We start from the raw sequence: 64215 nt of genomic DNA, 5'->3' as shown, positions 1-64215 counted from the left end.
AGTAACAAGCCAAAACATTTCCTGCTAATTGTCTTTCACTCTCGCCATTACAGCTCACAAATTCAAATACATAAGTGCACAATCAATGAACTGCTGTACATCCTGTTCAACATCAAGTTGACAATCTTTCAGTACCAGCAAGAGAATCCTTATCCAGTGTGCAATAAACACACAGGCGTTTGTCTTTGTAAGTTTAGTGCAAGAACACCAAAAGTAGTGTATTTACACTGAAAATGTAGAAAAATATTTAAAGTGGTTGGGACAAACAAAAGTTTTAACTGTAGTAACAATAGTAAAAAATTAGCAGGACAATTGCTTTCCATGTAGTGACTGTCCACATAGTGTCACTCCCCTGAAAACCTCAAAACTAATAAAGCTAGCTCACAGTATCCTCTCAGGATTAACGCTCTAATTTAGTTCATGCTTGGTGTTTTTTTTGGTGATACACAAGCTTCTGGAGGAGGATTTCTGATATAGTTACCTAGCAACAAATACCAGACGACTTACAACTTTCAGACAGGTTGCTCACGTCACATCTACGTACGTCTTAAAGCTCAGTTAGAGGCTGCGCAGTAAAGCTCAGCCCTCACCAAAAAAGTCTTTCTAATAACGGGCTCGCATTGTTTTTTGTTTACTGTCAATGGAGGACACGCTGGTCCCAGAAGGTTTTCCACATTCCAATTTAGAATTTTTGTCCTCAATTTCACTTTCCATTAACAGAGGACTCTACCGCATGCTGAAACAATTCAGAATAATCAGCCATTAGCGTGGAGCTTTGTTATCATTTTCTGACATGTGAAAAGACTAAAAAATTAATCAATTAACCACAGAAATTAACAGATGAATTGATTATGAAAAGAATCAAAGTTGCAGCCCCTATTAGCTGTGATAACATGAAGACAAATATGCAGCATTGCTGAGTTGGGTTTTAGTACAAAGCTTGTTGGCAGTCCAAAGGGATTCTTTAATTACAGGCAGCCCCAACAGAGTAAAAATTGGTTTAACAGCATATGTGTGAGGGCTAGAGGCCAGCTGATCCTGTTGGAAGATCCAGTAGATGAGGCTTGACCTTTGGATGACTGCTCTGTGACTAATGTCAGCCCTGTCTGGGACCCGACAAGTCTCAATATTGACCCTCTAATTCACTCAGTATGTATAGTCTGTCTGACTGCGCTGGCACAGGACATTCAAATATCTGGACAGATTAAAGCACTGATTTAGAAATGGCAGCCTATTCCAAAATGTAGGGGGAAAAGTGACAGTTGATTCTTGCTAGCTAGCTGACGCAAAAACACAAACAGTCTGTGCTGGCAAAGGCGAAGCTTCAATATAAATGTTCCCTCAGCTGGAAATTGTTTCCAGTGCAGCTGAAAAGCTCCTTTTATTGAGCTAGTCAAACACTACCCCTCCCCATCGGTTATTTTACACACACACACACACACACACACACACACACACACACACACACACACACACACACACACACACGAACACACACACATTTTACATCTCTTTAAATTAAATTTGGAACAATTACAGCTAACGGAAAGTCCCTCCTGTAACCTCACTTGAAAGACAATAGCATTAAAAGACTGCATCATTATCAATTTTTGGGGTTTGTCAATGCAATCAATCCCTGAAATCAATAAAGTATGCACTGAGAACATTGACTGAGCACATTATTTGTGCAGAATTCCCTTTAGAAACTTATTATCTAAAAAAGAAACACATAAGCAAGCAACTCCCCAGTCTCCAATAATGAGTCACATTAGTTCACATTACTGATCGGCAAAAAATGTCTGTGAGTAGAATATTTAATGAGGCTAGCAGCCTGCTTCACACAACTGCCTCAGTTGATATGAGCAAGAGGTTTTTCACACTGTTTTATTCAGTAAAATAAGATCTTTTTGAAGTAGAATAAGTTTCTTTGTTGGCTGATCATCTTCCTCTCTAAGAGTCACAGAGTGACACATTTTTCTCAACTCAAGTTTCTCTTCCTCCTCTCAGTTTCTCAATTCAGCCAGCCCACATCATCCTATGAGTTTCATTTTCTTCAGTATCACAAGTCAGTAACTCATTTTCTCCTTTTTCTTTTAACCAAAAAGCTGTTGTTTTGCTCATTTAGTTTAACTTAAAGTCAGGATTATAGCTACCACAGAGGACATCGGGTCATGATGTTAGTATAGTATTTAAGTTTTTTTTATGACGTGAGGAGTTAAAATTCTACATTTATACACCTGGTGGGTGTTTTAAAGCAAAGAGACAATTGTATCTAAATTTAGTGTTTGCCCTCCACTGGTCACCAGTATGATATCCCTGCCATTGTGGAGACGGCTTTCAGCAGCATCAAGACAGGGATAACATTTTCACAAAAGATCACTGGACAAATACAATTTGAAATACATAAAGAAAAAGTCAGAGAATTTCCTTGACTTTTTGATGGCAAGTCAGACTTAACCGAGAGATAAGGGACCAAATGGCACAATGCCACAACACCAATACATGCAAACAGTGGCCTGTAGGCGCGGCTCTAGTTGCTGTTCTGGAGCAAAAGTGAACAGTAGTGGGTGTTACTCCATTGGCAAAGCCAACAGCAAACACTTAACAGGAAGAACAGGTTCTGCTTTAGCTGGTTTCACCATGCAAATATGCTCATGCATAAACAAAATACATGCACGTATACTTCCAAAGTGCCTGCAGACATGCAGTCTACTTAAAAGGACTTTGACGTGTTAGCACCACCTGAGATCTCCATATTACTCACACCCACTTATTCATGTCATCCTCCGACTCTGTAACACTTAGCACAAAAGCTGAAGAGTGTCCTCACTTTACTTTTGTCCTGAGGTGTCCAGCATGAACTGTTTTGCAATGAGCTCAGTGCCCAGGAATTGATAATTAGCAGTATGAACTTGGTTATTATTACGCCGCTATCTCTGCTCCTATGTTGTTAATATTCAAGGACGTGAAGACATGCAGCATACAACAAGTGCCTATTCACTGTCAAGAAAGATCAGGACTAGAATCAATAGTGTAGACCAGAAGTCTCCTATTAAACCAGGACCCCGGGAGCCCCTAAAACAGCAAAGTAGTTCAACCCATTCCTGGGCAAAGCCCTACCTGCCAACACTGAAGATGGGGATTTTCCAGCAGAATAAGCTCTTATCCCAACACACATATACACTGACTTCTTCTTAGAAACCTTCTAGGTTACTTACAGAACTATTCAGTCAACAACAAAGGGGACAGGGTCTCACTTTCAAACCCGGCAAGTGAAATCTAACACGAAGATTTAATCTCGGTGGTTGTTAGAGTTGGCTCTGTGAAGTGTGTCTCTAACCTAAATTATCATAAGCATTACAGCCAAGCAAAACCTCTTAACTCTAGTAAACGTGAAGTTTTAACTTGGTTAACCACTGCAAACACATTAAGTTTTTAGTTAATGACTGACAGTGTGTGCGGTAGGCTGCAGACAACAGGAAAACATGAATTTTGCAGAAAAACTGAGTAAACGTTTATGTACAGAACAGCAAATGCAGCCAGGTTAATCCAGATACATACACAGTATAGTAGCCTAACTATACTAGGATTACAACCCTAGTGCAGGTAAAATAAACACACACTGTGCAGGTTCAGAAGATCAAAAATGAATTGGCTGTCATACAAATAAAGGTCATATTTAATGCCTCAGATTTGATATTTTTCACCACTGAGACATTATGACTGTAATATTACAAATAACTGATCAGCTGGAACAGACATGGGGGGAAATGGAAAAGGGGAAAGCAGTGGTGTTGATAGGTACATTATTCATAGAGGGCATCACATAGAATACACATGCACAGACACATGCAACACTGAAAAATACACAGACAAACAAAAACAGTTACATAAGAAATCAATGGATGCATGGTTCTCAATAGGACTTCCTGTGTGGCAGACATGCATCAATACAATAGAATTAATTCTATACAATCAGAGACACATACACAGTCCCAAAGACTTTACTAGTACACGCAAGTGTCAACACAAATACAAAATGCTTCACAATCACGGTCTCCCAGCCAATCAAAAAAATGACGTTAAACAACCATTCACTTCTCTATTGTTATTATTATTATTAACCACGGTGTACAGTAATACCATTAAGTATTCACACCATTCTTAGAAGTCAAACAGACAGTTTTCATTTTTTCAACTCTCATCAGTTCCTCATCATTACTTTCCTGAAATGCTTGAAACGAATATGAATGGAGCACAACTCGTGCACCTTTAGAACTGCTATCAGAACTTTGCGTGGCGCTGCGAGGCCGACACGTGACAATGTCAGAGTCGATATATCAACTCCTGCACCCAGGCAGGATGATGTAATCCTGATTTGTGACTCAGACCCACAAAACATGGCATGAGCAACGGCACACATATTCACTGATATGCTTCATCCAACTGTCAGGATATTTATGAGTGTTATTTCCTCTGAATGTGTCAATCAAAGCCCAGTCAGCAGCTCCTGCCCGGGGCTGAAGACCGCCTGCGGACCTCTCTCCGTCTATAGCCCCCCTGTGTCATAAGTGCTGAGCTAAGCTGGAGTAAGACACGGGACAGAGACTGCTGTTTTCAGCAGCAACGATTCCCCATCCATTGTTCTTTCATCCGTGACCGACACACCGCTGACCTCCGACCCTAACCTTTGACTTCTTTTTGTGTTTGTGGGTGTGTGTCTGTGTTTCTGTGCGTGCCTCAAGGGCACTCTTTCACAATGTGGGAATGAACAATAAACTGCTTTGAACGCATCACAGTTACAATTACCCAAACGCAAGGGAAGCAGAGGTAACTAGCTTTTAACCACATACTGATACCGTAACACAAAAATAGTCTTTTTTATAGATATATTGATACATTTATTGATTGTAGTCCTAATTTCAAATTAAATTATAGATAACATTAAAGTAAAAATGATTAGTGTGTTAATAGATAAGTTAATTGACAGAAAATGAATTAGTGACAATCTTGATAATTTAATTATTTTGTTAAGCATAAATGTCAACAATTCACCGGTAATAGTTCATTGCTATATTCTGTTCCTTATCAGTCAAGAGTTTACGTTTCATTACACCTTATGGTGTGCATGAAAATTCATATGTAATTTCACCCGACGTTTGAAGGGTTAATATGACTTCCTGGTCTGGGTGAGCATAATGGCGTTTTTTCCATTACATGGTACCTGCTCGACTCAGCTCCACCGTGGTGACCCGTCTTCCTTCTACCATCGCAGATTAGTGCCGCCTCATGTGTGAGGCGAGCGTGGCTGGTCAACACAGCAGGAAACTGCCGTGACCTAACGTGACACACACAAAGGTGTGTTGTCTTTGACTCTCAGCATGTGGCTGTTGCCACAGCCTGAAAACCCTTTTAGTTTAAAAAAAAAAAGCTGGAGGCGAAAAAAAGAAGAAAAAAAAGAAAAACACCGCTGGCTAAACTATTTCAACACGGCGGGTTTGTTCAGGACAGCCCCCGTCTGTCGCTAGCAATGATGTCTCCAACCAATCAGTAGTCTGCAGGTTTTCATACCACCTTATGGTATCGCCTCAGCAGCTTGAAACATCCACTGAGGTGGTACTAAAAAAAAACGTACCTGTTAGCAGGTACCAGGGAGTTTTTTGTGTAATGGAAAACCAAAAAAATACAAGTAGAGTCAAGGAGAGTATGAACCATGTAGTGGAAAAATACCATTAGTGATGTGATGGCCACCTACACAAACCTAACACAAATTATACTCTTTACTGCAAAAATGACAGGGTGTCTACTGTCTGAATGTGTATGAGTACGTGTGCATGGTAATAGTTTTTATTTCTTAATGTTGTATCAGGATCAGATGTGTGTGCCTTTAGTAAGCACTTCCAACCAGGAAGAGAAGCCGCACGGCCATGTTGTTACCACTTTGGGCTTTAGCTAATGGTTAATAAATGATTTACTAATGCTTTCTACATCAGCTGTAAAACAAAGACCGTTTGTTCTGACAGTTTCTTCTTTATGAAGCGTGACACAAGAAAGAATAAAGAAAATTGCTCTGTAAGAATTAGGAAAAGTGAAATGGGATTTTAGGAAAGGGAAAAAATTAAAACAAGTGATATTGTAAAAAAAAATATCCATCACTCACATCATCGACTTCAAGGGGATTTCTTTAAATGACGTGTTTTGTCTAACCAACAGTCCAAAACTTCAAAAAAATTCAACTTACTATAAATCAATAAAAAGCGGACAAAACCGCCATATTCACCTTAAGGAAGCTCACACACACCGGCATCCAGACCTCAGACAAAAGCGTCCCACTGTTGCCATGGGGACCAATTCAGCCCTGTCAGCACTTCTCAGGTTTGCCTGGAGCGAGGCAATTTGCCCACTCCTCATCCTTCACTCTTCCTATCCCTCCACCCCTCCTTCTTTTTTCCTTTCCAAGATGGAAAAAAAATCCCATTCTCCATTCTCAAGGGGGCAGGACTATTTCTTCTCCTATTCTTCCTCTCAGATTCATTCACCCACAATGTTTGGCATCGGCACTCTCCTCTCACTCCCACTCCCACTCGACACAGCCTTTATAAGTGTGTGTGTGTGTGTGTGTGTGTGTGTGTGTGTGTGTGTACACGTGCTCCTTCCCCAGACTGAGAGAGGGTAGGGGGAAAATGAAGGGTGCATCTGCTGCTGATTTCAACCACAGGATGAATTAAATGCAGAAAGCTAATATTTCCCCAAATTTCCCTGGGGAACACAAGAAGCTAGTTTGGTGTACAGATTGAGCTACGCCACAAAAGGAAGTAATCGCACTTAAGTTTTTTGCTGGTAGAAATCCTTAAACGTCTTACTTATGTGCCGGATTTCACCTTTATGTTCCTGCTGCGGGCATATTAATCACATGAGCCTGAAAACAGCATTTCTGGCAGAAATAAAATCCATTTAGAACAATGTTTGAGAGTTGGAAGTTGTAAAAATATTATTACTTTTCCACTGAACTTTATGCCCCAAGCTGACGATAAATGATGTGACAATAATTTGATACTTTCCGTACAGGGAAGTATCAGATTGAGCTATAAAGCAGCTGGCAGGGATTGAGTGTGTTGCTTAAAGACACTTCAGCAGGGTTTCTGGAGGCTTTAACCAAAGTTCTCTGGCTGAATAATAATCCTTTAATACTCAAGAATAACACTATTACAAATGTAAACTGACCCTGCATAACACCGCAACTGAAGTTCATACAAAGCCTCACACATCAACACAAATGGTGACATAACACAAGACCTTCTATAAGTGTTATCTAGATTAATTCACCAGTCATAAGAGGTCATACAATTAAAGATTCGGCTCATGATCACGTCTATAATCCATGAAAATTCCTTGCAATGTGCTAGATTTAGAGGTTTTAGCTTTGACTGGACATATACATCGAGGCCTGCTCACCCCGAACTTCCTGACAGCGTTGTCCAACAACATAATGGACCTGCTGTTCAGGGGATCAGCTAAACGTCAACACCGTAGTACAGCCACAGCTGATCTCTGCGTGGAGGGGCACATTATGTGGTTTATCCTTTCTATACATAGACCTGGAAATATTTTTAGAGCCACCACGCACTAGCAGTAAATATGACAGTCATAAAGCTGCCAGACAGAGGGGAAATATAATGTCTCAGGCTGGGTGAACCTAACGGAACGCATTTTATGCGTCTTTTAATTTGTGGAATAGCTTACCCACGAGATGCTGACATAAATCTTTATGATGAGAGTTCATAACACAAACCTCTGGCAGTCAGTACGTTACAGTATAATAAGTCATAACAGGATAGTGTCTTGAGAGGGTGGGGGTGAGCTAATAAAGTCACCTGATAATGACCGCAGTCTTTATTGGTTATAGGTTAGCCTTCTTTTTAAAGCACCACTACATCAGAAGCAATGCAAGTACTCATTTCCAACCCTTTGCTTTCTTTGATGCTGGAGTTTTACAAATTTGGTAATCAGTTGCAGTGAGCATCAGGGAGCAACTACTGTTTTTATCACTGATCAAACTGTCTATTATTCTTCCAACAACTCATTTAGTCCATGAAGTGCTAGAAAATACTAATTGAAGCGCATCCCAATTTCCCAGAGCAAAAGTTGACGCCTTCTTTAGGCTTGATAAATAACTAGTCAGTTATCAAAATTGGCAACTCCTTTTCCCAGTTGAGGTATCATTATCCCTGTTTTGTCGCTACTGCTCTAACAAACATCAAGTGTCCATTCATCTTCATCAGGCTTCCATTATCATCTCGACACAATTTTGTGCAAACTTTTTACACACAAAAATGAATGCAGACGTGATGTTCACTGTGCTACATTACAGGACGTTAAGAAGTGTTGGGAGTGTGCTTATAGGGTTTCATACTGTGGAGAATTCAATGGGAGACAATGGCTGCCTGGAACTGTAGGAAATGTAGTTTTATTAAATGATATTTTCCTAAATGTTAAAGGTATACATGAGGTATAAACTTGCAAACACTGATAAGAATAAAGTTAAACTTCCCAACCCAACTTTGGTAATCAGTAGGATGTATGGTGTGTAGCCTGATCAGCCATACTGGGCCTTTACAGCGACGTTCTCAAGTCAACTTCATGAAACCAGAAGTAGCTCGTGGAACAGTCGTGTTGCTCTCATCCGCATTTTATGGGGGGGGGGGTCAACACCTTGAGGAAATAAATTATGGTTAAGCGTGAAAAGCAGACATTTCTCTCACCATGTCCGCTGGGGTGCTGCCCGTCATCATGAAGGTTTTGCCGGTCTTCGGCGGGGTTTACACACACACACACACACACAACACAAGCTGAGAACACAAATACCCCCTTTACGTCTTCCTTATTGGAGCTCAACAAACGTCGTTTTTATGGTTTAGAGCAGGAAAGAAAAACACAATGTATTCCCGGTGACTTGCTCTCTCCACAGTCACTACACCGAGGTAGCAAGGCAAGGCGTTTTACGACGCTTCCTTCTCTCTATTGCACAATCATTTCGTTGATCATTTTCCACACAAATTGGGAGATTTGGGGGTATAGTTAATGTTAGCGGGATAAGCTGTCGACCCGAGGGCCTCCTCCGACCCTCCGAACATCAAGAATATCCTGCTTGTAGAAAAGGTGATTACGCCGTGCGAAAAACCCAATATCGTAACTGCTGGCACATCCGGACACGGATCTTTTTCTCTCTTGGTGAAAAAGAACAAAAATATCCGCAAGGTTAAAGGTTACCGTCCGCTAGTTAACTCAAACACTTCCGTCAGTTGGTACAAAACGCGTCCTTTGGCGAAATCTGTCGGTACTTCTTTTTAAAACGGGAGTTTGTGACGATTGTTGGGAACGTTACAGACTGCGTTGCTGTACCTTTGCGCCCCGTTCAGCTGTCATCCTGATTCCTGCATTAGCAAACTAACGTCAAGTTAGCAACGGAAGCAGACATGGGACTTCCGGTTAAGTACTAAAAAATAAATAAAACCATTTTAATCTTTCAAGTACGCAGTATGCGCATTTCTTTTTGGTCATTTTGCAACCAAGACTTAAAAGCAGCATGGAAGAGAAGAGAAGATTACATAGAATAAATAGAATATTTTTAATCAACAGTAAGGATAGATATGAATACCAAGATATATACAATATGGACAGTATAGACATGTGTATATACATATAAATATAAATGGAAGTCACGGCAATAGTATGACTACAGAATAAACATCTGGAAGTATGAAATGAACACTGTGCATATAGATCAGATGCATTTCCTGCATACATTTATATCAGTCTTAGCAAATATAATGATGAAATTGGTTACCGTGCTTCCCATTATAATAAAAGATGTACCAAAAAAGTAGAGACTCTATGTCGATTTCTGTATTGTTGATGCTCTTATGCCATAGCTCTGTTATAAAAGTGAAGAAATATAAATAGTATTTAACCCCCATCCCCACGAGATATTACATGTTGTAATTAATTTGTGATGAAGGAGAGAAATAATTCATTGTTGAATGACTAAACACAACCAGTACATGTGCATTTTTACAGTAGAGTGGTTAAATGAGGAACATGGGGTTGCATTAATCCAATTATGGATCCCCTAAAGTAAATATTGATGAAATCCAGCTGTTAGATTCTTCAAATAATCACATTATCTAAAAAAATCAGTTCTCTGTCAGATGGCTGTATCCTGACAGTCAGGTGACACCATTACATGGAAAAGTCCTAAATTCAAAATTACATTTTACAAGTATTAGTAGCAACATTTACTTAAAGTATCAAAAGAATTGCCCCTATCAGTTTTACAATATTATTAAATCGTAATTATTGATGTATTGGGGTTAATATGTAAACTGTACTTGAAAGTTTAAGTTGGTCATGGTGGACAAAATGAAATCTGTTCCAAAATTTCCATTACACTTTGATAAATGGCATCATGTTGAAGGTCTATTTAAATAGTTTCATGTCGAGCTTATGTTTTATTTTGAAGTCAGAATTACTTCATATCCGGGTTTAATGTTTCTTGACGTGCCACTTGATGCAGCCCCTTTAAGAACATGGCGGCTGCCCCCAGATTGGGGGAGGGAGTGCTGGAATTAGTGGGAGCATGAGTGGGTGAAAGTAGTTTGCGTGGAGGAATGGCTATACACACCTCCTGAGAAACAAGCATGGACAATTGTTTCCTTCTTGTAGAAAGACACCAAGAGAGGAGAAGGTGTGTGGATATTCAATGGTTCAATTTTGGGAAAATAGAAAATTCCTGACACACTGATGGTAATAAACTATACCTCAACTAAACACAAGAATAAGCTTTACTTGTCTGTTTTGCAGCTGTAGAAAGATCTCAATTAAACCTTTTCTAACAAGTAAGAACAATTATCTTGATGACAACAAAAGGATAAGTTATTTTCTGCCTGTCACGTATGGAAAGGTTAAAGGTCAGGGTCAGCTGCAGAATCGCATTGCTAGAGCTGGATTAAATGTCTTTCAACCCATCTTGGATTTACATTAACTAAAGACTGACCTGTTTACAGTTATATTTGCAGTCATGCATGGTGACAGTTGATCTATTAGAAGTAATCAGTGGCTTAGAGGATAAACAAGGGGACAAAGCTGTTCATATGTTCATCCTCCTGTAATGACTTAATCAATAAATTAGTTATTCAGAATCCAGGATTGTATGTGCTGTTATGGAGAGTGAATAATGTTTCACAGAGTTAAAATTATACAATAATGGTCTTTGTTAGGCAGCCTGAGAGACTTAAAGGGCCGTTACAAAGTCAACGCATCCGTACGCAGACACCATTATTGGATTATTTTGGTAGCAGCCTAAGTAATACATCTAGCCTACTACATACAGTATAATTATTGCATACATAGGCTACATACATAATGGCTATGATTATAAAGAGTTGGAGACAAATTGTGTTTCTGTCAGAGGTCAAGATGCGTATCGGCAGCAAGTCTGTCCTTTCTCTGGTGGACTGAGTGAAATCCATTGTGGCATCAGAAGTGGCTTTTTCTCTGAGATCTGTAGGATTAACTACCTAATCTCCCCACCATAAAGGGAGAGTGGAGAGGGGGTAGTGAGTCTGACACACACACACACACACACACACACACACACACACACACACGCATTAGCATGCCTGCTCAAACAAAAGTGAGGTGTGAATGGGTTTTTGATGGCTGTATTTTCAAAATTATTTGTTAAGTAATTCATTTACTGTCAGTGTAGGATTTTCAGCATTTTGAGCCAAGTAGTGCAGCAACTAATGGCTAATGCCATTAAATAATCGCAAATCGTCTTTTCTAATTTAATAGTTTGATACAAAAATGATTTCAGAAACCTTTTCTCAAGGTGATAGCTTCAAATTGCTTGTTTTGTCTGACCAACACTCTTATGATGAGTCAATATGATGATGTAAACAGTATTCTGTGAACAGTATTATTATATTATTATCATGCCATAAATGAAATTGCTAAAAAAACATGTTTCACCACTTTCAGACAAGACTTACTTGTTGGTGCTTATAAATAGTGAATTAACCTTCTATCACCCACGTTTCTACCCACTAGCACTGTGTTTACAATCACTGATGGCTAGTACTTTAATATATTATATTAAAATGAACTTGAAACATATATATTGATGTAGTAGACTCTTGTCTTTTCAGTCATCGTATTTTTAATAAAAGATAAAGGATGGTGTGTGTGTGTGTGTGTGTGTGTGTGTGTGTGTGTGTGTGTGTGTGTTTCCCTCCTCAGCACTTGCCTGTACTTGTTCGACAGTGCAGGTCTGTGTAATACGAACTACCAGGTCACCTTTACAGTCCCTTAGTTGCTCTCTTTAAGGTCTGCTGATCAAATAGAAATGTTACATTTTGTGTAAAGACAATACAACTGTGTAATCCCCTAAGCCTCTTGACTATGTTCTCATTTAGATTTTCATCTGAGCACCAGCTGTCTCGCTCAGACCACACACAGCCCTATGAGTACAAATAAAACACATATAGAAATTGGTCATGAAAAGGAGTTTTTGTATTTGAAAGTTCAAAGGCTATGATTAGAGTTGAACTAGTATAGTGTATCCACTTGCACACTGTCAGATCAGGGATAAACTATGATCTATTTCTGTTTCCAGTGTCACTACAAAACAGTTGCTGCTTTTTGGTTATGAAGGGCAGCGTGCACGACACCCTTGGTGGTTACCACTGCTCCATATATAAACACTGACGCTCAGCACAGCATACTCTAACATCCCACTGCTTTGCTTCCACTGCCTCCCCACGTTGCCCACCGATTATTAAGATGCAGTGTATGCCATCAGCTATTCTGAGATCCTGCAGCAGACTTTGAACTCAGACTGTGGCCCAAAGGTTGGTGTTGGTAGTCACTGACGCAAACACAACACCCAGCGTGACGTTTTACAACCCCCCGACTGAGAGGACAATTCAGTTCACCTCTCCCAGAGGAGATGTGAGCAATTATTTCCCCATCATAACCACAGTACTGTTTTATGTCCCCTTCCTGCTCGTCTACCCTACAGAGATCATTAGGAACACTGGCCATGTTATTCTGAAATGTTAAGGTCACCCAAATACCAAACAAAATCTCCCTTTCCTCTTGCGGAAAAAAAACATGCAGAGAGTTTGGATTTTATGTGTGCAATATCATCTCTGCAATCACCCCAAGAAGTTAATAAAATTGGGTTTATTTATTCTATAAAGCCATTGAAATGTCTTAAAGGTCCCATGGCATGAAAAGTTCACTTTATGAGTTTTTTAAACATTAATATGAGTTCCCCCAGCCTGCCTGTGGTCCCCCAGTGGCTAGAAATGTCAATAGGTGTAAACCGAGTCCTGGGTATTCTGCTCTGCCTTTGAGAAAATAAAATCTCAGATGAGACAATCTGGAATCTGGTCCCTTATGAGGTCATAAGGGGCAAGGTTACCTCCCCTTTCTCTGTTTTGCCCACCCACAGACTTTGGCCCACCCATGATAGAGAGACATCAAGGTTTTCAAATGAGCAAAGTGGCAGTTGGTCAAGGCTACACCCCCACCCTCCACCTTGGAAGCTGCCCAGTACAACCACAGTCTGATCTGCTGGCCACTGAGCAGTTGGGGTTAAAGGCCTTGCTTAACACAAAAACTCCTACACGGTGACTTGGAATCACAGATACATCTTGTATCTCAAAGGCTGTCAATTGAATGGCGTTTTGAGCTAACGTTAGCAATCAATCAATCATAGATAGCTAAAACGTTTTTGAAATGATTCCTGTTTGTAATGAGAAAAGTTTAGTATTTCATGGATTTCACAAATTTAAGTACGACAGTTACCGTAAACTGTTTAAATCTGAGCATGCGCAACTAACATCTGCACTCGACTCACATTGGGGAGTGACAAGGTGTAAAAGAAGGTCAATCTTATCAAGTCTATGGGAATTTTTCACTTCGTGGCCATTTATAAGGCATAGTAATGGGCAAGCATTAGCATTTGTTGTATTTTACCATTACATTTATATGAATTAGGTGTAAATTCTAAGCTAGCTAGCATTACTTTCTCTCAAATCTATCCCGAATAATGCCAGAATAAAATACTTATGAACAATGCTAATCTACCATCATCAGGTAGAGGGGTCCAACCTTCCATACTTTCACTTAACTGTTAGTTAGCTGCCAGATTTGTCTAGCTTGCATTTGAAAGACTCTCTCCCCTCTCCATGAACAGCTCTCATGAACCCAGTCTTTCCTTTGACTGATAGTTCTGGTACAATGTCACCAATCCTCAGAGAGCTGCCTTCATTACTCAGAATAGTTTCCCTCTCAAAAAGCAACAGTTTAAACCTGAGTTTACCAGGGAACAGCCTAAGTCTGAGCTTATCTACAACGAACTGTTGTTGCAGGGATCAGGAGGAGGTGGGTGCTTCACTAATCTGCCCACCTGTCAATACACTCAGTGGTAAATATACACAGGGATTTGTCCTGCGATCCCTCTGATAGACCTTTAGCTGGAGGTTAAATCAGAGATACAAGATGTATCTGTGATTCCAAGTCCCTGCGTTGGAGTGTTTCTGTTTTTGAATCAGTGTTGAGAGCAGTTGGTGGTTTGTTGGGCGATATGCCAGCAGAGAAACATCACTCATAAATTGTTAAAAGCCTCCTCCCCTCTGCTGTGAAAACAATTTGTCATCATGACTTCATCTCACGTTCTTGCCATCTATCTGTCTGACAGAGAAGGGGAATAAAGTTCAGGCTTGTATTTTGTATCTCTGGGCACACCTGAGAGTGTACATACTTATTATACTTATTTAGAATGTTATGTGTCTCCCTGTTTGTGTTTGTACAATATGTTCCATTCAGTCTACAATAGCTGGCTCTTTACAACTTCTTCTGTGTTTGTGTGTGTGTGTGTGTGTGTGTGTGTGTGTGTGTGTGTGTGTGTGTGTGTGTGTGTGTGTGTGTGTGTGTGTGTGTGTGTGTGTGTGTGTGTGTGTGCGTTCAAGAGAGAGTTTTTTTAGCTGCTCGAACAGGTCGGATGGGTAGGTCAATAACTACTTGATGGATTGCTGTGGTATTTTATACAGACATTCATGATTCCAGAATGATGTATTCTTTTATGATGATCCTCTGCCATCTCATCTGTTCCCACAGTGAGGATGTTGTTGTTTTTGGTTCAGTGTGAAATATTTCAACACTTTTAGAAAAACTGGCAGAAATTTGGTACAGGCATTCATGCTCCCCACGGGATGAATGGTATTAAGTTTGGAGATAGGATCATAAAATCTCACAAATGCTTGCACCATCCTCACACAATATGATCCTCTCACACATTTTATGCACAAACCCTTTACTTATACAGTATGTTACCAAAGACCTTTTCTCTAAAAGCACCCTCCGGACAACAATTTCACTATGACTTTTATGTCTGTATTTCTTAACAATGAATAATACAGCCTCTCAGCTGCAAGCATGGCTGTGGACACATTTTTCTTCAGAGACAAAAGTGAGTCCCTTATCTTGTCACGTTATGTTATGTATTTTAGTTTTTTCCTCCACAGGAGTTGTTTCATCTATAAAACAGGTTCAGGCAGTCTTTTTTTCTTTCTGCAGAGACAGAATATAGCACAATAGAGTAGGCATATGACATCAGGAAGGCACTAAACCTTTTTAATAAAAATAATAAAATTGCAGTTGTCATTGTGACACCGTCAAGCCAGTACATATTTGCAGTGACTATCATCACTCTACCCGCCTACTAAACAAATACAGCGTATCTATTGTTGTGATTATGTCTCAACTCTTTTCATATTAGTAACTACAGTCAAACACTGTAGCCACACAAACACATTTTTAGAGCAAACCTCAGGCAGCAGCAGTGCCAACCTCTATGTACCTGAGTCAGCCTCCCCCTCTTTTGTTCTTCCTCTTTCCATTCCTTCCTCTCTCATGGTGACTAGGCAGGTATTAAGAAGGTGTTAGGCAGCGTTATCAGTAGTGCACAAATGGTGTTATAGCTACGACGTGGATGTCAGGCAGTTGTTGTGACACAAAATAGCTGTGATTAGATGAGCAGTGGTCTTCCCCACAGCTCAAAACAAAAACAAGAGGACTGCGACGCAGGATCGACGGTGGCAGTTTCTCTTCCACATGGTTAGGTATCCTAATTGGTCATGTTAATATGTGATAAAACCGAAAAATAGATTCTCACATTCGATCTATTCCAAATCACACAAGGACCATATATGTTGCCTAATTTGGTCTTCATTCAATGGGCATGAGTAATGTAGTAATGTAAAATATTCACAAATTCACAAATATATGCAAATAACATGCAATGTGATTACATGTTATTTTTGTTGGGCTCAGTCCTAAGTAGCCGTTCAGATGGTCACTTGATTGGTGTTTGTGCCAGGATGTCGCTTTGCGTCACATGGGGGGGAAGGGGAGTGTTGTTGCATGGTTTTGTTTTTCTACTGAACAGAAGAGTGTTCCCAAAGCTGAAAATAAAAAAACACAGAGAATGACTAACAAATCCATGCCTGATTCACAAATAGTGATAAGGACATAATCTGAAGGCTAATACAAGGGGAGTTCAGTACGTCAACAAACTCCTGGTTCATGTAATGAAAAACTGCAAATAACATGCACAACTGGGATTTAGGGTGTTTTTTTTTACATTTGATACAGGTACTTCTTTTACTTTTCCTTCTTCTCTCTGCCTATATACTGTGTACTGCACTATAAGACAGCAGTATCATAAAAATGTATTTAAATACATAGCATGTATGTCCATGCATGGGGAGAGTTGTTTGTGTTCCCTCTGCTGTTGGTCCCTCACTTCCTCCTTTGGTTTCCATCAGCTAAAATGCACACACACACACACACACACACACACACACACACACACACACTCACACACACATATTCACAAAGTTGATAAGGCCGCAAAGGCCTAAAATGATGTGTGATTCAAGGTTTTTGAGTTGACCTTATGAAAGAGACCCTGAATTAAAGGATTACTTCCTCATGAGTACTTCTACTACATGATTACTTCCTGAAGAGAAAAAGTACAGGAAGTGTCCCAAAAAGTCAAGCAGCTGTTAATCAGTTAAAAGAACAACCTGGAATATTACTCATCAAAGTGCACGTTCTCAAAGTTTATATGTATTGCAATGGCATTGTTGGATTTCACTATCACAGAGGTGTTCATGCCATTGTATTCATCCCTAAAGTCAAAATATGTTGGCAGTGTCTCCTTAATATGGGTTCCCTGTGATAATAATGGCTTTTTACTATTTTTTTAGTTGTATATTTTAATCAGTATGATGATTTTAGCTGATAACCATTCCATTAATGAATGTGCCAAAATTCTGCGTCATAATCCTACATAGAAGGTTAAGAGAATCTGATAATAAAAACCCACTGGCACATTTACTCATAAAATCCCTTTGAAAGTACACACTTTGATTTTGTTAGAGTGCCCAAATCCTCAATCTTCCTCCCAGCTCACTATGGAGGGTTTAGGACCAAACTGTGATTTGTGTTAAGTTTCAAAACACCACCACTAGTGAGTTGGGAGGAAAGTTTCCCTGGGGCACTACAACAACATCAGTCATTACATCTTTCAAGAGCAACTTAACAGATGCTGGTTGAGCTCAGAGGTACAACAGACTTTCAAACTTTCAACCAGAGAGGGCAATTAAGCTGTTTTTCAGCCTGGCATGAAGTTAGTAGACCCAAAGCATCCCTGTGTAAAAAAAAAAACTGCATTTGTGGAAGTTCTGTAGTGGTGAAACAATGAAACCAAGATGGTTTGAGGAATAGATCCACCAGTTTGAAGGCTTTTCAGACACCAAAATGCTGCTCAGTGGTTTATGATAGACAGCATTTAGCAATTCTGGAAAGTTATCATTGTAAGGGTAATTATAATTTTCATTTTCATTGTGACCATCACAGAATAAACAATGAGAGTGTAAAGACTCGTTCCATTCAAATAAATGACTGGGCTGTTTTTATACACAGGGCTTAAGTCGTTCTCACCTCTGCCTTAAAGGCAATTAATTGACTTTTGGCCACCAGGGGGAATTACAAAATCAAAACAAGCTGACAGATGCCAGCACATAGAACAGAGCTGTAACTTGTCTCTATGACAATACAAAATATCAGCTGCCAATAAAGGACTACATGCATGCCATATTTAACCTAACAATAATAATAACCTTTCTTCTCTCTCACTTTTCTAACTCTCTTCTTCACCTCCTGTGCTGGGAAGGTAGCGTACAGTGGGCTTGTCAGAGCTAAAAGCTTCAAAACTTTCTATAGGGCTGCAGAGCTTGGCAGTAATTCTCTATGGGTCTATACATTGTCTTTCAGTGTTAGTGTCGAACATTGTAATTAATGGCGGTTTATGGTCTATAAAGTATTTGCAATGTTTCATTTGTATTGTTACTATTTACTTTACTTTTTACTAACTGCCTGATCTAAATGCACATTTATTGCAAGATTTTGTATGGAGGAGTGGCACATTAAAAAGATTTCTTGGGATGGTTTGTTTGATCAGTATGGTAAAGCCAGTACTTTGAGTGCTGAGCTAGAAAATAATGCCTCATTTGCATTACCCAACTGGGAAATATTTTAATATTGTCTCTGTGATTACAGTATAATCAGTGTAAATCAAACCTGCAACATGTTGATGACCTGATACGGTGACCTTATTGAGCCTTTCAGTCCTAACAATCCCCACAAACTGAAGAAGCAGCAAACCAAAGCTAATTTCAGTCGCACTTGTTGCTGTTGCAATTCATAATAAAAAAAAAAAAAACTAAGAGTTTATATCCCTGAAGCCAGATTTTGTCAACGCAATAGTGTCACAATCGTGCAAGATGCAGTCATGGAACGCTACAGGTGAGTAGTTAACGTCAAAATGAAGGCGGAGTTTGAAGATGGTTTTGGTCTGAGGAAGGGCGCTGTAGGTGGGGGCATAGGAAGTAGGGAAGGAGCCTTTGGGCCGTCTCCTTTACACGCCTAGCCTGAATTTGGCGTTGCTGCTGCATGTTATCCCATCGCAAGATAGTCTCTAGTTTGTTTTTTGTATTCACATCCTGTTTCCCCTCCTCCCTCTCCAAAATTAAATTAAGACAATACAGAGAGAAACTCCTTTTGACATTTCAGTTTCATCTCAAGCTTGATTTGTTTCCTGATTAAAGAAACAGCAGCTCTCACACACAACATACAAACTGATGGAGAGACTCGGTGTTGAATATAACAGACAAAGAATTCCTTATGTTGTTAGGAGAACATTCCTTTGTTTCTTTCTTTGTCTGGTTCCAATCTGTTCTCCAGCTTTTCAGTGTTAATCATCATTATAAAATGTCACAGTTCAGCTTTGTTGTCATTTGGTGTTCTTGGCATAGAACTCAGAACCTACACAAACAACACTCAGTCAGTAAAATCTTTTTCTTTGACAGATATGAAGAATGAGGATGTATTGTTCACATTTGATCCCTCAAACAATGCTTGACATGTCTGTCAACACTTCACTGTGCAGATGTTTCATGTTTTAATGTGTGTCTGTCATCAAAACTAGAATGCTAACTTCTGAAAAATGTGATTAATTTCCTTGTACAAATGTAAACCTATCAATCTAGGACTTGTATTTTCTGCTAAAGCTGACTGACTCAAGGTTGAATTGATTCATGGTTAATGGAGTACGACTTTGGTCCAAGCTTAGATCTGTAGAGGAGGCTTAGATAACGCAGGAGAACAGATTCATAAAGGTGCACAGTGCAAGAAACTGATAACAAAGTTATTATTTTGTCAACTACACAGCCTACTGAAAATGAAGATTGCAGAACACCTTTGTCTCATTTCTCATAGCTTCACTCTTGCGCTGCTGTGTTTCTACACCATGGCGTTTTTTGTCATCCCCAGAAAAATGCCCCCATAAGTTGTTTTGTTCTAGCGGCAACAACTAGCCATATTTACGTTTATAGTGGCGGTGCCATGGCATGGTTGGGTCCAAACCTGACACGTCAGATGGTTTGTTAACACAAAACAGTTTTTTGTGTGACATGTGATCCCGCATGATCTCATGATAATCCAGCTGCAGTGCAAGGTGAGTTTTAGGGATAGACCCATTAGCCTTATCAATTTGATTAACTATTAATAATCAGTATGGGTGTCAGCCTTAAAAGAACAGAATTGGTTCTAGCCCTAGTTGGTAGGGTCCATTTGTCTGCTTAAAGAGAAGGGCCACTGAAAACCAAAAGTCTGAGGGATCACCTTTATTCTATGAATGGTGACACATTTATTACTAATCTGTATGTTAATTCTGTATTAGGGTGGATTTTCCGTAATTTGTGTGTCTTTACTTCAACAGAAGACATTTCCTCATAAGTGTTTCACATGGTGTTAGTCACTTTTTTTGTCTTTCTGCACACGCCTGCCTACCGCTTACAAGCCAACGTACAGTTTGTACACATAGTTCAGTTTGTACACTTAGTTCACAACACAAGCACACCTCTACATTCACTGCCACAACACCTATACTGTCTCATACAAAAGACACATGTACGCACACTCATGCGCACGCACACACACACACACACACACACATACAAAAAGAGGCGTAGGATGACTCATGACAAGACAACCATGAGTTCAGGATGACAAATCAAGAACTTCACAAGAACTCAACATTAGTGTAGCTGCTTAAGTGTTTAGAACACTTTGTACACTTAAAAACAGAGTTACGTGTAAATACAGCATACATGCACTTTGACTTGTCCTGCACTTGGAAACCTTCTTTGTTAAACTTTCTGCCTCTATGCAGAGGGTTTGAAGTGATTAAATAAGCTGAATTGTTACACCTGTTGTAGGATATACATGTATTCATCTATATGTGTACTTTTCAGGAATCAGAATCAAAATCAGAATCAGATAAGGATGTATTGCCATGTAAGATTTATAAGGAACTTGCCTTGGTGGTTTTGTGTACATAAACATAAACATATACAAACAAAATGTTCTGGTGCTTCTGAGGAGAAAGAAAATAAATACAGTGAAGATTTACACACTTATAGTTGTCAGAGGTTGTGACTATGGTAAGTAAGGTTCATATAAACACAGGGTAGTCTTTTCATTTCCAATAGCATCACCCAGTGGAGGAAGCACAGGAGGCCCGTAGTTGATGGTCTATAGTAAATTGATGGTGCAGAACCATCTTTAAAAGGCTGCTTCCTTGAGTTCAGAACTGTGTCTAAAATGATTTTCTCATGCACATTTTTTGAAATAAAATTTGTGGTTTCTCTGCAAAGACGAGTGTCCTACCTCACTGCCTATGGCCTAAGCAAACCAGCCCTCACACGATTGGTGCAGAGGAGGGCTGGTACTCATAAGAAGCACCTGATTGGTCCCTTATTTTGAATCACGTTGACACACACACACACACACAAACTAAAACTGTACTTTGACTAAATGAAATGAAAAAAAAAGAAGAAAATAAAAATACATTTCAAGTGTTCTGTCAGATCGGGTGAAAAAAACTGATATTTCACACTGTGTAACCTTTTAGATCTACAAAAGTAAATAAAATGTCCTTGTTAAAACTGAAGAGCTTTGACTATTTCTTAATCAGCGTGTGGGCCTTGTCTCTATATTAATAAGTATTTAGTATGGAAAACGTGGATTATTTTAACATTGCTACAAGACACATGCAAGCACACGTTATTATTGTGAGATAAAACCACACATGTTATAACTCGGACTTGCCACAGGAAATGAAAATGATAAAAAGAAAGAAAAAACTCACTGAGTGACTCACAAACCAATGGGACTTTGCTTCTCTTATCCAGAAAAAAAGCAATTAATCAAAGCATTGTACCATACTTCCGTAGAGCCTTGAAATGCTCACTTGAGTGAACACAAACTGGATACGCACAGGGTTATGATGTGCATCTCATGCTTGCTGCAGACTCCTGGCTGTGCAAAACGTCTTTTAAGAAAAGTGGTAGTTGAGATTTGCTGATGAGTAAAAATTACTATCATTAGGGCTTCATTAGGAGGGGAATGATCATCAGTGCGTTGGTCTCTGCTCAGACTTTACGGTTCTGCACTTACAAAATGAGCCTGTTTGCATTTAAGTGACAAATTTCTTAGGGAATCAACCTCTTTGTTGTCTCATGCACCTTGTTCTATCAACACAGGTGGAAAAAGAGATTCATTTGAATTCATTTATTTTGTCACAACATAACATATTAGAAGTTATCTCAGGACAATTTGCAAATTGAATACGTCTAGACCACACTCTACAATTAACAGAGACCCAACTATTCCCCCTGAGAGCAAGCCTTTGGGGTGACATTGGTGAGGAAAAGATGCCTTTGTAACAGGCAGAAACCTTGGAAAGAACCTGACTCTAGGTGCGTATGTAGCAGTGAGTATAATGGAATGACATGATCTTTCACTGCTTTTTGACTCTAATCTGTAAAGCTGCAGTATATAAAGTATGTCCCGGTTCAATTTGTTCACGATACATGGTGGACAATTAGATTTGTATTGCAATTTTCAAGTATTGTGATTCGATGGTATTGAGTGTTATGATTTTCTTTTCCTTCTTTAATAAAAACAGAAGTTGAATAGTACACTTCTGGAAACAATATATTATGAGACATTTTTAAAAACTAATTATTTTCTCAAAAGAATTAGCACATCATGTCAGTCCGTCAGTCAGTCAGTCAGTCAGACAGTCAGTCAGTCAGTCAGTCAGTCTGTCAGTCAGACAGTCAGTCAGTCAGTCAGTCAGACAGTCAGTCAGTCAGTCAGACAGTCAGTCAGTCAGACAGTCAGTCAGTCAGTCAGTCAGTCAGTCAGTCAGACAGTCAGTCAGTCAGTCAGTCAGACAGTCAGTCAGTCAGTCAGTCAGACAGTCAGTCAGTCAGACAGTCAGTCAGTCAGTCAGTCAGTCAGTCAGTCAGTCAGACAGTCAGTCAGTCAGTCAGTCAGTCAGTCAGACAGTCAGACAGTCAGTCAGTCAGTCAGTCAGTCAGACAGTCAGTCAGTCAGTCAGTCAGTCAGTCAGTCAGTCAGTTAGTCAGGCAGTCAGGTAGTCAGTCCGTCCGTCCGTCCGTCAGTCAGTCAGTCAGTCCGTCAGTCAGTCCGTCCGTCCGTCCGTCCGTCAGTCAGTCAGTCAGTCAGTCAGTCAGTCAGTCCATCAGTCCATCAGTCAATCCTAACATTAACTGTGGAAAGTAGAACTAAAGTAGAAAATTACTCAAGTACCGTACTTAGTTACAATTTTGACGTGCTTTGAAAACTTAAAAAAATAATATTTACACACTACTTTATATCTTTACTTCAGTTCATTTTTAAGGTAAAATATTGTACTTTTACTTTACTAAATTTGTTTGACAGCTATGGTTACTTTGCAGATTGAACTTTTACACTCAAAACAATTGTTAGGCTTATAAATACAGTGTGTTGTTATAGATTGAAAGCTCAACCTTCACCTGCTACAATATTTAAATGCTGATTACACAACAACACACTAGCCTAATAATAATCAAGTAATATCATTTACCACTCAAACAGGAGCCATTCTGCCTCCTAATGAGTTTTTTTGTTTGTTTACTTGTGTAAAGTACATTTACCTGTTATTCAAGTCTGGAAGTATGGATTGAAAATGAGTTACAGTTTGGAAACACCTCTGACCTCTTATTTGATTGTGGACTTTGTTGCCAGTTTTGATGTAGTTGCATTAAAGTGACCACTAGGTGTCACCGGAGACCATTGATTAAACGCAATGTGTACCGTGGACACCAGGTGGCTGGGATTAAGGTTTTGGAACCACTGTGTAGCTAAACCTGCTATACCGTATGCGCACTTCTGGTCTGTACAGGCCCATACAGACACTGATCAACAGCTGAATGCAGCCACCAAGTGCTGCAACTGTTTCAGCATGTTTTACCCCTTTTCCTGCTGAATCCTGCATGATCCACTGCAATATGAATAGGACAATATGATGGCCAATTCAGTTGATGTGAGTGTAAAACTTCACCATTTTAACTGCTTTCCTTAATCTGTTGTAACTGTAGGCAGGGCATTGCACACGGGAACAGTGGGGAAATAATAATCAGCAGTGACAGCAGCTTGCAGCTGTCACATGTTTGGTAATTGTATATTACCTCTAGTTAGCTTTCCATGCAGCCTTTCTATTTTTCAGGACAATAACAGATGTAGACAACACACCCATAATACAACTCAAGGTTGGGGATTTAACAAATTTCACCATGGCTGTCATCATCTGCTAGATTCAAATTTAATTGGAAAAGCAAGCATTATCAATAAGTGCACATAATGATCAGGGATAGCAAGAGGCTATGTCACCTTCAGGGACTGGCTGGGCTTTATCAGAGCAGCGCAGAGGTCAGCTGCTGCCCTGTGTCTGCCTGTCCTCCAGCCTACTTGATACCAAGCCTCATCCAGTAGGCCAAGGCTGACATTAGTGCTGAGACCGAGCAGATATGCAGCACAGAAGAAGACCCCTCCTTGTAATTTACACCACAGATCAGACATGTCCGTGCTGCTCTGCTCTTTTCTATGAATACTTGTGTGTGCTCAGGCTGACAGTTGGTAACCCGCAGTCTGAATGAAGCTCTCTCCCATAGGGGAAACTGTGTTGTTGACAACACAATGTACAGTATGTGTGTGCCTTTTAGGTTTAGACTGCAGTCCTTTGTACACATCAGCCATATTCTTATGTCACTGGCTTTTCAAAGCACATAATCCTTCTTATATAAATAGTCTTTTTTTAACCGTGGATAGGAGTATGTGAGAGATGAAGCAGCTGTATCTAAATAAAACAGGAAGTCAGCGATGCATGTAAAGCAATCGTGCTACAACTTTCAGTGTACCTCCACCAAGGAGTTTCAATACATTGCTCGTTTGCATACAACCAGGTTAGGCTAAAACATGCATGATGGGTAACAGTTTTGATGACGAGTCACACTTCATAGGAACAGCTTATCGAGGCCTGAGTCATTAGACGCTTCCCCACTCTCTTCATTTGTCTCCCGGCATCCTAACGTCAACTCAATTTTACTTACATGAGTAGACGGCAATGGATGTTAGCACACAAGACTCACCCCCAGGAAGATGAAAATCCCTCTTTCCTCAAGAAAAATCAGATGTATAGACTCTTAGGTTATCGTACATTTAATCATCTGTGTTTTAATTGTTTGTATTGATTTTGGCAACGCTGATGCTGATCAGTGCAGAAAGCATCTCGTTTTGGCTTCTGTTTAGCCCAATCTTATCTGAACACTTCTCTTCTGGACCACGCATATAGTTTATACTCAAATTGTATATTAATGTATACTGAAATTAATCTCCTCTCACCAAAAGACCTGGTATTGGGAGAAGAAAACCTGCAAAACATATAGCAATACAATACAGATTTATTAAAAAAAAATGTTTATTGACATCAGAAGCAATTTAAATTTCAACAAGGCGTTTTCTTTTCTTATTCTTGCTATTACAGTGGTACATAAAGATCAGTAAAACAATTGTGATACATCAATTTTGATAACATGTCATTTGAAATAAAAACACAAGGGAAAAACAGAAGAAGAAACACTCAGATACAAACTCAAAGTTGTTTTTTTATGTGCTGTGCACCTCTAGCTAGGGTAAATACTGTAAGCCCACCCCTTTACCAGGCAAGATAGTGGTCTAGGAACTATCACTGAAAAAGTAAGACTGGCAGAAAGATACAGACACGGTACTTGCGTAGTGTCGACTATACAAAAAAGGAGAAAAAAACTGTACAGCATAAAAACAACCGATATACACAGCCTTTTTTGTTGTTTTTTTCCTACCCCTTGGATACTAACATATTTTCTTTCAATAAGTGAAGTGTGTACAAGGGGGTTAAATGCTTTATAAACAAGAAAATGACCACTACATGTGTCACTCGGCATCTACTCGTCATCATCATCATAGTCGTCCTCCTCGTCATCATCGTCGTCGTCATCATCGTCATCTTCCACCTTCTTCTCTACCTTGGCCGGGGCTTTTGCTGCTGCTGGACCGCCACTACCGCCCGTTTTGCCCTTAGCACGATATGCTGCGACGTCCTGTGATGGAGAAATGACATTTTATTTAACTATTACGAAGACCCATACAGTCATTTCTAATGACAGCTCACAAGTGAAAGTCAATAGCTGTTTCCATGGAAGTTGGTGCTATAGGCACATGGCTGTAACATGCCAGTAAACGGAGTAGAAGAAGTAGAGGTTGCTAATTGGAAACAAAGCCTTGCATTGCCCATCTACCCACGAAATGAAGAGGTCTTAAAGAATTTGGTTCAATTGAGCAAGTTTTATAGTTCTTTCATGTATTAGCAGGTTTTATGCTGTCCGGTGACAAGCTATGGGACTGTCCGGGAAGATGCAGGCAGTGGAGACTGCAGAATCAGCTGGTCAGTCCTGTGAGTTACATGTTTGCTATATTAGAACTTATGGCAAATGTGTTTTCATATTCCAGTTGGCGAATGAATTATTTTCCGACAAACAGAATTAAAAAAAAAGTTTTGCAATTTGCATTCAGCTTTTCTAATGCAATACAAAATGTGCATCAAAAAAGGTGAATAGAAACACGACTTATACAACAGATCACCATGTCTTTACCTTCTCATACTTCTCCTTCAGTTTAGCTGCCTTTTTCTCAAAGGGCTGCTTATCCTCCAAAGCGGTACCGTTCCACATCTCACCCAACCTCTTGGCAACATCTCCAATGGACAGACCAGGGGTCTCACCTTTCACCTTTGGGCGAAACTCTGAGCAAAAGATGAAGAAGGCAGATCTGGGGGGAGGGAAAATGAGCTTGTCATTTATACAGTGTAAATGTGCTTCATACTATGTCATGAGTCAGCTGCTTGTGATTCAAATTTGAAAATTTTTTGTTTCAACAGCAAATAAAGTTGTTAAGCGTTGACTTCCAGTACTTACGGGGGTCTCTTGGGGGCATTAGGGTCCTTGTACTTCTTCTTCTTGCCTTTTCCCTGGGCGGGAACAAAGTTCATCATCTCCTTCTCGTAGCGTACCTTGTCCAGCTTCGCCAGGTCCTCAAATTTGCCCTTCTCCTTGCCAGACATCAGCTGAAAACAAAGAGGTTACTTGCTGATGGTACCGTGTGGCCATTTGAGTGCAACTCGCCAAGAGCTGTAAAATGATCAAACATCCTGCACCTGAATTATCTCTATTAAGTCCAGTCTATAGAATGAAATTTTAAAAATTTAAGACACAGAAATGTTTATTTAGACATACAGTTTATCATTTATCCTACCTTCCATCGCTCGGAACACTTCTTGGAGAACTCCGCGAAGTTAACCGAAGCTTCGGGGTGTTTCTTCTTGTGCTCCTCCCGACAGGTCTGGACAAAATATGCATAGGAGGACATCTTGCCCCTTGGCTTTCCTGCCTCTCTCACCATCTTGACAGCTTGACAGCAGTATCTAAAAGCAAATGTTTTGAATTAGCTAACATGAACAGATGGATAGCTGGCTGGGGTGTTGTGTTAAATGGCCCAAATTCTGTATCCTAAAAGCGTCCAAGACATAATAAAAAAAAAAATATATATATATATATATAAATTTAAATATATATTTTTAAATAAATATAAGTGAAATATCTTAAATCCATAATTCTAAATATAAATCGTACAGCAGGTGAGATATACCTGCCTAGCATTTCATAACAATGGGCACTTCTTTGATTTCTCTGTACTGACCACTAGTATGATAGCTACCTAGGTGACCCGCCCTCCCAGCTGTCAAACTGACCAAGTTAGTTAATACAGTCAGATGACATCAAGCCACACTGCACAGACGGGGCTAATGCGATGAAAATAAGTGTATTTAAAGTAAATGGAATTTACATAAAACTCAGTGGTCCGTGGGCAACTACCATGTGTTGGTTTAAAAATGGCTCAACACATCGCTAAGGATTCAATAATAAAAATAAATAAATACTATAAATATATTTTTTTATATAACGATTCACTTTTCGGTCCGTATCACTTGCACGTGAAAACTGCAAAAGTTCCCTTAAGTGCAACTGCATAACATACATCTTAGCCCTCTGTGTGACTATACTAGTTGACCTGGCTCTTAAAAACATAATACTCACAAAAAAACACTAAAACCGCATCAAAAATAGTAATATGACTTCTAGAGACACCCCGTTTCATTAATCTTCATGTTTCATCAAACAAATAACTTTGACACAAAAAAAGACAAATTTTACATAAAAGGTGCATTTATTGAAAATATAACACTTAACTGCAATTCAATGCGATTTGACAATCTTATCTTATCAGTCTTCCTTTTCTGTTATTCTGGAAATAATTCCACAAAATTTGCGAATATGTTTAAAACTGCTCAATTTTCCATATACATGTTCCTATTAAATGCTACTGTAACTCCCAGTTAAGCTGTGTCGACCGAAGTAGTAATGGCGCATAGGCTTTCGTTGAGGAAAAGGAGGTCAACAACGACAGCAATATTTCTTCTTCCATTTTGTGAGAATGCCTTCTTCATGAAAGAAAGTCCCCATCAAATGTCTCCTCCCGCCCTTCAGTTCGCTTTGCAACAAGACAAATATGTCTGGAAAGCCGGCGATCTTGACAAAATATTTCCCCGATTGATTCCTATTGCACTAGCCGGTTTGTATAGTAATACATTGGGTCTGTGCTGTGTCTATGAGCGGGCTGTGCTACTGCCTTGGTTTCTATGAGCTCCTAATGGCCGCTCGTCTTCATCCACTAACATGGAGAATATGGCTCCTTCTCTTTGTGTCAACGCACAGCCATTGCACTGCATGCAATAGAGGGCAGAGCGACCGCGGCGACCACTTCATTTCAACCCCCGATTAAATGGTTTTAAAAGCATCGGAAAAATCTCGCAATGGCGTCGTTGTAATCACGAAAGATTAAACTTTATTTTGTCGTCGTTACATTTTATAGTTAAGGGCTTATTTCTCGAGAAAACACGGTTAGAAAAAGTTGAACTTAACTGCGCCTCTGTCACTAGCTTCCCATTTACCTCGCTGCCTTGCCTCCTATGCGAATACAGTCAGCCATTACAGTAAAGCGCAGATCGTGAGGTAATTTTTTTGACGTCTTCTCGGGCAAATTATGACAAACAAACATATGACCATGTATACTTTAAGACGGTCTTTCTTTTTCCTATGTTTTTATAAATTTGAATTTGTAAAAAAAAAACGGACACTTCCCAGTCTTCACATGACAGGCGTTCAGCTTCGCAATGCACTGCAATGGCTAGCAAACGGTGAGTCTTCTACCATTGTCGCTAACCGTGTTGTCCGCTAGACATTCCTGAATTTTTACGCGATATCTATTGTTTAATTTGCCTCCATTTTGTATAAATGATACGACAGTAATATACAAAATTATTAGCATTTACCAAAATCAACGTTTTTCGTCGAATTTCGTCAAGGTTAATATTCATTTCTTCTTTTTTATAGAGCGTCTGGTCCACACTCCCAGGCAGAGCAATGTAACGTTACCTACCTAGCGCCGCTATTTTGTTGTTTTTTGACGTTTCACCGCAATCAAATCTTCTACAAGCAATAACAGGTTTCGTATTCGATCATAGAAATCACATAAGTAAGATATGTATAAATGTTATCTTCATTATCATCATTACGAACACTTAAAATTTCGGAATGTGATACTTACCTAGGGACTATCACTGGATCTCAATGCTCTGCAATGGCTGTGTGTGAGGGAACACAGGGCGATACGCAGTGTCTTCAGTCTTCAGCTCTCTAACATTACTCTCGGCGGGGCTCTCACGCCATTGGCCGGCGCCCAGTCTGGCGCTTATCTGATTGGACGGAGGCTTTTCATTGTCCTAATAGAAGACGAGGTCCCATTGGCTTCCTATTGTGAAACGTCACTGAAGTTTTCTGAGGCGCGTGGATACAAAAATATTCCTGTCCCAGCATGCTGGAGCTGGTAGTAGTCTAGTGTGTTTGCCATAGTATTGAATTCACTACGTTGAGCACAGTGTACAGTAGGCAAGTTAAATGAATGAGACAACGTGGAGCGCTTGTAGTCAGTGAACGAGTCAGCTGTAAAATGTTGTGCGATTGTGTTAGATGGACTGTTCCCCTCTTCATCAACCGGCTCCATTGTACATTCTCCTCAATACACGTGATCTTATTTGCAAATTATGACTAAATAAATGCATAAAGTGAACCTCGCTTATTCACGTGTAAAATATTGTAGACGCCTTTGCTCATCCCATACGGCATAGTTAATCACTGGAGATGACATTTTAATTGATTTGAGTCAGAATGAAAACACAGTAACTATTCATTTTTATCTGGCCTGCTTTTAATTACAGTATAAATCGCGATTTTCATTTCCAGGCCATTATTGAGGAAAACGTCACTACGATAACTATACCACACTTTGTTTTAGTCTTTCCGACATATATACATAATAATTACTTTTAGTTGGCACTTATTTAGTGCAAGCTAAAGTCATATGTTTGCTTCTAGCCTGGGTTCTAATATATGAATGTATCAAAAGGCATCCAATCATGATAAATACATTAAATATGTATATACTAGGCCTTGAGATTAATTAAATTACATTTTTCTAAGGACAATAGGCTTTTTAGTCAAATTGATGTAGGCTTCATGTACAGTACCTGATTGAAAGATGATAGTGTGCTCATCCCAATTAAAACTAATGAGATCAAAGAGTTGTTGTACAGTTCAAGAAAAGTTAGTGAAGAAAGCAATTTACAGTTAGAAGGAAGTAATGCTGCAATAATTTCGGGCCACAGAATGTTTGACTATCTTTTATAACAATTAGACAGAGGAACATATTGCTCGCAGGCCTGTTGTTTTGCTATAATATATTCAAACTTGGCAATGGCGGGTCCCATAGAAATAACAGGTCCGTGTGATAGCATAGCAGTAGGCTTTTCACTCCCAACCCCGGATGCATTGTTCTCTGCAATGTTAAATCCCTAAATATAACAATATATTTAAATTTTAAAATACAATAGTGAGAATCCATTCATTTTAATGCAACCCATTGTTCCCAGCCATATTAAATAAACAGATCAGGGCTTAGAACATTTCATGGACTAGACTTTTTTTATGAATGTACATCACTGTTGTTAGACATTCTGGTCCAACAACAGTGTTGGACCAGATTTATAAGTAGTAGTAGTTTTACTTAACACTAACAAGATCCTCCTTTTTGATAATTTTATGCAGATTTGTATACATTATTTATACTAGATATCTTATCTCATAAGGGTTTCACAGTTGTTCCACCTGTTTTGCTCTCATATGTATCTTATACAAATTCAACAACACTCTAAAACTACATTTTGTTGTGCTGCTGTTTAAAAATTAGGCTCATTACCTCAGTCAAGAGATGTGAAGAGGTCATACGATTGTGTAATTGCTTGTTTGTCTGATCAACAAAAATTTGCATAGATAATAATTTTACTGCACACGTTTGTGCTATTCAAAGAAACTGCTGTGATGTGTTTGATGACCCTATGACCTTGCTCTATAGCGCCACCATCAGACATAAATTGGTATTTATTTAATGAGTGTTTTGTTCTTTAACTGTCGTTCTTTCTGGATGCATAATGAGTACTGACACTTGCTGTGGACTAATTGAACATAGCCTAACTAGGGGCAATAACTTAAATTTTATATAGGAATTGTGCACATGTATTTTGCTGTTTAAATCCATGTTACCTTTAGGTAGGATACTAATTTTTGTGACCTAGTGACCTGAGCATTAGCGCCACCATAGGTAAAAATGTCACATATAAACAGAGGAGAAAAGGGCGTGCATTGAGCAAGCAGCCTGCAAAAATTCCAGGACAATGATTTTTGACTGTGAAAGGGGCCTTTCTCAAGATGACTGCTTATTTCACCCAAAGTGGCGATAATGCAATTATCTGTCTTTAAGTGCTTGTCAGTGTTTAAATGTAATGGTTGAGGGTGGGGTGCTAAAATGAATAAAATGTCTATGTTCATAATGATTTGCAATATGTTGGCATATTCTCACTGAAGGTAATGTCTTAATCATACATGCGGAAGAAATTATTAATTCTTTTCATGCATTGTTCTATATGCATGTGATGAATAGTCTTATTAATATCCTTCTGCTTAGCAGCTAATAAAGAAACAAAGAAAAATGGCTGACAGAGTTTATTCTTATCCTTGAATTAAGAATGGGAAGGGTGAACTGATTCCAAATGCCAATCACAACCCAGACTCTGGCCACATGTCTGCCTGTGATGCTGCCTGTCTGTGTCTCATTTTGCATCAGAAGATGCCACGGCAGAAAGCTATGAGGCTAGGAGGCGGCCGGTTTATGCATTCTAATGAGCGCTCCCTGGGAAAGAAATGCAAATTCATTTTGTCATCAAGATGAAAATAGAGGACAGGAGAGCAGCAGATACAGGAGGGGCTTAAGGGAGGAGGGCCCATGCAAGAGGCGGGATTGGGTTGAGGAATACGTGTGTGCATGTCTGTAAATGTGTAAATGGGTTGGGGGAGTACAAGAGCAGGAGGTGTGAGACTGGGACTCTATTATATTATATTATAATACCAGAGTAAAGGATCATTACTCCAAAGTGGAGTAATGATCCCATTCCCACCTAACCAACTCCACCCTTCTACTTCTCAAATAAGTGTATAATATCAGCCTTGTTTACAAAACTACAGACTTGATGAAGGATGAACGTATACAAGTATTTTAAAACAGAAGTATCTCCAGTCACTAATTGCTGCAAGGACATCTGAAATAAAACAGAAAATTAAGCTAACCAGTTTTAATTTTGACAATCAATCCATCAATTTGTTGAATGTGAAAGGATTCTTGCTCTTCTGTTTCATATCAGTTTAATTTCTGCTGTTTCCAATTAACTCAAAACCTTTAGATTTTATTAAATGTAAACCAGTTTAATTATTATCTATGAACAAGTAGGCCTACTACTAGGCTACTACTACTACTACCACTAGGCCTACTACTACTACTAAAAATAACAATAGTGATAATATCATTGAAAAGGATATTGAAAATTAGAATTGCAATTGAGGTTACATATTTTAAGACAAACTTTTAAGTAGTTTATATGTAACTCATAAAACATGTCATTCAGGATTCATATTTTCCTTTCAAAATTATGCCTTTAAAGACAATACATAATTATGCTAATTTATTACCTATTGCTATTTATGATAATTAAAAATGAGATTTTAAGGCAGCATATATTTAGTCGTGTCCGTGTTCATGTACAACGATTAATCCCCCTTTCATGGGCAGTGCCTTACAACCTTGGGGTGCCAACATGAACAATAACATGAGCGCAGCCCACTGCCGTTTACTTGAAACAAGTGAGGGCCAGCGGAACCATTGTCGGTCAGAGGGGGAAGACAAAGACCGCTGCACAACCGGTAGCGGTGTGAACAGAACGTTTCTAAGACGAACTGGCAAAGGGATGCACATGGACATACTCTGCATGCAGGGATTAACAAATACAGCTCTGTGTGGATGAATTTTGCGCATCTACATCGTAATTTAAAATATAATTTAAATTTGGTGTCGGTATGTATACATTTTTACTGACGAAAGCTGAAAATGAGACACACAGCTGAAATGAATGCCCGGCTTTAGGCTAAAATGTTAGCATGCTAACCGCCAGGTACAGAGGCTGATAGTTTAACGTTAACGTTAGTTAGCCAGTGCATGTAACATAAGGCTTGTTAATGGAGTTTAATTGAGTGAATATTGTAACTTTATTTGGTTCTGGAGATGCATCTTAAAATTTTGCCCTTAAAACGTACGTATACGAGTGTGCTTTTTCAACAGTTAAACTCATAGGCTCCTTTGCTTTATCATAACGCTAGGTCATAGAGTGTAACGTTACTCTGGTGTAGTCCCATGTGTGGCCCCATGTGTGCCTACAACACATCATCTGTCTATAGGAGAGGAATGGGAAAACAGCGTTGGTCCTGGATTATTTCCCCTAATATTGTTGATATTGGCATAAACGGTTAACGACGAATCCTAAACTCCTAAAATGACATAGGCCTACATTTGAACCAAAATATTTTTAGACAAACGTGGAGTAGGTGTAGGCAGCATAAATACAATCTTGTACGTTACATCTGAATATTATTCTTATTAATGTTATACTTTTTTAAAATTAAGTTATTCCAATTTCTAAATAAGCATGTACTGATACAGTGAATTGAATATGTGACAGATTAAGGTACTCTATTCATGGATGCAAATTCCTGTAAATCCAATATTGCCACAAATCTTTTTTTATTATTGCCTTCAATATAACTAGAGCTATTAAAGTGAGTTGTCACTGTATAAAGAATATAGAAAAGCTTGGTTAACGTATTTCTATAATCTCACGGTATGTATAATCTTATGTTCCTACTCTAATGTAGAGTGCATTTGCATGTACCTCTATAACTTGTAAGCATTGCGTAACATTGCTCTATGTGGTGCTGTATTGTTCTCTTCAGCTCCTCTGGAGGTGAGCCAGGTTGCAGTGACATGGTAATATGTTTTGAATGGCACCGGACAGCTGTGGACCAGACGAGCAGCAGTGGTTTACCAATGACTGGTGAAGACACTGGTTTGGGGGCGTTGGCCTCGCCACTGGTGGGGTATTTGGGAAAAGTCAGTAGAGCTCATGTTTTCCTCTAACTGTTGTCACTTGCGCAAAGCTGAATTATATTTGAGAAATACTGTGACTGGACAGTACCAATCCAAAAAAAGAAACGAATCACAAATGGAAATCTTTGGTAGTAAAAGGCGAAAGTTTTTGGTTTGCTTAATGCATATAATGATGTGTGGAATCCAAGATTGTTATATAATGTGCATTATATGACAAACTGTGTACAACATACCCAATTTACTTTTATATCTACTTGACACATACTAATATTGATGAATAAATGTGCTTCACATTCATTCTGACTAAACTATCACTCACACTGACATTGATGAGCAGAAACCTGAGGCTAAAGGTTAGAGAGGAAAAGGTAAATACTAAAACCTGACAATTACTTTTAACAGTTCTTACTCTTACTTGTATGTTCCACTTCTGCAAGGTAAATCAATGGAAACCTTCCCAAAGTCTGTCTCTAGTTACTCTGATGCATGTGTACACATGAGTATTTGAATATGTTTGGAAGAATATAACAATGAATGCTGCTGACAGCGGTGGACAGATGGAGATGCTAAAAATTGGAGGTGGTAGGAAAAAAATACATTAATCTGATAAATGTTTTGCAGTTTAAAATTTAATTTAAGTTTGCACGAATGGCGAAAATTAGTTTTGCCCAGCTTTGCATGCTTTTTTACCTCTTTGATAACTTGTGTTTAAATGTAAGATAGTGAAACAACTCAGCCTTTTGTGTTATTAATGCCATGTGATCTTGATGTTTTTTAAAAAGGTTCAGCAAAGAGCTGCTTCACTGGAGAATTGTCCCTGGTGTACATCAAAGGGCTTGATCTATGTTTTGCGGTCTTTCCGTATCAACCTCCAGGAGTCAATCACGCTCTGCACAAACCCACAGGTAAGGCTCGGTTACATAGCCTGCAGCAGGCCTCAGGCTGTCTGCCAAAAGGGCTGCTGCATTCTTTTGAATGGGGTATTGCGTTTAGGCTGCAAAACAGCAGCACCTTGCGGCAAAATAGATGAGACGGATCCAACTTTTGGAGAAACATGACAGGAAAACACAAATGAAAATGGGCCATTTAGTTGACACCCCCACTGTCTTTTTTGCAATGTACCGTGCTAACCTTTTTGTATCCATTCCCACATAGTGCCTCTTCCCTCTTGTCAGCCGGTCGTTAGAGGATGTTTTGGCGAGCCTGGCTCCTGTGGAGCCCACTGTTGGGGAAAAAAGAAAACATCCCTTTACACTGGAAAAAGAAGAGCTGGTTAGACCCGAAAACAAACGCCTGCGATCAAGTGAACTTGACAGTTTTGGGACTCAATGTAGTACAGAGACACTTATCAGCCAAGTAGAGCATGGTGCTGTAAAAATTGTCAGTAGTGGCCAACATGCAGCACCCAAGACAGACGGTGGAAAGCTAAATGGATGCAGGAATTCTCCAGTTACAGAGACAACAGGATGGGAGTCACTACAAAAAGATTGCTATTTGGACCAGGAGCCAGAGAATACTGCTTCTAGAGATACTGTTGTATCTCCTACGTGCATGACAACAGCTGGACACCCGCAGTGCTCTGCAGAAGACTTGTTAACCTCTGATGGAGATGAGCCTGAGCTTTCTCCTCACCATGGTGCTCTTGGTACATCAGAGGCAAAGGATGACTTCAAGCAGCTGAAAAATTCTTCTGAGGTGCTGAACAGACACTGCTGTCTGGACTCCAATCAGTCCTTTTTCACAAATGGGGACATCTATTCAATTGAAATGAATGTTCCATCGCCACAGCACAATGAGCAAGCAACAAGGACGGAACAGAAATCACTGTCTGCGGACATCACTGCATGTAAGGAGACGGGAGGCTTTAAGACACCAACTGAGGGTTTGTCCACTACCACTATTACAGAGTCTGAGAAGCTTGTATCTGTTCCGAATCGGCTATTCTGGAGTAACAGCAACAACCTGTGTTGGCTGGACTCGCTGCTTGTTGCCTTGGTAAACTGTAAGAGCTTGAGAAAGTGTAAACATAAAGATGGGCCTCAGCGGTCATTCGTCTTGCAGCTGATGACAGGATATGAAGACACTTGTGCTGCCATCCAAATGCATCAAAAGACAGGCAGAGGTAAGTACAACAGATAATGTACAGTTTGTCTAAGTGTAATGTCATTGCAACAGTCTGTGTGGTATTGTTTTTATTTGTAGTGCATTTACAATCAACAGAAAGTTAGTAATATTAAATATCCTCCATTCTCCTATTGTTCTTGTTTGTAAAAATACGCCAACCCAAAAATGCCAAGTCACCTATATTTTCTATTTTTTTTTCTGCACCTCTTGTCATTTGAGGTTGTTTTTTTCCTTGATGACAAAACATTAAGCATTGGAATATTAGAGCAGTATGACTTTCCTCCATTGTATTTGGGATGGTGGCAGAAGTTTGACAATATCAATATCTGGACACAAGTGAAACAGTCTGCATTTCTAGATACCACAAGCGTTAATTGAGAACATGTTCTCTTGGTGCAGTGATGGGTATGCATGAAATTAAAATATTTCGGATGAGCACAAATGTATGACTAGGGATCTAACTATTATTTTAACAGTAAACCACAATAAAAATGTTGACAATAACAATTACCGTTTTCATTTAAAAAAATAATTTTCATGGTGGCTCCCCACAGTTTGGAAAACTGTGTTTAATCCTTCCCAGCTTCCTTCGAGTCTCCTGAAGGTGCCGCGCAGGCGCACTGCATAGCCAACATGTGTTTCTTGAAATTGGAATCATGGCGGAAGGATGAGATGACAGCGCTCAGGACATTTATTAGCCTTCTAAGAGGACTGTCTGAAGCATGGGCATATTTTGGTTATTACAACAATGCGGAAGCTAGTCCTCCGGTCTGCAGAACATGCAGGAAAAAGCTGCCGCTAAAGGCATTGGACACACTTATAAAAAATCCTGTGATAAAACCAAAAACGGTGATTATTTTGGTCACTATAACCGTGAGGTTAAATTTTCATACTGTTACATCCCTATGTCTGTCTGTAGTAGTGCTGCCATCAGTCAAGAAAAACAACTGCAAATCCCATTGACTAATAAGCATTTTAAGTTAATTTACTGATGAAACATTTTTGTTTTAATGATATAATGCAATGCATTTGTGTGGTTTCTGTATAGATGGCGTTGTGAGAGTGCCAGATCAAGTGCTGCAAAAGGCCGATGGGGCCCTGCAGAGTCTCAGGATGTCAGTCTTCAAACTACTACAGCCCAAGCTGCATTGCAAACTGGGTAAGCTCAGACACTGAAGACATACCATCTGCACCAGCCAGGCTGAAATTAATTTAACAATAGGAAAGGGATGTTTTTAGACATTCTTAGTTGGTGTTTGTCTCCATTGACCAACACCTCCGAGAGGCAATTCAGGATCGGTAACATTAGGTACGGGGTCAGGCCAGTGCCAGCCAAAAAGTGGTCTGAACAAATCTGTGAGTAGGTATCAGGAGATGATACTACCGCTTAAATGTATTAAATGTGCCCTGCCACATGTATTTCATTATTTTCTGGTAATGTCTGAGGTTCTACCATGGGCTCGGTAACAATTTTTGTGGAAAATTGCATTGGTGACCTTGTTTAAAGCCATTCTAGTGTGGTATAGAAAGCCTGCAAGAAGACGCCGCTCGATTTGTGTCAGTTCTTAGTAATATTCAAGGAGCTAAGCTGCTTGACTCTGATTGGCTAACAGAGCCTGGCTATCAGCATCCTTTACCCAGTGCAACTGGGCGAGCTCCTGAATAGTAATGAGCTCAGGCAACATGACGTCAGACTGACCAGCTTTTGTGTTTTTTTTTTGTGTGTGTCTTTTTTTTTGTTTTATCATTAGCCGGTCAGATGGTAACTTAGGAGCCAATTTGGCCTTGTGTGCTCTGATCAATTTTCTCACTAAAAGTCTTAGTGAAGTTTTAGTGAGACCTCAACTCCTGGCTTTGCTTCGGAAGAAGAAAATAACGGGAGTAACAATAAATGAGTGCTGTAAAGTGTATCTTATCATGTGCGGTTTGAAAAGTAATGATAAATATTTGGAAAAGTGAACAGTATTAAAGAAACTTGAAAATGTAAAAACTTTAGTAAGGAATTTGGTGTTCCAATCTAGCGAGTAAATCTCAGAGGGCCATCCGCTACACGGCAGGTAAATGTTTGTGCCAAAATAGTTCTGTTTTTCGGTCAAAGTGTAGCTATTTTCTTCTGTTCCTCTGCTGTCTGCGTGTCGGGCTTCGCTGGAGCGGACCGACAAACGCCGGCGCACACACACCAGACGCCAGCCACCACGTCACTTCTGTTTACTGATGGACAGCGTTTGCCTCTGTGCCTTGTTGTGCAGATGCACATGCGGCCACTTTCCTGAAACTGCTTGCGGGACCGTCCGTTTCCAGCGCCTCCACCTGGAGGATGTCCGCTGTGTGTGTGCCTGGTATACTCTCGGACAGTTGGTGTAACTCGCCGCTTCTCAAACATAGTATCATGTGTTACGTAGCTCTCCACAAGCAGAAAAAGGAGGAGCCTAAAACACAACTTGCAGTTAAAAGTTAGGACAACCAAGTTCCACAGCTCCACAAATCTCGCTATATTCCTCAGTTTCACTGTTAGTGTTGTCCAGTGACTTTCATGCACAAAAGCTTGAGTGAAGATAATACCTCTTCTGAGGAGTCATGTTATTATTATTATTTTTTTAATCCTCCGTGTCCTCCTTGGCTACGTAGCAATTGTGTGGTAGAGTGGTGCACAATCACGTAAGGCTTGCCTCATGCTGAGTCAATGACAGTATTGTCTTTGCTTAGAATTTCTCATGGTGGCAACAGAAACTTTGCACTATAGCTTTCAGAGAGTGATAGATATAAGATTGTCGGTCGTGGTCCTGTCTGGGAAAAAAAAGAAGTGATACGGTTGTTTTGCCATATTTCCCACCCCTAGCCTAATATTAAAATTAGGCATTGGTCTGCTGAGGCTAATTTTTGGATTCAATTAAATGAATTTATACTTTTCATTTTGAGCTGCCAGAACAGACTCTCCCATGCAGCTGGAGAGAGATTTGTTGAAGTTAATAAAGACAAAGAAATCCAATATTTCTTTGAACTGTATTTCTGGAGCCACCAGGACTGATAGGAAACCAGTGTTAATTCAGAAAGGAACAATATGCAAATTGTACTAAGCTACAGTGCTTTAAACATGAAAAGATTTCTGAGCAAACATTTTTCAAACTCAGTAACCAAGTGCTCCCAGGGTCCCTCAACCCTTCTGTTCATGAATATCAGATTTAATGTGGCCTAATCCCACTTTTTGGCCAAATGGATTACAGTGACAAAAATGAGTATATAAGGAGTAGTCTTTCACAGCTTTTACATAATGTGAGTGGCCCATGTTAGTTTCAAAGTGCTTAATTATCATATTGTTTTTGTTTTTCAACTTGGTGTATTGTGCTTTTAGAATCCAAGGTAGTGGTTAATCTTGAAATTTCAAAACGGCCATTATCACCTGATAACAAAATGACAGGTTTGGACATGTAAACCTTTGATTTCCCTGGCTTTATATGAAAGTGGGAAAACTTGCTTGGTGGCTGTCACTCTTTGGATACTGAAAATACAAAGGGATGGGCAAGGATGGTGAGGGAGAACACAATGCAGATAGCTTGAATACAAGCAAAAGCGAAACACTATACATTTTCAGGCTTGCTTTCTGTGATCTCCAAAATTTGGCCCATATCTCACCAACAGTTTGCATTCTTTAACACTACCTGGAAGTAGAGAGTGTAACCGCAGCTCCTGTCAGCACTCGCACCTGTGAGGATGCTCTAACTGCTGCATGTTTGTACTTTCAGGTCAGAGGGAAACTCCGGTATTTGCCTTGCCGCTTCTGCTACAGATGGACTCTTGGGTGGAGCCTCTCTTCCAGTCGACCTTTTACTGGGAGTTCCAGTGCAGTGAATGCAAAACTCTCACAAAAGAAAGGTGGATGAAAAAAGACTACATAATATACTTAATTAAATAGAGTGTTTGTCGTTTAGAAACTTGCTTTCAAGATTGAATGCTCAGAGAAAAGTATTCATGCTGGGAACTAATACATACCCGCTCACAGTAGCAATTGGATTAGGGCCCACTTCCTGAATCACTGAAGACAAGTTGCTAAACATTCCTTCTTCAATCTCTTTGCATTTTGACTCATTAATCCACAAGTGATTGTAATGAAATCTCCACATACAGGCCTTAAACTCAGTTCATTAAATTTTGGTGATTAGCGACAGGTTTGATTGGAAAACGTGTCAAGTAAAGCCATTTCAAACCTTTACAAAACAGTGCATGGTCATGTTTAAGTAATATATGAAAGTATGCTACCAAACGTCAGTTGTGTTGTGTTGTGCGCGGTAAGAGCTAAAATATATTTGTAGAACTGTAGGGCTGCAACTAAGTCATTTTATACTGTCTATAATTAGTTCAACAGACTTTGTTTCCCAGATGGTACCATAACCAAATCAATACATGACATTAGATTAAACATGAAGTTTAACTGGGCATCATTATATGTTGGTATCCCAGATACTACAACTAATACTAATTGTTCACATGTAAACACCACGTTGTTGGGCAAATATAATTATTTTCTAATACATGCTCTTGTGGAACTGTATAAATCCTAAATGTATGTAACACTGTTCTTTTCAGGGTTACGAATACTCTCCCCACCTTCACAAATGTTTTACCTGATTGGGGCCCTCTGAATGCAGTCCACTTGGCCCCGTGCAACGTGTGCGGCCAGAAGAATCAGAGGAGGACCATGATGCTGGAGAGGTAAGAATCACCTCTAGTTTTTATATTAGCAGAAGCTTTATGATGAGCCTTTTTGAAGAGTGTTACAAGAGTTTGAATTTGATTCAAATCAGACCAGTATTTTCAAAGTAAATACATCCACTGTTAGGGAATGGTTATACTGTAGTTGTTGTAGCACAGGGTAAATTAATTAATACTTACAAAGGATGTCCTTTTTAAAGCTTTAGTGCATAGCCTTTTTGTATTAATGAACCTTGGTTGCATTCCAGCCATTGCCAATGGAGTTGCTACAAAGCTAATTAAGATTACCAGCTCCACACAGCTCTTTCTGTATTTCTCAGTACGGCTATGTTCAGAAGATTTTGTCGTCCGGCAACTTTTCAACGCAGAAGCTCGTGTAAATACAGTTACCTCTTCTGAAGAGTCCATGTTTTTTTTTTAATCCTTTTTGCATACCAGCAACTGCGTGGCGGAGGGGTGGGGGCGCATGCACGATCATGGAAGGCTTGTGTCATACATTGTTGTTGTAATTTGTTAGAATTCCTCATGGGGGCGGTAGAAACCATGCACTATAGCTTTAACAGACAATATTAGCTATTGAATGATTTTATATACAGGCAAAGTTGTTTTCTCATAGCCTTTAGATAATAAAAATCCATTGTATGGTTATAAAAAATACAAACATTTATTGCCAGGTCCTGTGCAATATTACAAAACAATGTCTCTACGGGAAATTAACTAATTACTTTTGACTGTCCACCTACAGGTGTTAAGCAAAAGCACTCACTGTCACTGTCTTAAAGTGGTTAAAAACACACACACACACACACAAAAACGTTCTGGCTCCTGGACAGCTCAGTTGGTGGAGTGGGAGACTATATATGCAGTGCCTATAGAAATCATCATACCCCTTTTGAAATAATCACTTTTTTTTCTTACAAGCTAAAATCTAAACCAACTAAAATAAATGTTTCAGCTTTATTTACACATTCTACATAACAACATTCAAGTAACCTAAAAAGGCAATAGTTCTGAAATACAATAAGAAAATGCAACTTGAATAACAGATTTGGAAAAGTCATCAGTCCCATAATTTAATTTTTTTAAATCTAAATATTTTAAAGAGCTTCCTTTTGCGTTAATTTCCGCCATCAGTCGGTTTTAATATGTCTCTATTAGCCTTGCGCACCTAGATTTGGGAATATTTCCCTTCAATACTGACCAGTTGTCCTGTCACTGCTGAAGAGAAACACCCCCACAACATAATGTTGCCACCACCATGCTTCACAGTAGGTATGGTGTGTTTCGGGTGGTGTGCTGTGTTTGGCTAAACACAACGCTTGCAGTTCAGTCCAAAAAGTTTAATCTTGTTCTCATCTGACCATAAAACCTTTTTCCACGTGGCACTAGAACCTTCCGTATGTTTCATTGCAAAGCGCAAACGAGCCTCTGTGTGGCCCTTTTTGAGAAGAGGCTTCTATCTTTCCACCCTGCCATACAGGCCAGCTTTGTGTAAAGCTTGTGAGATTGTTGTCACATGCACAGACCGACCGATCTCAGCCATAAAATCTTGTAAGACCTTCAGAGTTGCCATTGGCCTCTTGGTAGCTTCCCTGATCAATGTCCTCCTGGCTCGGTCACCCGATTTGGAGGGACGGCCCAATCTAGCCAAGGTGTTGGTGGTTCCACAAGCTTTCCATTTTCTTAATAATGCTCTGAATGGTACTCAGAGGGATGGTTAAAGCCTTTGAAATCTTTTTGTATCCTTCTCCTAACTTGTGCCTTTCCACAACTTTAAAAACTTTTGATAAGCCCTTTTGAAAGCACCTTTCCAACAATGGTGTGTTCTTTGCGTGGTCTTGCACTTCTAGTAATGGAATCATTGTGGAACAGCCGGTTTTATTGGGGAGTAATCAAAAATCACTACAATTGATGTCAGGTGGGCGGCAATTAGCATGGTGTGTGATCTGGAAATTAACTGGTTGTACCTGAGTACATTTTTAATGATTACTCTAAGGAGCTGATCGCTTATCCAAACCAGGTATTCTACTAATTATATTCAAAAAAAATTGTTCAGAATGTTTCAAAATGTTACTTTCACTTTGATGTTAAGTATTTTAATGTGTAAATACTTCTGGAAATAAATGGATTTAATTTATTTTAATTTTCAGGGTGTAATGTGACAAAAAGTAAACATTTTTACAGGGTATGATGATTTTCTAGAGGAACTGTAGAGGTTACTACTCAACGCAGCGGGCCAGGGTTTGACTCCGACCTGCGGCCCTTTGCTGCCCAATGTTCCCCTCTCTCTCCCCTTCCAAGTCTACATTCTGTATGTACTGTCAAGAATAAAGGCTAACAAGTCATCTAAAACAACAACTTGTAATTAGCTGTAGTTTTGCAACTAGTAGAACATACAGTATAGTCTGATATTAACACGTCGGTACAGTAGCAGGAGTGACCAGATATTATTTAGAGAAAGTCCTTCCCTTTGCGATGTGTTTGATTGGTCCTTTGTGTTTTGTTTAGTGTGCCTCCGGTGTTTGAGCTGCACTTTGTAGAAGGGCTTCCTAACAACGATGTCAGAATCTACGCCTTCACCTTCAAGGGGAAACGCTACTCCATCACCACTGTCATACAGTACAACCATCAACTGAAACACTTTGTCACCTGGATTTGTAATTCTGATGGTAGGTATTCTGTTAAAGTTTTATTACTCGTTTTCACTGATAACGGGTAATCGTATCTTAAAAATAAATGTATCAATATTTGTCTACATCTCTCCCTTATAGGACGATTCGATGCAAATCTAGATAAATGGGCTACGTACGGTTCAGGGACGAGCCAATTTAATATGAAACAATTCTGTTTGATTCAACGTTGATACAATTGAATCTGATAGACCCAGTTAATATTTGTTTCATTTACACTCATTCATGTCCCATTTTAAAATGAAAATAAGTCAATTCTATAAAAGAAGCCTGCAAATATATATTTTGGAGAAGGTACCAGGGAATAGCAAAGCTAGGACATGCTAATAGTGTACACGGTAACTGGTTTTTAATTAGCGAGCCACTCATAACCAAATCCCTTCAGCTGGATGTTAAATGAAACCACCTCCTTGCTGCTGTAATCTGAGAGGCAGAAACTCACGGTACTGTGAGTACTCCAACATGTTTAGGAACACACACATGGATGGATGAATCACAGACCGCAGCTAGTACAATTTTCAATATTCACGATGTATTCCTCGAACAGTTTTGTTGAATTGACAGCAAAGCTTCAGTCAACCGATTCATGACGTTAGAAACGGGCCATTGGTTGAATCTTAGTCCATTTAGACCGATGCAAGGGTCTGTGTATCGATGTACACAGACCTTTGATCCATGGTTATACAACCGGATACTGATTGTTATTGTTGAATCGTAACACCCCTATTAATTAGTGTACTATCTTGAGTGATATCTGGTTGTGGAATGAGGAATCTTGAAAGATGACAGATCCAAATGTCAAAGTAGGTAGATGCAGTTTTATTAGAACACACTGTACTGGGAGAACTCAATATCCATGGTGACTTCTGTATGCATCTTTTCTTTTTCTGCTTACGTCCAGTATTGTGCTTACATATTTTATGTAAGCTTCTCCTAACATGGTTATGAACAATATGTCTGTCCCACAACTCTGGCGTTCATCTTAGCTATCTTACTGTAGGCAGAGGTCAAAAGTGAACAGATGAACATGCAACAGATACGTACCCATGTCCACCTGTCGTCCTGACAGTCTTCATTCAAGGCACTCGTGTCAGGGAACACCGTACATTTAAAGTCAAACAATGAAATGATTTAAAGTTAACACAAAATGTATACATTGTCATAAAACTGAAGCACATATGATTTTCAGTCCCGACAATAAGAGCATGCCATTTATTACAGCATTTTTTACATGGAAAACTGAACTGAATACGTTTTTTTTTTTTTTCTGCTTCTCTGTATTGATCTGTAAGCTACTCAGCATTTGGTGTGAAACTAAAAACACTTAAGCGCACAGTTAAGTCACATGAAGGTTGGTTTATTCCTCTACATAGTAGTTAGCCAACAGCACCTTCTAGTGGTGAATTCATGCCATGTTAAACTGCAGAAGGCTCCATCCATTTAGAGTCCGTTTCCTTGGCGTTTATAGAACCCATTGTCTGTGGCTTGTAAGCCAAAGATATTTCTTTAACCAATATTTTATTAGTTTGCATTATGTTTTGCAATTTGTGTTCTGTTCTATGTGCTACTTGTGTTTTTGCTCCTGTAAAAGAGATTGCTACTCTCAATGAGGCATTTACCCAGTGTTTAATAGATTTTTACAGCGTATTGTCTTACCTGTTCCTTGTAGGATCATGGCTGGAATATGACGACTTGAAACATCCAAACTGTAAGACCCACCAAAGGTTTCCGGTCCCTGCTCAGGAGATGCACATCATCTTCTGGGAGGTGGAGGAGGATAAAGAAGAGCCTTGTGCCTGTTCTCCCTCCAGCACATTTCCTGAGTCTCCCCCATCTAAAAATGCGATGAACTCCGGTCAAGGCGACAAAGACTTAACAGCAGAAGAACTGGCTCCCGATCAGTCTCTACTTATGTCTTTCGACGACACTGCCGACATCGTCTGTGCACTCACGGCATCCGAAAACAGCAGCAACGACATAGACACAACCGTCACAGCCGGTGTTGATACATCGATAGGTTCAACGACGCTGCTCGATGCCTTTGAGGGTCTTTCCCATAATGACATCATAACGCTCACACTGGTGGAAATAAAAGAAGAGAAAGAAATGCAGCCTTTCAATGACAACGAACAAATGGATGATGTCAGTGTTCCCAGCCGGAATGAAACCCTTGACTCAACCCCAGATAGCTCCTCCGCTGCAGTAGGTAGCGAAATGTCTCAGGGCCCTGATGTTGAGCTCCCCACCACCTCCACTTCCGATTCTGCCAATGGCTCGTCAAGTGATCCCACGTTTGTGCCTGGTGGCAAGAGAGGACGAGGGAGAGGCAGAGGCAGAGGCAAAACAGTTAGCAGACAGACGGTTAAAAAGGCAGCCGTGCCAAAAGTGGCGCCGAATATTTCAACTGAATCTTCTGAGCTGTCTGAAGTGATCAGTAGCAAACTTAAGACTACTGCTGCTGCTGCTGCTGGTCAGAAGGACACACTACCTGTTGAACCTAGACAGCAAGCGTCCCCCGTGTCTTCTACAGAGGCCTCATCCCTGTCCGCTAGTCAGATGAGTCACCCAGTGCCGCCTCAGAATGCCCGCTGGTCCTTCCTGCTCAGCAAACACCCTCTGAACCATGTTCACAAGTCGATTGCTAAACTCACCCCCAACACCTTGGCCACACAAGTAAAGTCCACTCCTCCCGCTCACTCCACGCCCAACCCTGTGAGAAGACCGCAGACTTGTGATAGATTCTTCCCTAAACCACAGCTCAGGACAGAGGAGAGTGAAGGTCTCCCACCTAAAGCTGCAGAAATGTACGGTGGATTCGGTGCAAAGAGCTCCAACGCCTCAAGTCCGGTCCCTTCTCCTGCACTTCTCAATGGTAAATCAAAGCCGTTTCTACCCATAACTTGTAACCAGCACAAATCTCTAAAAAACACTACGGTGGTGTCTGGTGCACCAATTCCTATGCCTGGAGGAAAGCTCCATGAAATATCCTCCTCAAAGAAAGCTAGCAGCCAGTCCTCGAAGCTTCCCGCGGGTCTCAGTGACACAGAAGCCCTCAGGTACAAGCTGATTAAGAAACTGAAGGCAAAGAAAAAGAAGCTCGCCAAGCTGAATGAAATGCTGGGTCATCAGGGCTCCCCCAACACCGTCACTTCCAGCACCTACGACGGCTCCACCTGTGATGACTTCCTCTCTGACCTTCTCTCGCCAGCAACAACAGCCAGCCACCTTTCACCAGACAGCAGCGGCTTTCTTGAGATGCTCGCCAACGGGCAAGATGGAGTTGACCAGTTGGACTGTGGGGTCAACGCCGTCGCTGCTGTGTCGCAGATGAACGCACCCAACGATGAAAACTTCCTGGATGAGTTTCTCTCGCAGGCTGAGGCTGAAAGACCAACTGAGATGGAGGCCGAGGCACTCCATGCACTTGAACTTTTTATTTGAGCTGCAAGCTCCAAGCACAGATAACGTTGACCATGACAAACCTGACTCTAAACCTCCGCTATCACTCAAATGTCAGTTCTGAGCAGCCTGTTCCGCATGAAAATGCATTTTATAAGTTTAAAGTAATATCTATTTATGTTGCTGTTATTTTCCATGGTTTATTAGAGTTTATCTACATGTTATGGATGCATTTGTAAACCTTACAATTATTCTGCAAGTTTGGCACTTTGTAGTGTAAATATTGTATGTAACTGAGTTGTATGAAGCATTCGTATTTGCAACCAAATCTGTTTGTTTGCTCGTTTTTGATAAATTACTTGAAGGTTCTCATGTAACAATTTTTATGTGTCATTTAATAAATACTTTAGATGACTCTAGTGTTGTGTCATTATAATGAAATTTAGGAAAATGTTTTGTTTCAGCTTCTATTTGCTTCTTTTTTATTTTTTATTTTTTTAAAGCTACTGTAAATACTTGTTTGAAGGCATTCAGATACCTAGTTATTTGTGAGTCACAATTTTGCAAATATTACAAACATTTAACAATACTTCCAAACTAAAAATACCCATAAGCATTAGGCTAAACTATTACTGATTTGATTAGATTTTGATGTCTGATACGTTCTATTAGACATCAAACATGCATTGATTATTAAGACCTGTAGCAATCTTAACCATTTACATAATGTTATCAGTAATAACATGAGAAAGACAATATACAAAATAAAGTTGACAATTAAGTGAGAGACTTTTGAAATCAAAGAAACAAAATTTTTAGTCCAATAAATCAGGTAGTGTGGCTGTAAATATGCAGCTACATTACAACCTCTAAGTAATTGATTTGAATCGAAACCTTTCAGGTATTGCAGGTAAATTATGATGAACAATTTACTACTACTCTTTTTAGACTATGACAACAGTAAAGTTGCACCTAATCTAATTTATGCTCAGGTGTTTGAGTTTTGTTTGCCACAGCCAAGTAAACAAACAAATATAAAATAAGATAAACAGGTCTCTCAATTCAACCTGTGTTGAATTAAAAGACACCTAAATTAAAAACCATGCCTGACATCGGGATGTATTTAACCTTTGTGCTGTCAACACGTTTATTGATGCTTTTCATTGATGTTTTTAACTTTTTCTTTCATTTTTGTCCCTTTTTTTCAACATTTTTGACACTTTTGTCACTTTTTTTGACGTTTTCAGGAGTATATGATACTAATTTATTAACTACTTTTACAGTTATTTTTGGAATGTGCGGTCAATAAGCTTCATTTATAGGAAATTACACCTAATGTTTGACTTAGAAAAGCAGAAATTAGGAATTATTTAGACTAAAATTAAAAGAAATTATGTTGATGAATAATCACAGACTGGAATATGTAAACTTTTACTCAATACTATTTCAAAACCACTTCAATCTTTTTTTCAAATGCTGTAAAATTGAACAAAACACAACAAAATTGATTAAAGTAGAGATTTGGACTAACCAACGAGCTTTGTGTGGAATCAATCATGTTATTTGGGGCTAATTAAAAAGAACATTGATATAGAAAAAGCGTCAATGTGACCCGAGGACAACAGTGGGGTTGATATAATGAAGAAACAAAGCAAAAGAGATGTTCCCATACCGGGAGTCGAACCCGGGCCGCCTGGGTGAAAACCAGGAATCCTAACCGCTAGACCATATGGGACATGGCGAGAATACAATGCGGAATGGGTTTTATTAATACTAATAAATACTTACATGTTTATGTGAGTCCCCTGCATTGTGTACATTACAGTTGTCATGTTTACTTAGCGTTCTCTTTGATCATTCAAAAGAGCAATCATAGGTTAACGAAATAGCCTGCATATTGCACTTTAATAAAATCCAACGTTTATAAAAGATAATTAGCCTAAAACAGTCCAATTATTTGGATGTACCTTTGTGTCTGTAAATGATGAATTGATAATAAATTTGATTTTTTATTTATTTGTCAACATTGTCCTTTCTCTGCTGCATACTCACCCTTTTGCTTTTCCCTTTATCATGAAAGTGGAAGTGGCTTTATTGGGAGTCATTACATCAAAAAGAAAAAGATAGTTTTACACAGCTTTATTTCCTACATCTATTTAATTGAAAAGTGTACACTACAGTACAGTAAAACCATACAATAACTAGGGGGAAAAACAACTGCATTACTTGTTAAAAGCACCTGTGGGTGCTGTTTGACTGTTGGTGGGCCAAGTCAGAGTGATAGAGAAAGACTCTGGGCCAAGTCATTGAGCGAGCTTGTAGATAGATATCTTTTACTGTGTACACTAAAACTTTTTTCACAGCAGACAGGTGGCGGAGGGTGACATTTACTCAAGTGCTGTACTTGTACTGTTGAGGCATTGTAGCGTAGATTATACTTCTTCTCCACACAAATTCAGAGGAAAACATTGCCTCATCTCCTATTATGTAGATATTTTGAAGATCAAGAATTCACATTAAATAATACACAATAAACTTATAAAATATGATGATTTATCCACACAAAACAAATGTGTATATATGTATAGTGTATATATGTACATGATTCTGCTCATACCTTGTACTCAAGTACTATTATGAATGGGACTTTTACCTGTAAGGGAATATTTTTATAGTTTGGTATTACTGCTCTCAGTACTTCTTCCACCACTGCATTAGACATTTTGACATGTTGTAAAAGAAAGAGCACACTAATGAGCCATTCATTTGTAAAACTTGCATCTTTTACACATCTTTTCCAAAAAGTAAGTCAAAATTTGTGCTGTGAAAAAAGCTAGTATGGGACAACTTCTGTCATATGATAATAATAGTTGCATTGGTCTTGCTCGTTTGCCAGAAAAGCGTCTCAAAGAACTAAAACATATAAATTAACGGCGATGCAAATTTGTATGTGTGCATGTGCGTGCAATCTCTCGCACAAACACAGAGGAAGTAGCAGGCTTGTTTGCAACTCTCCGTATTAAGCCAGAGCATCGTTTACATAAAGAGGAAGCCACAAAAGACTGTATGTAGAATGGAGGTGGGATGGGGGAGTACATGATGTCATAGAGGGACAGATCAGGCTTATGTTTTACAAGCTGACAGTAAAGACCCACTTCTGGATGTGAAAGCAAAGCTCAGCCTCTCCATTTACCTGCTCCTACAGCTCTCAGCTATCATGGACATAGTGGTGCAAAACATCTACCTCCTGGTCATCGTCACCCTCATCAGCGTACTTCAGAACGGTGAGAATAAGCAAGAAGCATAGTTTAAAACCTCTAAATCAGTAGTTAAATATGCTTACAGTGTAATGATGTTGGGATGATGTTAATACTCTCTGTGTTTAAGCCTTCTTTGCCCTGAAGGTAGAGAAGGAGTGCATCCGTCAAAATATCCGCACATCTGCCTTTGAACGAGTTTCTTGTGCCAAGTAAGTGCCCTTTCATTCTCAGTTCTTATGCTAATCTAATGAAACATAAAAATCATAGAGATAGGGATGGGGGACTTTCCATGAGATCATACCTCAATGCAAATCAAACCAGCTATTAAGCCAACTGAAATAAAACCATGCCTGTCTCTTGGTACGGTAAAGGGTATGTGATGATATGGGGTAGTTTTAATTCCAAAGGCCAAGGGAACTTTGTCAGAATGCATAGTTTCCTGGATCCATGAAATAACTGGCCTTTAAAAATAAAAATCTGCCTGCTTCTATCAAAAATGATGTATGTGTGTGTATGCATGACCCCTGTATTTTAAGGAAAAACGATTATTGATTTACAATACATTATTCATTCACAGACAATGGGACTTGTGTTTCCTACTATAACTTATTCTCACTCATAAACTTGCCTTTCCCCTATATGTTGCCTCCAATGAGAGGCAGTACTCATTTGCCTGAACACTCCCAGATTAGAGAGCTGGTACAGAGTTCATTTGAATGGTTGCCGGGAAAGCATCAATGATTTATAATTTATATAATTGCATTTTTGTTGATCCCCAGTGGGGAAATTACAGTTTAGACTCTGTAAGAAATCTCTACACACAGGCCTGAAATACACACAAACACACACAAAGACATGCTCAGGAGTCATTCATGAAAAAAATGGAAAGATATCAGAGTGAGACAGCTGCCAGTGCTGGACCAGTGATCTGAGGGGTTGGGGGTTGCGGTGCCTTGCTCAAGAGGAGGTTAATGGGCCTGTTTCTGGCTGGAAATCCTCACCCTGTTCTTTAGTCCATACGGGGAATTGAACCAGAGACTGTTTGCAACCCAACTCCCTACAGACTGAGCTATTAGCATCAGGAAAATGTTCTTTCCTCCAGCCTATTATTTAGGTGACTCATCAGTCTGTGTAAAAGTTAAAGGAGTAAAAACTGCATATATATGTTTGCAATCTGTGGATGGACATCTGAAACTGGTGTTATGCTCGGTCCTGTTTCCATCCAGGGAACACGTGCAACAAAAAAGCAAACTTGTTTCTCAGAATAATGACATTTGCACTTATTGTAAAACCACTTGGCGTATTACGGTTTGCCAACTCAAGACTGCGTTTATCTGACTACTTACAGTGTATTCCTCTTTTCAACAATCAATCAAACAATGACTCAAGTAATTCACAAGTTTACAACAAATTTGTCATGGATTTACCAAAAATGACAAACATTCTCTTGTTCCAGTTTCTCAAATGTCAGGACTTGTTGCTTTTCTCTGTTTCAACAAATACACAACAGCTTGAAATTCAAATCGTATATTTGTAACTGCCACTTCTCAGTCTTTATTCCACTCACTCTATAACTCCATGAGTAACAATGCACTTCCTGTTTTTAAAAGGAAACATTGCCACATCCTGTCCAGTAGGTAATACGAGGATTTCAAATGTTAGCCTCTAAAATGTGATGCAAGCATTTGGTGACTAAAGAACCTTTGTAATATTGTCAAAGGGTTGTAGAGGAAGTAAACGTCTCCTGTACAATAAAATGGTAGAAAAATCAGAAAAAATATATAAAAACTATTTTGTTTAACAAATTAGCGTTTGAGCCCTCTGTTGATGCATGATGTTTCTTTTGATAACTCTCCTGACACGCGTGAGATTAGAAAAGGATTAAGGGACGTGGCTCCGGGTGCAACACACTGCACTGGTTATTGCAAAGTGTTGCATAAGCCAGTACGTGCAGACTCGGCGAGTGGGCTCAATGTTTCCTGGCTTCCCATTTCAACTCTGTTCCTTCAATAATCAGGCAGCCAAACTGGATTTTCTTGCTCATGCACTGTTTTTATCTTTCCCAGCTACTTCTGCTCTGCACTTTCAAAACATTTCCTAACACACAGCCATAGCAACAGGGCCTTAGTTTCAGTCTCCACACTGTCTATGCAACAGTTTGCAGATTGCTTCATAGTTTCTTGTTGCAGGTGACTTCCTCGACATGTGCTAATTACACCTCTTGTTTGCGTGTCTTTCAGTCGTAACTGCATGGATTCTTATCCCACTTTCCTGGCAGTGATGTGGTGTGCCGGTCTGTGTCTTAGTCAAGGTAATCATTGATCAGCTACTCTATGAGAGAGTATTACATATGTATAGATTAGTTCTTCACCTTTATTTGAGAAGCAACATTTAAAATTGCAACTGTAGTAAAATTAGCAACACTTAAACTATATGGCCAAAGGTATGTGGACACTCAAACACACAAAAGTTCCAAAAGCATGGGTATTCATTTGCCTCCAGTCTTCAGAGAAGGCTTTCCACACCATTTTGGGTCCCTGGCTGCAGGGATTTGCTGCCATTCAGCCACATGAGCATTAGAGATTTTAGGCCTGGATGTCGGCCGATTTCACTCAGCTTACATTATCAGTTAGAGTCCTGATTCATCCTAAATGAATTGTATGGGATTGCGTTACAGGAGCAATGATGGGACAAGTCTTTTGTTCTTCTCAGACTGGTTGCTGTCGGTTGATTCTATTGACATAATAAATTCATGTTCAAACAATACTGTATTGTATTTCATTTGCAACTTTAACATATTTAGACTCTTCTGAGCTCAACAAATAATTAACCCAGAAAACTCAGAACTATATTTAACTCCTGCATTTTCATGCAAAAAAAAGTTCACATGTAATAAAACATGTACATTAAACCAGATTATCCCCACTTTGGTCATATTCCTTCAGGATTGTTGACCTTTCATCCACTGCAACTGAACAGCGACTCACATACACAACATATGTAAATACTATTTTATTCCAGTTTTTGTTACCATCTTTAACAAGAGACTCATTACTTACAAAGGAAAGATAACTCGCCATTGCCCCAGAGCTTCAATTCCATAGCATATAAAACTATCCCAATTTCTAAACTGCTGGGAGTTGGAATTTTTTACCCAAACAATGAAGTCAGTTGTCATGTGCATGCTCACCCTCTGCCAGCATTTTCATGGGCTTCACTGATAAGATAAATACATAAAAAGTGACTACATTCTGTTTGTGTCACATTATAGAAGGATCATTGTGTTTTGTATCATAAAGACTTCACTTAAATGGATAAAGGAGCTTTGCCCAAACCGTTAAACACAGCCCCAGATCTAAAGTGGACAGGGGTGTCCACATACCATTGGCCATAAAGTACATTATAAATGAAAGAATGAATGCTTTATTTCAAACATTAAAAATAAAAGTACAATTACAAACACAAACTAAATATTAATTTAACATATCTGAACAGAAACAGGATGAAGCAAAAGCTTATTTGATGCTTCCCCCTTTTTCACAACTCATCATCATAAATAGCTAAATGTTTACATCATAAAGTATTTACATCATATTTAACATGTTTTTTTTTTACAATTTCCTACATAAGCGTATAAGTATACTTATGCACCTAAAGGTAATTTTTTTTCCTAATAAATAAATATTGTAAAAAAATAGATAAATGTGATTGTCAAAACCCTTCCTCTTTCCTGCATTTTGTAAAAACACATTTTTGTACTGTTTTTTTTAACTTTATGAAACCACATGGAGGCTATACATTATTTGTTATGATTTCTCTTTTTCCTGTCATCTGTTTGAAGCTCCTGCTGCCTTTGCTGGGATCATCTATCTTGTAGTCAGGCAGAAGTACTTTGTTGGATACATGGGACAAACCTCTCAAAGGTAAACAAACACAAGCAATCTATGTTGCACCTGTGTGTGTGTGTGTGTGTTAAGAAGCATGGTCTAACAGATATGTACATTTATTTCACCGCAATTCTCCGTAGCACCCCAGGCTACCTGTTTGGAAAACGCATCCTCTTTTTCCTGTTCCTTATGTGCATTGTGGGCATCTTCAACTACATGCTGATGCGCTACTACGGCAGCGACTATAAGGAATACGTGGAAACCATCACCAGCGCTTCATCTGCTCTTCTCCTCATCCCTTAGTGCAGTGTGTGTTACATAATGGCAACAACACTCCACATTTATCTTTTAACTGATGAGAACTTAATTAAAACTCTGTACTCATGTTTTTTGAAAAAGAGAATTTATTGTGTTTGGTAAAAAATAAAATCATCTCATCAACAAATACTGACTCTTTACAACAAAAGTCTACAAGCCTTCAATTCTGCAGTTAAACAGGTCTGAACCATTCAAATCCTCATAAAATAATCAAGTGTTTACTAGCACATTAATATAAAAAAAACTTTAAAAATTCTAGACAAAATATGCCTAAATAATCTTCAAGAAATTCAGAATCAGTCAGTGCTTGTCTGTGGTTTCTAATCACTGAACAGAAGAAGTATGTTGACAAAAAAGCCATTTTAACATAGATCCTGCAGTTCCAAGAAGTAGGCCTGCCATTCACCTGGCAAGTTCCAACCATTTGTCGGTTGACCAAGAAACTTCCTTGAAAATGCAGACCCAGACTCCATCTCCATCAACTGAGTGGATAAACTCCTTTTTTTCTTCTTGCTCTCCAACCACTGCTGGCTCATGTCAGTCTCAACTTCAATGGTAAGAGATATGAGCAGAGAAGACGAGTTAGACAAATGTCTGTGCACGCTGACAAATACAGAAAAAAATTATTTTAGGTTCCATATGTGTTTTTGTTATGTCATGAATGTGAAAATGAACTGCTACCTTCTCTTTCAGCTCTTTCAGCGAAGAAATCAGCCCAATTACAAAAGCTGGTCGGTCTCATGTTGCCTGAGCTCAATACTATACATGAGCTCACCCAGTTGCGCTGGGTAAAGGATACTGATAGCCAGGCTCTCATTCGCTAGCAGCTAGCCAATTAGAGTCAAGCAGCTTAGCTCCTTGAATATTAATGAGAACTGGCACAAATTGAGCTGAGGTTTCCTGTAGGCTTTCTATACCACGCTAGAATGACTTGAAACAAGGTAACCGTATTTACACAAAAAGGTCCATGGTAGAACTTTAAACATTACCACAAAGTAATGAAATACGTGTGGCGGCGCACCTTTAAGGTCACAATTATTGTGATAGGAAGAATAAGAAATACTTACATTAAATTTTCTTTTGCTAAACCCAAACCAGTGTGGGAAGTCAAAGAGAGCATCAGAGTAGTATTTGAGGGTGAAGGAGGCGTCTCTCCACACAGGTTTGACTTTTATGGGTTTGTCCGTTATGGTGTGGAGTTTTTTTGCTGCCCAGCTCTCCAGTAGTTCAGTCAAGTCAATCTGTAATAAGGAAAAGTCACTTTCAATGCCAAAGTACGAAACACGGTAACTCCTGGAATGTACTAAACAACATAAAAGTGACAGAAAGAGCACAAATTGCTACTTACATCCACCCTGTAGCTTTCCCCAGCAACAGAGGAGATGGTCCAGTCCAGGCCTCTCTCCATCTGCCACTTGATGAAAGGATTGCTGCCGTCTATGGACACCACAAACTGCTTCAGCACTGATTTAGAGTTGAAGATAATTTATGAGTAAAACAAGAGAGAAAACGGTGAGTAGAGAGTGCAGGAAATATGTTGTCATGTGGCACAAGTAGGCCTACTGTGCAGCCATTGTAATTTCTCTACCCCACCCATTGCAAATATCCCAAGTTTAGGACATAAGTTAGCCATGCCACACCAAACTGCAAGACCCATTTAGCAGCAGAGCTGACTACACACTGGGTTCAAAATTACAATTTTGTGCAAGCTAAAAATGCCAGTGGTGCCGTTGATGACCTTTTTTCTTTACTGTGTAATTATTTTAGTGTAATTACACAAAAACCTTTTTTCTGAGTCATGCTGAGGTCATATGGTAAAATGGGTATAGTTTAGGTTACCTCGAGCTTTATCTGCTGCCTTTTTGCCGGTCTCAGAAAAGTTGTCTTCGCAGGCAGACATCAGTAAATATATCCTCTTAGTCAGCAGACTCTTTCTCATGCTTGTGTATTCCCATAAATTGTGCATTTTAACTTCCCTGTTTAAAAACAAATCAGACATTTTCATGCGAGTTATTTTTTACAGTCTGCCTATTATATGCGTGTATTTATAAGGCCGTGCATCATCCCATGCAGTAGACTTGCTTTCCTCACCTTCCCAGCGACTTCTGGAAAACTATTTTCCCTCTGCAAGACTCGAAGTCATCGATGAGCACCAAGCTCTTCTCCGGCTCGCTGTGCACTCGGTACCCCGAGCAGAGAAGCTCCACGGAGAAAGCGGCCGGAGGCTCTCTCAGGAACTCTTCCACTTCTGTCACTTCCATCCAGCTGTGTAACACTTGGTTGATCGTCATGGTGCCACACGTTCCTCCTGTAGGCCTACGTCCTCCTGCTGCTGTTTAAGTTGCCTGTCTCAAATCTGCAGCTTTAATAACCACGGTAAAGTTACAGTTTACACCATAGATGAGACTTCCGGTCTTCTTTGGCCAAAATAAAGCCCCTAATTAGGATCGTTCAAGTCGTTTAAAAGGCAAAAACACCAACCATCTCCGTGCTCTAGCTTCTCAAATGTGAAGATGTGCTGCTTTGGTTTACTCTAGGCATATGGCATTGTTATTATAATATATTTGATAATACATTTAAATGCATTAATTTGTAGTCCTGGTATTGAGCGGTAAATTAATCTTTTAGTCAGTCAGTCGATTTAGATTCACATGTTTCACTATTTACTGACATTTACCAACAAACACCAAACTATTAATAGAAAAAAATAATATTAAGGAAGGCTACAAAAGTAAGAACACTCAAAGAAATTTTGCTTAAAAGTTCAAATCAAATGATGTTATGTGTAACATTATCCAGATGTTACAAATTGTTAGATAATGTCTAAAAAAATACATGTAGCCTATAAGTCCTCAGACATCTTATGTTTCCTATTATTATTGTTTTTTTCCAGATTGTTTTTTATTTTGAAAGCAAATGTATTTACTTCCCTGGAGGGTAAGAACGGGTATGACAGAGCTCTTCCGAGGATATTTTTGAGGACTTTACTATTTTATCAAGGAGCCTGACATGGCTGGTTGGCTCTTCCCTATACATAAACACATACACAACACAGAAACATAAATAAGTGGGCAAGTAAAGTAAACGATAATGATAAATAAACAATTATGATAACAAAACAAATTCCAAAAGTCTGACAGACTTTTCTTATAAAGTGGCATATTTTATCAATAAGCAATGTTTGCTTAGACCTTTTCAGATGAATACATGTAGGCCTACTTACAACAGTTTTCTTCATTAAATAACACACCAGACAGAGTCCAAAATAGATCAATCAATCAATTTAGCTCTTGTTTTATTGCTGCTAATAACTGTATGATAAAGTTCAACTTTATCCTGTGGTTTTAGAGTGAATAATAGCAGTTTCTCCTTTATCTTATTTACATTTTCCTCAAAACGTTCAAGCTGACACAGCTCTCTCTCTCGTTTGGATTTCTTTCGGTTAAGTTCACTTTATTTGCACACAAATGTGAACACTCACAGCTGTGGTCTCACAGCAGAACCAGGCCATTTAATTTGCGTGGCGAAGACGTCTAGGTTTAGACTCAGTGGTCAGAAAAAACGTTACCTACAACAGAAACCATGCTTTCAGCTTCCTTTTTGGATACCTTTACCTCATTTGAGACTGTATAATACCTTCCCTATATTGGTTACAAACTACAATACCCCACCTTGCCCATAAACAAACTTTTGTACAGCTCATAAAATCCAGTTTATCTTCAGTTGTTTATTGTCTATTTATTTGTGCGATGCTAACCGCTGGCCTCTATGTGGAGGGCAGACATAGACTGTGCTGCTCTAAGATCAGAACAGACATTAAATTCAATGCAGCTTTTGTAGATCTGCAGGATTGAGAAGGAAAAGTTAAAAATTGTAACTACTAACGGTTTGTCTGGTCTAATGGACTCCTCTGCTGCACTGTTGTTTTGTCATGAATCAAACAGATGTAAAGGTACATTACCATTATCTATACCCTGTACCTAAAGTACTCAGCAAAATGGCCTTTGTCAGTGTTATATTATCATGTAATACTGGATTATTAAAATTGAAAAAAAACATGTAAGCAGCAAATTTTTACTATAATATATAGGCAACTGTTGAGAAGTCTACTAACCTATAGATCTTGTTCTCTTCTTGTTAAATAGCCTAGCTGTCAAGTAGGCTACCTGTAGTGGAGTAAATTGTACAATATTTGTCTTTGAATTGTTGTGAAGTAGAATAATAATAATAATATCAATGCTCAAAAAATGTAGGCCTACCTCCAGTAAATAATGTTTCACAACTGATGAGCTTACATTAGGGCACAATATCATTCTATTGTACAGAATGTCATGGTAGTAACCTAATATACCAGTTACCGCTAGGGGTCGCTACAGCTCCACACTAACAGTCACTCCAGTCGAACACAGACAGAGTTCTGCCAGTGCAGGAATGTAGCTAACCACTTTCTTCAATTCGCCATTAAAAGACGGTGATTTCGCACGAAAAACTGCAGCCACTGGAACCATGTCACACCGTAATGCGGTGAATGGATGCAGACTGGTTGCTGTGCTTCTGCTTTTGCTTGGTAAGTGGGGTCAATCCATGCCCTGCCAAGACAGCTAGCTATACCGCTAGCACTGAGAAGGAGACCATAGACAGTTAGAGACAAACTGCGTCAAGCCGCCTGAAAAAAACCGGAAGTTGGATGGATTTAGCCTTCAAAGCGAACTTATAAATGTAATTAAACAAGACATGGAGTGCATTACACTTGGAAAGATGTAGCAATAAATATATTTACTGATAAATCACCCACTCGAGTTATTTTCCATTGACAGGATGGTACTTGTTTCGCTCCAAAATAACTTACGTTTTATTTTTAATGTCAAAACAGGAACTGGTAAATTTATAGTGAATAGCTTGACGCACCATTAACAAATGCTGGTCATCCTATTATTTTGTACAGTCTATGGTTCCCATAGGGTTTTGTACTACACTTCACATTAATCTGTAACCCCGGGCTGTATGTTGATATGGGTGGAAATGTACTGTACATTTATTTATAGATTTATTTTCTTGAAATATGAAATGATAGCCAAAAGGAAAACATTTTCAACATATGAATTTGTTTTCTTCCTAGTATGGCAGTTTTATGCAATCATAGCATGCAACTGCTGTTTAGATTTGCCTCTTGATTATACACACAGTACCTTCCTTCTATATACTGTAGATTGACAAAACATCAAATCAGCAGAATCATTGAACAACTGTATGAGTCACCTGCGTGAGTGGAAGGGCCTTGAACAAGGAAATACTAAACACTTGATGGTTCAGGAACCGCATGGGCAATTTCTCACCTCAATTTTGCTGCATTTATAAGCATGTTTGTTGTTGGTGGTTGGATTAGAAGAAATTCAGCATCTCTAGATCATGTTCTTCTGGTTTGGAAAAAATAATTTACAGTTACATCAAATCTGTCTCAAAAAAAGTATTAATGGACTTTTTAGGCTACAAATAACGGCGTAATTGCACTTTCCAGCCATATCTCTACCCTCGGCATAGATTGACATGCTTATATACACCATTATACGTGTTGCCCCTATAAGGAGGATATGTTTACCATCACAAATACACACTGTACAGCTGCCCTGCTTTTAAAGTCTGTTTTGAGGGTTTTTGGGGGATTAAAAGTCTTAGTTGTCTCTTGTTAGGATAATTATAAGAGGTGTTGGTGCAGACATGACTCTACTACTGCAGCTGAGTCTGCTACTGTTGGGGCTGTACTTGCACCACTATTAAGTGTCATACTACTTCGGTTGTGTCAAGATTTTAAAAGTTAGTTAAAGTGGTTCCTTTTTGCAATAATATACACATGTTATACTTGTTGTATTTGCATTTGCTTTAAACAAGTATTTCCTGTACTGGTGTCTAGTTGTTTTGGATTTTGAGTGCCAGATATGTCCCAAAGTTCAAGGTGACATATTCAGTCCAATACCCTATTACTTTATTACCCTATTACCCTAAACTATTAAAATAATATAACACAGTGATTAACTGGCTACTTGTGACGCAGTCAGCACAACTAACAATGAATTTTGATGAGATATTCCTTCTTCTTTTCGGACCGCATTAAGGTGCCTCTGCTGGAGACAAACACATGCGTCGTGCTCATGTAAGTGCCGCTCCGGTTTCCTGCTGTGATTATGCTTTATCATGTGGCTCAGCCGTGTGTGTCAGACTTAACGACAATCTCTTTGACTCCCTGCAGGCTGCAGAGCACCAGGAGCATACGGCACACAGCTCTGTTGGTGAGTGAGGGATTTCAATGCAGATGGTCTGATCATGTGTTGTCGACAGTGAGACAGGGTGCATATTAATAACATTTGATTTAATCCAGAGTGTGAATGAAAAGCTCAGCCCAGACACCAACATCTTTAAGATTGTTCATTAAAATAAATACATCTGAGGGTAAGAGGATGTCATGGACTCATAAATTAAGTTATGTTATATGCTGTTTGTTTAGTCCTTACATAAACGGAAGTGTACACATGTTAAGTTGTAGTTTTACAAGTTATGTGTTAGACTATTCTTTGGCAGGGCGCAGTGACTGTGGAGTTTTCCTGGCAAGAAAACAAATGAGTTCACAAATTCTTGTTTCTTTGCATCGTGTCTCTTTGCATTTCCTATATTTGGCATTATTATAACTTTGTTTGTCCACCTTTTATCTCAGGATTGGACAAGGTGGTGTTAGTGATCCAGAGTCAGAGGAACTCCTTCCACGCCCGCCGAGGCGGTCAGAGAAAGGTGGAAGTTCTGAAGCAGGCAGCTGAGATGGGAAAGGTAACATGTGGAAGACAGACGATTAGCACCATTGCTGGGTTTAGATCTTGGCTCTGGTCTTTGTGTGGGTGTGTGTGTGTGCGTGCGTGTCAGTTATGTGAGTAAAAGCTTTCACTTCACAAATCTCACACATCACTCTGGTCTTGTGTAAAATTATAGCTCAGTGGTTCCGTACATTTTCCTCGCCAAGGCCCCTAATCTGACACAAATTAAAGCATGGACCCCCATTTAATAAGATTTTGTCCCAGGGTCTCCAACCTGGTAGGATTTTGCTTTTAGATGCTTTATTACAGAAAAAGTATGAACCCAAGATAAAAAATAGTCATACATTTTGTTACTTATGGATGGAATTATAGTCAAAATAAATGATTCCCCTTTTTGGCCGGACTCCACTTTGAAAACCACTCCTATAGCTAACAGTGACCAACTCATTATCGTTATCAAACTCTGACAGCTTGTTGTCCGACTGACGTATGTGTTTTCTTTGTTTTGTCATACAGTAAATCATAGTTACACAGCTGTGGTCATAATGTTGCTTAAATACTGGCAGCAGCATCTCATTTTTAATGTTAGTGCTTTATTTACACAGATTTATATCCACGTTAACATTTATATAGCAATAAACACATGCTTTTTATTGTTATTGGCTGTAAGTGCAGGCTTTTAATCCAACACGTCAGGGCCAATGATGCATCTTTTCAGCCTCATCGTACCAACCTCAATAAAGAGTTGCCTCAGAGCTGCGGTCTCAGCTCATTTCGCCCACATCTTACCACAACACTTAGAGATATTAACCCCATCTCACGCCCTCAGAATCTGAGGTGGACCTGAGAAGAGATGTGCTTGTATTTTAACTTTCAATGTGTAGATGTACTGTATGTGTGGATATAAAGTAACCATACTTTAATACCAAAGTGTATATGTCTATTTACAAAGTGGATAAATAAACATATTCTTCATATGGCAAAATGTCACTTTTAGATGTTGCATTTATTAGGTATAATAAATGCAACATTAGGTTTGACAAAACTAATGTAGTCTAATACAGCAGTTGTGCAAAAATCCTGCCTCATGAAGGTTACAATGTTCAGTTTTTGTTGAAACTCTTTAAACAAGATGTGGATACAACTGATCATTTTAAAGGCTGCGTTTCGTGGTGCTCTTGAATTGCATTGCGTTATACTGACAAGTGTTTCTATTTTTTTGGGTGTGGGCTAATAAAACAGAAACACCTGAATTATGAAATGCTTAGCTTAATGACAGTGAGTCCGGCACGACGGTCCTGTTTTATTGACATAATGAACATGTTTCAGTTGCTTCGGTTAGCCGGCAGCCAGGAAAGGCCCTGTCATTGTCACCTATCAAAAACTATTGACTTTGCTTTTTGTCACCCTTTTACACTTTGGGGACTTGATCACTGTCTCGACAAATAATAAGCAGACGCTGACTCATTTCACAACTATTCTCGGCTATACTTTTCAATCCCGCCAATTATGTTTCTGTCAGTGCTGTGACCATGCATTGAAGAGATTTGTGAGTTCTTCTGTATGAGTCAGAGAGGAGGGAGTTGTAAAAACAGAAACCTCCAAATCAACTATTTTCCCTTGTTCTGTCCTTTTTGTGAGCCTGTCATTGTCAAAATGATAATGATATTTAACATTTCAAAAAGTAAAACCGCAGGATGTGCCTCGCCACCCGCCAGCCAGTCTAGGTGTATTTGGCAGATCATCTGTCAGTGTCAGTCAGTGCAGCATGTATCATTTCCCCTACAAAGTGACTTAAGTTAATACTTCCTGTATCTTTTTACAAGGAATGTATAAACAAAAGAAAGTGATTTATGTACTTTTGGTTAATCTCTGAAAACAGTTTATTCTGAAAGCCCATGCATGCTTTTCTCACTTCTGTTATTAGCATCCCTAAGGGAGACGATCACCCTTTACAGTGCCCCCTGGTGGTAAACAATTCACACCGTCCTCCAGCAAGACCTTTGTTGTCTTTATTGTCTTGGGATAAATCGTGTTACTCAAAGCCCTCAGTTTTTATTTTCATGTGAGATCTTTTTGAAAAACTGGAAAGTAATTTAAAAGAGATGATTTCAATGTGATTTAACACTTAAATTCACCCATGTTTGTTTTTTGATAGACCCAAGGTGTGTAGTTAGATAGATTTTCATGAACATGTTTGGCTTATCACCCCACCATCATACTATTATCTCTTACCTCTCTG

General features: G+C 39.2%; 6 protein-coding genes and 1 non-coding gene across 8 annotated transcripts in view; 3 read left to right on the top strand and 4 right to left on the bottom strand.

Annotated features, from left to right (window-relative positions):
- Positions 1-9448, bottom strand: part of ubl3a (ubiquitin-like 3a) — a 33795-nt gene extending 24347 nt beyond the window's left edge. The window contains exon 1 of the mRNA XM_034889868.1: positions 8763-9448. Coding sequence (XP_034745759.1) covers positions 8763-8792 — 30 coding nt within the window. The 5' untranslated portion in view covers positions 8793-9448. The remainder of the gene's footprint in view (positions 1-8762) is intronic.
- Positions 9449-25684: 16236 nt separating this feature from the next.
- On the bottom strand, positions 25685-29954 carry LOC117955121 (high mobility group-T protein-like). The gene is made up of 5 exons (XM_034889302.1): positions 29785-29954; positions 27373-27541; positions 27036-27184; positions 26715-26889; positions 25685-26162 (listed from the first exon to the last, which is right to left on the bottom strand). Exons 2-5 carry the CDS (start codon positions 27517-27519, stop codon positions 26007-26009), a joined length of 627 nt encoding a protein of 208 aa, XP_034745193.1. The 5' UTR covers positions 27520-27541; positions 29785-29954; the 3' UTR covers positions 25685-26006.
- Positions 29955-33498: 3544 nt separating this feature from the next.
- On the top strand, positions 33499-48112 carry uspl1 (ubiquitin specific peptidase like 1). The gene is made up of 9 exons (XM_034889301.1): positions 33499-33696; positions 34629-34785; positions 35565-35687; positions 35938-36904; positions 37955-38065; positions 40650-40779; positions 41491-41616; positions 44125-44285; positions 45976-48112. The coding sequence occupies exons 2-9, from the start codon at positions 34660-34662 to the stop codon at positions 47745-47747; spliced, it is 3516 nt and encodes a 1171-aa protein (XP_034745192.1). The 5' UTR covers positions 33499-33696; positions 34629-34659; the 3' UTR covers positions 47748-48112.
- Positions 48113-49368: 1256 nt separating this feature from the next.
- Positions 49369-49440, bottom strand: trnae-uuc. Its single transcript has one exon. It is a non-coding gene; the product is annotated as a tRNA-Glu (tRNA).
- Positions 49441-50711: 1271 nt separating this feature from the next.
- alox5ap (arachidonate 5-lipoxygenase-activating protein) lies at positions 50712-55297 on the top strand. Its single transcript, XM_034890925.1, has 5 exons — positions 50712-50989; positions 51093-51174; positions 53206-53276; positions 54807-54888; positions 54993-55297. The coding sequence occupies exons 1-5, from the start codon at positions 50923-50925 to the stop codon at positions 55153-55155; spliced, it is 465 nt and encodes a 154-aa protein (XP_034746816.1). The 5' UTR covers positions 50712-50922; the 3' UTR covers positions 55156-55297.
- A 380-nt stretch (positions 55298-55677) lies between these two features.
- Positions 55678-57564, bottom strand: LOC117956075 (mesenteric estrogen-dependent adipogenesis protein-like). 2 transcript variants are annotated; one of them, XM_034890924.1, is made up of 5 exons: positions 57262-57564; positions 57010-57146; positions 56519-56607; positions 56238-56411; positions 55678-55717 (listed from the first exon to the last, which is right to left on the bottom strand). In XM_034890924.1, exons 1-5 carry the CDS (start codon positions 57459-57461, stop codon positions 55703-55705), a joined length of 615 nt encoding a protein of 204 aa, XP_034746815.1. In that variant the 5' UTR covers positions 57462-57564; the 3' UTR covers positions 55678-55702. The 2 variants fall into 2 exon arrangements, with proteins under 2 accessions (XP_034746815.1, XP_034746814.1); XM_034890923.1 differs by having other exon boundaries at positions 56519-56634; positions 57262-57560.
- A 1982-nt stretch (positions 57565-59546) lies between these two features.
- Positions 59547-64215, top strand: part of b3glctb (beta 3-glucosyltransferase b) — an 18675-nt gene continuing 14006 nt past the window's right edge. Inside the window, exons 1-4 of the mRNA XM_034890922.1 lie at positions 59547-59737; positions 61284-61321; positions 61418-61457; positions 61880-61989. Of these exons, the coding sequence (XP_034746813.1) occupies positions 59677-59737; positions 61284-61321; positions 61418-61457; positions 61880-61989 (249 nt within the window). The 5' untranslated portion in view covers positions 59547-59676. The remainder of the gene's footprint in view (positions 59738-61283; positions 61322-61417; positions 61458-61879; positions 61990-64215) is intronic.

The sequence above is a fragment of the Etheostoma cragini genome, chromosome 13 (assembly GCF_013103735.1).
Source record: "Etheostoma cragini isolate CJK2018 chromosome 13, CSU_Ecrag_1.0, whole genome shotgun sequence".
Taxonomy (NCBI): domain Eukaryota; kingdom Metazoa; phylum Chordata; class Actinopteri; order Perciformes; family Percidae; genus Etheostoma; species Etheostoma cragini.
This window is presented reverse-complemented; position numbering and strand designations above follow the sequence as displayed.

Bases quoted from the DNA above. Each gene is read 5' to 3' on its own strand.
- LOC117955121 (XM_034889302.1), bottom strand. From the start codon at position 27,519: ATGGTGAGAGAGGCAGGAAAGCCAAGGGGCAAGATGTCCTCCTATGCA. The intron at 27,185-27,372 runs GTAGGATAAATG...CTTTGTTTTCAG, and splicing joins AGTGTTCCGAGCGATGGAAG to CTGATGTCTGGCAAGGAGAA. The intron at 26,890-27,035 runs GTAAGTACTGGA...CCCTCCCCCCAG, and splicing joins AATGCCCCCAAGAGACCCCC to ATCTGCCTTCTTCATCTTTT.
- uspl1 (XM_034889301.1), top strand. From the start codon at position 34,660: ATGGTAATATGTTTTGAATGGCACCGGACAGCTGTGGACCAGACGAGC. The intron at 41,617-44,124 runs GTAAGAATCACC...TGTTTTGTTTAG, and splicing joins AGGACCATGATGCTGGAGAG to TGTGCCTCCGGTGTTTGAGC. The intron at 44,286-45,975 runs GTAGGTATTCTG...TGTTCCTTGTAG, and splicing joins CTGGATTTGTAATTCTGATG to GATCATGGCTGGAATATGAC.
- alox5ap (XM_034890925.1), top strand. From the start codon at position 50,923: ATGGACATAGTGGTGCAAAACATCTACCTCCTGGTCATCGTCACCCTC. The intron at 51,175-53,205 runs GTAAGTGCCCTT...CGTGTCTTTCAG, and splicing joins GAACGAGTTTCTTGTGCCAA to TCGTAACTGCATGGATTCTT. The intron at 54,889-54,992 runs GTAAACAAACAC...AATTCTCCGTAG, and splicing joins ATGGGACAAACCTCTCAAAG to CACCCCAGGCTACCTGTTTG.
- LOC117956075 (XM_034890923.1), bottom strand. From the start codon at position 57,461: ATGACGATCAACCAAGTGTTACACAGCTGGATGGAAGTGACAGAAGTG. The intron at 57,147-57,261 runs GTGAGGAAAGCA...GTTTTTAAACAG, and splicing joins TTCCAGAAGTCGCTGGGAAG to GGAAGTTAAAATGCACAATT. The intron at 56,412-56,518 runs GTAAGTAGCAAT...TCCTTATTACAG, and splicing joins GGGAAAGCTACAGGGTGGAT to ATTGACTTGACTGAACTACT.